Source organism: Pseudophryne corroboree, chromosome 9 (assembly GCF_028390025.1).
Source record: "Pseudophryne corroboree isolate aPseCor3 chromosome 9, aPseCor3.hap2, whole genome shotgun sequence".
In the NCBI taxonomy this organism is placed as follows: Eukaryota; Metazoa; Chordata; class Amphibia; order Anura; family Myobatrachidae; genus Pseudophryne; species Pseudophryne corroboree.
This window is the reverse complement of record NC_086452.1, coordinates 86693591-86765679: the sequence shown is the minus strand read 5'-3', so window position 1 is coordinate 86765679 and position 72089 is coordinate 86693591.

Below are 72089 nucleotides of genomic sequence, written 5' to 3'. Positions count from 1 at the left end.
TGGTCTTCTAGGGTACTGATCTGGATAAGAAACCTCTGAGCTTTATACAGAATGACCTCCTTGTGAATAAGGACATGATGTACCAAGAGCACACTGAATCCCTCCCAGTGTTCCCCGCAGTGCACACGTCATTTGACGCAAGCGCAGAACAAGTCCTATCATCACTCTCTTTTTGGGAGAGCTGTCCTTTGCAATTTTAATCACATTTCTAGGTGCATGCAGGTGGCACTATGCACCCAATAAGTGGTGGGATGTATTGCATCCAAAATTCAATGCATAATACAATACATCCCTCCCTAAATGGCAAAGTTCTGACAAAAAGAGTAGCCAGCTTATTATGGGTACAATTACCATTGGCTACAACAATTTGCAGAAATCTGGATTCTGAGGACTTCTGCAATATCAGTAATGACAATAAGTTGCTGTAACAGTCATATCTGTTAGTAAAGTAATAAATAGAAGTGACAGGCAACCTGATATTGGGCCTAATTCAGACCTTTGCAGCATCATTTTTCTCTAATGGGCAAAACCATGGAGGTGATTCAGATCTGAGCGTTGCTGTGCATTTTCGCACAGCGGGTGATCAGCAATAGACTGCTCATGCGTATGCACCGCAATGCACACGCGCGTCGGCAAACAACAACAGGCATCGCCAGTCAGCGACAGGCTAGTGTGAAAAATGCAGTCGCACAGCCATTCCACGCTGACTGACGGGAAGAGGGCGTTTGTGGGTGGTAACTGACCGTTTTCTGGGAGTGTCAGGGAAAATGCAGGTGTTCCCAAGTGTTTTCAGGGAGGGTGTCTGACGTCAGCTCCGGCCCCGATCAGCCTGTTTTCAGCACACTGTAGGAGTAAAGGTGCATACACACGGGTTTTTCCCAGCATGTATGCACAGTGATAATCGTGAACATCGCTGGCAGGAAAATAGTTCAGTGCATACACACTCACCTATTTTCCTCTGCCCAGCAATGTTCACGGGGGGGGGGGGGGGGAGTTAGCAATGATGCGGGAGCGCAATCAGTGTTCACCGCTCATCTCCCAGCCATACACACTGACAGAGTTTGAGTTCATAGTAGCTCAAGATGCCAAAAGTGACCTACTTTGAGCTCAAAGTTGCCCATTCTGTATGGGCCTTTAGTACTGGGCTGCGCACAGACTGCGCAGTGGAAAAATCATTCAATGGTGAGTGAGGTGCAAACGGATTTGCAGCTGACCGCTGACTGAGGGATTTTTAGTAGCTGGCATACACATGCGATCACACACATGCACGGTGAATATACACTGCCTTAGGAGGCAACTATCTGAACGCAGCACAACAATTTTAGCATCCCAGCGATCAGGTCTGGGTGGGGGGGGGGGGGGGGGGGGTGTACAAACTGAAATCTAAATTGCAGTGTAAAAACAAAGCAGCCAGTATTTACCCTGCACAGAAACAAAATCTGACTCTCTCTGCACATGTTATATCTGCCCCACCTGCAGTGCACATGGTTTTGCCAGTTAGAGAAAATTTTTGCTGCTGCGATCAAGTCTGAATTAGGCCCACAATTTGGTGGTGCAATAGCCTTCAAAATAACCGCACTTTGAGGTTCAATTAGCACGGATTGTAATTGCAACTGAACGCACACTGATTGTGATCACAAATCTGCAAAGACCTCTAGACAAACCCACAACCTCATCTGCAATTATACAACCCCATCACAAATACAGCCCACTCCCATTGCATGCGTATCTACAAACGCAACATTGCGTACATTCACTCAAAATTACAAGAATAAATGCAGCTCTTATACGTCAATGGGGGTCATTCCGAGTTGTTCGCTCGCAAGCTGCTTTTAGCAGCTTTGCACACGCTAAGCCGCCGCCTACTGGGAGTGCTTATCAAAATTGCGAACGAAAGATTAGCAGAATTGTGAATAGACACTTCTTAGCAGTTTCTGAGTAGCTCCAGACTTACTCGGCATCTGCGATCAGTTCAGTCAGTTTCGTTCCTGGTTTGACGTTACAAACACACCCAGCGTTCGCCCAGACACTCCTCCGTTTCTCCAGCCACTCCCGCGTTTTTCCCAGAAACGGTAGCGTTTTTTCACACACTCCCATAAAACGGCCAGTTTCCGCCCAGTAACACCCATTTCCTGTCAATCACCAGAACGAAGAAAAAACCTCGTAATGCCGTGAGTAAAATACCTAACTGCATAGTAAATTTACTTGGCGCAGTCGCACTGCGGACATTGCGCATGCGCATTAGCGACTAATCGCTCCGTTGCGAGAAAAAAATAACGAGCGAACAACTCGGAATGACCCCCCATGTCAGCACAAATCTGGGATGGATTGTCTCTTGTTCTATTCTGTCAGAAAATGTTAGGCAGGCATTAAGGGTCATGGTGTAAACACAATACATTAATGTAAAATGTTATAGTAACATGTTGTTTACAGTACTAATAACAACACTGCTAAAAATGAACATACACATGACAACATACATAGCTAAAGAAAAGTGTTATTTTGTCAATTCTAAAAAAAGCTATAAGAGCTCCATTGGTTTATTCCTAAAACACCATTCCTATAACTATTATTAACCAACTAAAACCAGTTATTAATATATACAGAACAGGTCCCCGTTGAACCCCTTTAAACTCAGGTACTTAAGGGAAGACTTAACACTATAAATAACGACACTGACATTATAAATAAGACTGACACATAAACCGCTTGGCTTCAAGGTCATAGCTATTTATTCCAATTGTGATTGCCCTATGAGGTAAAGGTGGCCAGGAGATGCTGCAATCTCAGTACCAGCCTTAATTAGTGTATCACGCCTTAGGAGACGACTAATACGTCCACTCCTGTAATGACGCACTAGCGTCACGAGAACTCACCATGCCTCCTGGGCCAAGACTTAGAACACCCTCACGAAGAGCGCCCAGGTCCCCCGAACAGAGCGGGACAAACTAGCCAAGTAATCAGAGGGTAGGTGCCCCACAACGACATCTTGCGTCACAGAAGGCCACCGAGACTGCAGCGTTCTCCCGCCAAGCTGCGCCTCCCCTGGATGAAAAAGAAGCAACAAACAAGCAGTGACAAACAAGGTTTTGAGTGGGCAGGTGGGACTCCAAATGCAGAAAAAACTTCATCCTAAGAGACCACCCCCTTTATATAACCCTAGCCAGAAACTCCTCCCTTTCGACCCTAATAGGTTTCCAACTTTTGACTGACAGTCAACACCAGACACTAATTCTGCCCGGCAACAAGGCTGCCACACTCAACCAATAGTAAAAATCCTAGGATTCTTATACATACTCATTCCTATGCAGAATTCGTCTGCTTATTTATTTAATTAGGCATGCGGCACACTAAGCAGCAGAAGCCGTAACTAGACTTTTTGGTGCCCTGTGTCAGAAAGACAATTGGTGTCCCCCCCCTCCCCCCCCATCCCAAACACACACACATTTTTCCAATAGGGACATAAGGCGCATGCCTTGTGGGGAAGGTTCATGACAAGTTACGGCCCTGCTAAACAGCATACCCTGCATCACTGTGAACATCATCAGCTGCCTGTGATTTTGCAATTATTAGCCATTATTAGTTAGATTTTGATTATTATTGCGAATATACTTACCTGGTTTCGGCAAGCAGATCTCCTCTGCGGCGCCATCTTCCCAGTGACATTTTCAGGAAGATGGTGCTGCACTGTGCAAGCAAAGGCTCTTCTGAGGGGGGATCATGGCCCCACCCGATTATGTCAGGCCCCCATACTCAGTACCCGGGCCCGGTGAATCTCTCTACGGCCCTGGGCTAAGAGGCCTGCGTGTGCTCTCAGGGCTGCCTGTTGCCTATCACTGTTATAGAGCATGTGCAAGAGAAGTAGGTGAAGCAGTACATCCGAAGGCTAATGTCTCATCTGAGGTAGCCTGAGAAATCCACTGTAAAAAGGTGTCTAATAAGAGATCTGCACCAGAGCGCTGACTATCATAGGGGGTTAGAGGAGAGAGAGTAAAGCCTTGGATGGAGAGGGACAGTACCAGTCTGGGCAAAGTGTGCAGCAGTAAAATAGTGATGCCACAGCACCTGAAGCAATTCAGCACCTGAATCGGGTGTAGTATGGTATGCCGGCGGCCGGGCTCCCGGCGACCAACATACCGGCGCCGGGATCCCGACCGCCAGCATACTGACAGCGTGGCGAGCACAAATGAGCCCCTTGCGGGCACGCTGCGCTCGCCACCCTGCGGGCACGGTGGCGCATGTATTCTCCCTCCAGGGGGGTCGTGGACCCCCAAGAGGGAGAAAAAGTGTTGGTATGCCGGGTGTCGTTATTCCGGCGCCTGTATACTGTGCGCCGGGATCCCGACAGCCGGCAAACTGAAGACCACCCCCTGAATCCTCTGGGCCTGATTCATTCTGCATGCCATCAGCAATATCAGCAACTGCAAAAGATGGAAGCACAGCACTGGAGGCCAGAGCCCCAGAAAACAACACAAAAGTCCCTAGCCACTGAAATGGTTGAAAATCCTACGCAGAAGGCTGCCAGGGGAAAACCAAGAGCCTGCAGGGATTGTAAAAAGTTCCGTGCTGGACGCAGTTTGCAGCCCCATGCCTGACCATGTGTCGGAGCTGGGCAAGCATCGCTTCGCCGCCAAGAAATACTTCTATGAAAGGTGCAAAGGCAGTAGCCAAAGATGCCATCATGCCATCATGGAGGCAACAGGTCATTTTGTATAATGGGTCACAGGACCCAGTGCAGCAACCCTGCAGTGTACCAAAACTATACGGATAAGAAATCTAAGAGTATTAATGATACCTCACTATATACCCTACAAGAATAGGAAATAATAGAACTTATTACGTGCCCCTGTAAAACATAGTGAACTTATTACAATGTACTAGTCGCCAACAATAAGAGAAGGTATCAGAACACCTTATTAATATTACAAAGGGGTTGGCATCGCAGTGTTCCAGTATATGGCAAAGATCAGCAGCATTTTGATCCCAATCACCTGACATATTTCAATAGCATACAACAATTGGAGGAAAATAATAATGAAACTATTTGTAATTTAGGTATATTGGGGCAGATGTAGTAAGCCTGGAGTAGGGATAAAGAAGTGATAAACCAGTGATAAGCGCAAGGTGATAAACACACCAGCCAATCATTACGGGTTTCAAAAATGATAGTTAGGAGCTTGCACTTATCACTGGTTTATCACTTATTTATCTCTTATCCAAGCTTAATACATCTGCCCCATTGCCCCCTAAGGGCTTAAACGTAGAATTTGAATGACAAGGTTCCTCATGCAAGATTTTACATATGCACATATAATAAAAAAAATTGTCCCTATTTATGAAAGTAATTTTCATGTGTATCAAGTCATGTATATGATGTATAAAATGCATTGCTCAATGTGTATGTGTGACATGCTTACATTTTTAGCTAAGTTATGGCAACTATATAACGAAAAACGGTTGTGGACCCGGTTGTATTAGAGTTATTCACAATAACCTTAGGAAAAGATCTACATAAGGTCCATCTTTGATTCATGTCTATCAAGTGCTGGGTTTATGGCTAGCGTTCCGGTGCCTTTAATAGCCAGTCACTAATACAGCTCTACTGGGTTCCCACTTGCGAACCATTGCGTTCCATGGCTGAAGTCACTGGATGTTACTTCTGATATGCGGCACACTATGTCCTGAATAATTATTGAATTATTCCAATAGTGAATAACCACTACCTAAATTTCAGTAGCCAGTGTCGGAGGCAGTGGGGCCCACCGGTGGTTTCCCTTGTACCCCTGTGGGCCAGTCCGACCCTGTCAGTAACTATGGCAAGAGGATTCTTGTGCAAGTAAAAGGACTTCTCCTGTGTGTTATGTTGCATTATACTAAATGCATTTGCAAAGCAGTTGAGGCGTATGTACAGTAGTAGGAATTGTAACACGTTCGTTAATTTTTTATCTATGTGAAAGCCGTAATCCTTGGGCTATAATAAATAGTAAAGATAATACATTAGATTGCTTCCTATTTACATGTTGTACCCACAGATATAGCCACGCTCGGCCCTGATCTCAACACCATTGAGTCTGTCTGGGATTACACAAAGAGACAGAAGAATTTGAGCAATGCTATGGGGGTCATTCCGACGCGATCGTAGCTTTGCTAAATTTAGCACAGCTATGATCATTCACACTGACATGCGGGGGATGCCCAGAACAGGGCTATCCCGCCCCGCATGTCAGTGCCGCCGCCCCCCCCCCCCCCCCCCCTGCAGAAGTGCAAAGGCATTGCAAAGCGGCGATGCCTTTGAACTTCAAGAGTAGCTCCCAACCAGCGCTGCGGCCCGCCCCCCGTTCGGTACAACCACGCCTGTGTTGGCCGGAACGCGCCCACGAAACGGCAGCCAGACGCTGCTGTTACACCCCCCCCCCCCACCAAGCGACCGTCTCTGCCTGTCAATCAGGCAGAGGCGATCGTAGCCTTCGGTCGTCTGGCATGCGCCGGCGCATGCGCAGTTCTGACCCGATCGCACTGCTGCAATAAACTGCAGCGTGTGATTGGGTCAGAATGACCCCCTATATCCACAGAAGATCTGTGGTTAGTTCTCCAAAATGTTTGGAACAACCTCCCTGCCGAGTTCCTTCAAAAACTGTGTGCAAGTGTACCTAGAAGAATAGATGCTGTTTAAAAGGCATTTGATTTAGATTTCTCTTCTGTTCATTCACTTTGCATTTTGTTAATTGATAAAAATAGACTATTAACACTTCTATTTTTGAAAGCATTCTTACTTTGCAGCATTTTTTTCCATACCTTCCTATATATTACTAATAACTGTTCTACCCGTTCTTCGCACGGGAGTTTCCGATTTTCACTGTTGTACATATAAATGAGTGTTACAAATTTGGTAAATCTATAGCGATGATAATGTGAGACGTCTTAATGTAAGTAAATATTAATTCATGGTTCCTAATGTTACCTGAGGAGCACCCGTAGCAGATAGGGTAAAATGTGACAGGACCATTTTTGTAGTTTATGAAATGCTACACACTGGCGCATGTGCACAAGCGTCGTCTTGAGTGTGCATGTGCAAACCCCCGGCTTCTATGGACTGCATCGGCTGCAGCCCATAGAAGCTGGCTAGGCAGGGAGTGGGCAATCGCAGCCCGGTTTGGTTGTCCTGGAGGGAGGAAACACCCTGCCTGTCCTGCTGGTGACTGGCAGGTAAGACTTCCAACAGAAAGTTACAGCCAGTCACAGTGAAGCCACTGAGCCAGTGCAGTCACACAGACTGCATCTGGCTCATCTGAGCTCACTCAAGTGATTGATTTTACCGGGGGGGGGGGGGGGGGGCTGCAGCCCACAGGTAAAATCCACCATTGATTAAAATCCTATACGAACAGACAGCGACACTCGAAGGCTTGTAGTCAAAAAATTATGTATTAAGAACAAAGGCGATGTCACTTTGTTCTTGATACATAATTTTTTGACTACAAGTCTCTGAGTGCCGATGGGCCTAATTCAGATCTGATTGCTGTTGTGCGTTTTCGCACATGAACTGCACATGCGTAGGCACCACAATGCACAGGCTCGTCGGACGGCTATAACGGGCATCGGCGGTTAGCAACGGGTGCGAAGGATCCATTCGCACGGCCGTACGCAAGGTGATTGACAGGAAGAGGCCGTTTGTGGGTGACAGGGAGTGTCCGGAAACGCAGGCGTGTCCAAGCGTGTTCAGGGAGGGTGTCTGATGTCAGCTCCGGCCCCAATCAGCAGGATTCAATCGAACTGGAAGAGTAAGGTCTGCGCAGAGACTGCACAAACTGATTTTTGCGCAGCTCTGCACCACATGCGATCGCACACTTGCACATTGATTTAACACTTCCCCTATAGGCGGCGACTATCTAATCGCAGGACAGCAAAAAGCGCAGCCCAGCGATCAGATCTGAATTAGGCCCTATGTCTGTTCATATTCATACCCAAGCCCATGGGGAAGGCAGGCAGATGGGGGTGATGTGGAGAGGAACGTACGCCATGTATCTTTCATTTTTCCCCTGACTGTACAGAGCTGAGCGTACGCAAGTACGGGTGACGCAGGTCTGTACGCATTTCAGTCACATTGACATTTGCAACTGGGCTGCAACTATGCTTTTTCATATAGACATGGTGGAGTGAGGGTGCGGCGTTGACACTGTGGGCTGTGCAGAGTTGGATGCAGCATAAATGTTTCCAAGCATACCATTTGCAGCAAGTATAGGCTGGTGTAAGTGCCCCCTTATGATAGACAGGGGAGTGCAGACAGCAAAGCGTGTACAACTCTGCACACGGGGGACTGTATGCATTTATTTCCATGACCACAATCTGGGAGCACTAAGGAATGACTGGCATTCAACTCTACTCAGCTCTACATCCAACTTTCATTAATTACAGAGTATGGCTGTGGTGGCATATGATAACATTGGTAAAATAGGGGATGAGGGGGTGTTTGTCAGGGATGTTCCATACTCCAAGAAGGGAGGCACAGCCATTCCCTCTCTGCAAAATGACAACTTCTTCACCAGCAATTTGAGATTAAGGGGCCTATTTATTAGCATTATTTTAGTATAACCTGAATGTATTAAAGGGCATTTGAAGCAGTTTTCTGCTCCTTTAATTATAATTTTTTTAGTAAGCCACATCACATTCCCCATACTTATAATGGGAAATGCGATGTCGCCGAATTTACTAAAAAAAAAAAAGTAAAAAAATACTGCAGTGTGCTCTGTGATAATCTCAGCATGTTAGGCAGGCGAGATCACAAGGCAGCACTGTGATAAGGAGCCATTTGCCCGGCTGTCTCTGCCTCTGGCAGGGAAAGCTGTGCAGAGACCGGCTCCAGTGATCAGCTATGTGTGTCCGATAGACACGCACAAGCTGATCACAGTGTAAAAAAATAAAAAAGTAAAAAATAAATAAAACATACTTACCAGTCCAGGGAGCAGCTCACTTTACAGCACTGGGGGTCACAGCGCAGAAGAAGGACCCGGCGCCCGGCAGCCTCCTGGAAGCAGACACTGGCTCCTGCGACTGGTAAGTATAAACCGGGGGGGGGGGGCTCTTCTGCGGTGCGGAGGTAGTAGCGATGGGGTGCATCTGGCAGCGGCAGTATCGAAGGGCGGTGGCGCATACGCAGCAGGGCATCGGGGTATTTTTCCAAAAAAATACCCCGATGATGCTGCGGAGAGGCAACGCAGTGACAGAGCTTGACCGCAAGCTCTGTCCCTGCACGCGATAATTGATACATCCCTGCAATGTACTCAATTATCGCAGTGCGAGTTTGGTCTAGTTTATCACCTGTCATCCGCATCATCAGATGGCGATGGTGATAAATAGACCCCTAGGTCTCATCCTAGACTGTTAATGGGACACATTTTGCGACATTCAGTAGTAGCACTTAGTGCACAAATGCACATATTTCAACAAAAACCCGATTATGGTTAGGGGCGGTGTGGCCATCAGAGCCGTCTTAACAGCAGTGCAGGCCCCTAGGCACAGCAATGCACTGGGGCCCCTACCCACCCATTAGCGGTCGAGGTGTGGGGATGCTATCAGTGGCAGCCTTGATGTTCCGCGGGGGGTAGGGGCGTTCTATCTTCTGCTCAGCATGTAGGACCTGGAGAAATTAATTCGGTTAATTACTCCTTTACGCACAAATGGGGTGGGAAGGAGAACACTAAACTGTCGAAGGGGACAATGTGCTGCATGAACGTGCCCTGGTACATGACTTCCAGGGTGGTAGGGGGGTGTTTAATACACAGGGGAGGGGTGGATAGAGGAGTGTGATTAATATTCATAATTTTCCGGGGGTCAGGGCAGCTTGCTTTACTGCAGATATCTCCAGTTCCTGGGAATAGATTTTTTAGATTTAATGGGATAAAACAAACTAGAGAGTCACACCTTTCAGGAGGTACTGGGGACTTGGGGATCAGACTTCAGGAGCCAGAACAATCCACCAACAAAAATATAAAACTGCATATTAGGCGTGTGGAGGCGGAGCAGGGACCAGCTACTTGAAGGCTGATATCTCTGGTTCTGGCCATAGTAAAGACAAGCTGCCAGTGTCCACTGGAAGGGGAGAGTCCCAGCTTTTGTAGTGTACCCTCAGAAAAACTCTAAGTCAGATAGAACCCGAGATATCTGTCTGGGAAGAACAATTAACAGGCTTGGATGGGGACCACTACTTGAAGTCGGATATCTCCGGTTCCCCAGGGCCGATTTTCAAAAATCTGGTACCCCTGGAAAGAGGAGACCCTCAGCTATCAGCCTAGGGCCCTTTCACTCCTGGGGCCCTTGGGCAAGAGCCCATTGAGCCCATACGAAAAGACGGCCCTGGTGGCCATGTATACAACTCTGCCTGTGTTGAATGCAGGAGCAATTGCGGCAATTCTGCGTCAGCACCCCACCCCTTACCCCTACAGTGCAAATGTGTCCTCCTCATTACATGTTACTTCCTACCAGACCTCAGTATGACCACTAGGCTGTTAGATACAATGAAGTCACCGAGAATCCTACGCTTCGTAGGAATGTTCACATTAAAGGATTGCGAGTTTATTAACAAAGCAAACTTGAAAGAAAAACAGCTGAAAATGAAAACATGTTTTTGTATTCTTTATTTTAAACAGTTTCTTTTTTTAGTATTTGGCAACAAAGTAAACGTTCCCTGAAATATTAGAAATGAGTCTGTTTTTAATATTTTGTTGTGAAAGCATGCACTTTATGGCAGATGATTAAATCTTTGTGTAAACTGGTTTTACAGTCCAGTTGCGTTTCAAAACAAAATCTGCTATACAACTTTGCATTACTGTCGGCGTTTATTTATATAAACTTTCTGTGAAACCTGTTGTTCTGTTACAAATATTAGGGCCTGCTATATCATTATAACAGTAAGATCACCTCTGGGGAACCTCCTGTTTGTGCAGAAACAATATTAAGCTGATACATCAAAAACATTTTTTGGTTCCCCTATGGTTTGTTAGGAAGTTTAGTTTTTTTGTTTAAAAAATAAATAAATAAATAAGTATATTTTATTGAGATTTTCAATAACAAAGGGAACATGGAGGGGTATAGAACAGAGAAGGAAAAGGGGATACCTTTTTGTTGCGGACAATTGTTAGATGAGAGACACACAACATCCTCATAATAAATACCTAACAATTCACAAATAAAGTTAAGTAGTGTCTTTATTAATGAATAAGAAAAGTATAAGTTGGTGCTCCCTCTGACCAATGAAAAGTTCAGATTTTTTTTGTTTAGTCTAATTGGGGATCGGCACGTGATGCCGGCATGGGGGCGGACGCAATAAAGCTCCTTGCGGGTTCGCTGCACTCGCCATGCTGTGGGCTCGTTGGCGGGTTTTGCTCACCACAGGTTCTATTCTCCCTCTATTGGTGTCGTGGACACCCACAGAGGGGGAATCACCTACCTCGCCGATATTCCAGCGGTTGTATAGTACCCCTGTCGGGATCCAGGTGTCGGTATTGAGACAAGCCGGGATCCCAATGGGCGGTATGTTAACCGCATACCTCTGATTGCAACAAAATGATCTTTCCTGTTTAATAGTACAAGCAATAGTCATATTTATCAATTTTTATGATTGTAATATGTACTTACCATACAGATTATAGATCAACTTCTTGGGGCCCCTTTAGATGTGATTAGGTCATTTTACAACTTGCAACCAAATGGGATGTGGCCGCATCACGTTTGGCCATGCCTAGCACTTGTTAAGAACTATGCTATTCTCTACCCCTCTAGAAATACACTATCGAGTACAGCCTTGAATTCCCAAGTGCATCAGTAGGACCTACTTGTGACCACCACACAATAAGAAGAACATTCTATTGACCACCATAAACTAAAACTCCATACATTAAAGAGAACATACCAGTGACAGCCTAGCCAAATAATACAAATACTGCATACGGTTTGGGTATAGGTAACCATACAGACGCTGGGATCCCAGGGCTTTATATGCCAGTCGGAAAGAAGGGAGAGGGGGGGGGGGGGTGGCGAGCGCAACAAAGCCCCTTGCAGGTTCTACTCACACTCTATGGGTGTCGTCGACACCCATGAGTGAGAGTAATCCCTGTCAGTCCACCCATGCCAACTGTCAGGATTTTGAGGGGGCGGGATCTCGGCGTCGGTATTGTGACCGCCGTTCATATAACTACATCCCATGCATACTAGTGACTATCACACAATACAGGGGGCATCCAAGTGACCACCACACAAAGGCCCTCATTCCGAGTTGATCGCACCAAGCAACTTTTTGCTGCTGGTGCGATCAACTAATCTCCGCCTATGGGGGAGTGTATTTTAGCTTAGCAGGGCTGCGAACGCTTGTGCAGCCATGCTATGCTAAAAAAGATTTGTGCAAGTTAAGAGAAGGCTGGAGCTACTTACCCTGTGCGATGGATCCAGCTTTGACGTCAGACATCCGCCCTCCGTTCGCCTGGACACGCCTGCGTTCGGCCAACCACTCCCCAAAAACAGCATCCAACGGAGAGTATCTGCCCCGGAACGCCTCTCCGCTGTCAATCTTCTTGCAGTCGCCGCTGCGACCGCTTTTGTCGTAGTCAGCATCGTTGCCTGGCGGGTAACGACATGTGTGCGCATAACGGCCCCCGCGCGTGCGCAGTAGTGACCCGGTCGCAGCTGTGTGAACGAAAGCACGCTGCGATTGGGTCGGAAATGACCCTCAATATACAGAGCAACTGACAATTGTAAAATAAAATTTTTTCTTACAGTTTATCAATGCCACGAGGACGAGCAAATATAATGGGCCAGCGCCAAAGGCACACGCAAAGCCCTTGCCAGTTTTTTTCTGTCCTAAATTCAGTTGATATACTGTAACGAATTCTTTTAAATACTGTATCCTGAGAGTTTACTGTATCTTGAAAGTTGACACTTTTGATATACAGTAAACTGTCAGTAGACATTAAACTTTAGGGATATAGGAAAAGTTTGTTGGTCAAAAGCATCCAAAAATAAAATTTCACACATTGTTTTCGAGAATGTTGTTTTCTACTAACAAATGCGGCAGTATATAATGGAGTCGGAGTTATCCGGAGGTGCGGGTTGCCGGCCGAACTCGGTTGTTGTTTTTTAAAAGTGGCAGTCATTTACAGGGCATGGTTTTGCCTTGTAAATGACTGCCAATTTAAAAAAATGCCCGAGTTTGACCGGCAACCCGCACCTCCGGCTTACACAGACTCCATCACATCCCGTCGATAGTGTCCATTCTAAAGCAAATGCCGCAGATGATGCAACAAAATAAAAAAAATAGTAAAAATGTCTCAGATATCAAAAGTTTTCTTCCCGATTGTCCACTAATTCCGAAAATGTTAAAATGACAAATCGTTCAAAGTGACAAAGCTACGTTTAACATTCAGAAATAAAAAGTTTGCACATCTACAAATGAATGCATTGTGGAACACACAATCATTTTTGTTTTTGCTTGATTTCAAGCAAAGGGGTTGACCAGTGACTTAACATGCCAAACCCATATGTATCCAGAAACCATTAGACTGTAATAGGCCCTACACACTGGGCGATCTGACTGCAAGATATGAACAATCTCGTTCATTAATGAACGAGATACCATTCATATTGTGCAGTGTGGAGGCAACAGCGATGAACGATGTGCGACCCCGCGCTTGTTCATTGCTGGTGCCCCGTCGGCTGTGCATGCAGGCCAATATGGACGATCTCGTCCATATTTGCCTGCACTTCTATGGAGCCGGGTGACGGGGGAGTGAAGAAACTTCACTCCCCCCGTCACTGCCCCCCCCCCCCCCCCGTCGCCGGGTTGCCCGTATCCGCCGTCGGGCAGCTCGGCGGCGGATTACCAAATGTGTAGGGCCCTTAAGGAACAATAGATGCTTTTGCATTTGTCTTTCCACAACATTTTCAGTATGTGCTACCGCCTCCTAACAGCTGAAATGAGGCCAACTCTGTGAGGATGCATAATATAAAGGAACGTCAGTTGGAGCTAGTAATACACTGTATATACAAGCAACTATGCAGACCTAGTGCTTACAGAAATATCTGCCAAATGTATCTATGTTCATCTGTTCCATAATAAAGGGTAATTGGTTATGATGAATCATAATGCTAATACCTCTTTCCTTTGTATAAACACCACTTATTTCTAGAGGATATTCTTTGCATTTGACCTAATCTCAGAGTCTGTATTTAAATGTGTTTTTTTGAATGCAGATAGTTTTCCACTTTTACATTTAGAATATAATACATGCCTTATACCAAACATATTGAGATCATTACATTAATAGACCTAACAACCAGGGCCATAACTAGGGGTTGTGCAACCGGTGCGGCCAGGGCCGGCTTTACCAGTGGCCCGGCGCCACTGAATTAATCTAGCAAAAAAATGAAGGATGTCTCTGTATGCGACCTCCTCCTTTTAAGGGCCCCATACACTACAACGATATGTCTGAGGCTGAAGTCAGAGGCGATTTCCCTTGAACTCTCACAGGAGCTTCCCGGCACTGGTTCCATACGATTCCATACGATTTGGTACATTTGCATGTGATATATCGTATGCGATTCCAGCCATGCCTGCGGGAACCGACATATCACGAGTGCAGCACTAACGATTTAGGGGAGCCGAGCCGACCCTCACGGGAACGCGCATCAGATCGGAAACACATCCAAAATGCCAGATTTCACCCGATATATCAGCATGAATGCCCGAAATTGGATGAAATTGGGCATTATCGTTCTAGTGTATGGGCCCTTTACACTGCGCTGGCCGCTGCTGTGGTTCTAATCAGGTGCAGCCGCCACTATCAGGCTGTACCACATGGTGTCTCAGGGCTTCCTTCGTGCCGAAACGTGTAACATCAAGTCATGTGAAGGCACATAGGAGGTGGATGTAACTATGGCTCCCAAGGGAAACCCCCACCGCCGCTGCTCATAACCCTGATGCACGTCCTCCTGGCCCCTGGATCCTGGCTCGCCAGCAGCAAGCAGCACCTGGCTACATGTCTGCACCCAGCAGCGTCGCTGTAATGCTGCTGCCGCCTGCAGGAGGTATCCTGCCAATGCCAAGGAAAAAACACACTTTTCAGTAAGTCACGTATGGGGGATCTGTGGGACCACAGACCCGATGGGTGGCTTGCACTTGTAAACAGCATAATAGAGAGAAAACGGGCACTGGGGCACAATATAGTACATATGGGGAGGGGGGGCAGTAATGAACTTACAGATGGGGGGATGGAAAACAATAAGGATCATACAAATATGTCTGTGAGTATACAGTATATATATGTATATACATACAATTAAAGGGATGTAGTTGGCATCCTGGCAGATGGGATGCCAGCGTTCAGCATACTAGTGCTGGAATCCCGACATCTGTCAGTATGCCAATGCCGGAATCCTGACAGCCAGCATCCTGTAGTATGCCAGGGAGGGTTAGGCTTAGGCTTAGGCTGTGGGGAGGGAGGGTTAGGGTATAGGTAAGGGTTAATTAATTTCATCCAAATTGTCAGGATTATGCAGGTCAGGATGCCGCTGCCCTAAAGGCCGGCATTCCATACCCAACCCCAATAAAATATCCCCACAAGACCCTATATAAAGTATACAGTTATATATACACTGCTCAAAAAAATAAAGGGAACACTAAAATAACACATCCTAGATCTGAATGAATGAAATATTCTTATTAAATACTTTGTTCTTTACATAGTTGAATGTGCTGACAACAAAATCACACAAAAATTATTAATGGAAATCAAATTTATTAACCCATGGAGGTCTGGATTTGGAGTCACACTCAAAATAAAAGTGGAAAAATACACTACAGGCTGATCCAACTTTGATGTAATGTCCTTAAAACAAGTCAAAATGAGGCTCAGTAGTGTGTGTGGCCTCCACGTGTCTGCATGGCCTCCCTACAACGCCTGGGAATGCTCCTGATGAGGTGGCGGATGGTCTCCTGGGGGATCTCCTCCCTGACCTGGACTAAAGCATCCGCCAACTCCTGGACAGTCTGTGGTGCAACGTGGCGTTGGTGGATGGAGCGAGACATGATGTCCCAGATGTGCTCAATTGGATTCAGGTCTGGGGAATGGGCGGGCCAGTCCATAGCATCAATGCCTTCGTCTTGCAGGAACTGCTGACACACTCCAGCCACATGAGGTCTAGCATTGCCTTGCATTAGGAGGAACCTAGGGCCAACCGCACCAGCATATGGTCTCACAAAGGGTTTGAGGATCTCATCTCGGTACCTAATGGCAGTCAGGCTACCTCTGGCGAGCACATGGAGGGCTGTGCGGCCCCCCAAAGAAATGCCACCCCACACCACTACTGACCCACTGCCAAACCGGTCATGCTGGAGGATGTTGCAGGCAGCAGAACGTTCTCCTTGGCGTCTCCAGACTCTGTCACGTCTGTCACATGCTCAGTGAGAACCTGCTTTCATCTGTGAAGAGCACAGGGCGCCAGTGGCGAATTTGCCAATCTTGGTGTTCTCTGGCAAATGCCAAACGTCCTGCAAGGTGTTGGGCTGTAAGCACAACCCCCACCTGTGGACGTCGGGCCCTCATACCACCCTCATGGAGTCTGTTTCTGATCGTTTGAGTAGACACATGCACATCTGTGGTTTGCTGGAGGTCATTTTGCAGGGCTCTGGCAGTGCTCCTCCTGTTCCTCCTTGCACAATGGCGGAGGTAGCGGCCCAGCTACTGGGTTGTTGCCCTCCTACGGCCTCCTCCACGTCTCCTGATGTACTGGCCTGTCTCCTGGTAGCGACTCCATACTCTGGACACTACGCTGACAGACACAGCAAACCTTCTTGCCACAGCTTTCATTAATGTGCCATCCTGGATGAGCTGCACTACCTGAGACACTTGTGTGGGTTGTAGACTCCGTCTCATGCTACCACTAGAGTGAAAGCACTGCAAGCTTTCTAAAGTGACCAAAACATCAGCCAGAAAGCATAGGAGCTGAGAAGTGATCTGTGGTCACCACCTGCAGAACAACTCTTTATTGGGGGTGTCTTGCTAATTGCCTATAATTTCCACCTGTTGTCTATTCCATTTGCACAACAGCATGTAAAATTGATTGTCAATCAGTGTTGCTTCCTAAGTGGACAGTTTGATTTCACAGAAGTGTGATTGACTTGGAATTACATTGTGTTGTTTAAGTGTTCCCTTTATTTTTTTGAGCAGTATATATAAAGTGAATTGGCCTCACAGTCCTATAAGATTCCTAACATGCTGACTATGATTTGTTTACTTTGCGTATCGACCCTTTTCTCAGTATATGTATAAAGATGCAATTCACCCCAGCCCACCTAGTGGCCACCTGCATCATACTTACCGACTTTATGGCTGCTCTCTCTGGGAGTGAGCAGCCAGGTCAGCTCAGCAGGGGGCAGGGCAGTGATGTGACGAGCAGAGGGGGGCGGGCCAGAGGTTAAAACGGGGGAGGGGCAGATGTGGGGGCGTGGCTAGTGTATTGTGTCATTTAAGCCATGCCCCCCACTGTGTAATGCCGCCATTATCGGCATTATACTGCAGGGGGCGTGGCTATGATGACGCGATTCAACAAGAATCGCGTCCTCGCCTGCCCGGACCGCCCAGTTTACTCACTAAGTGGGCAGCCGGCCAGTGAGACTTGCCTGCTCTTCCGGGGGGTCAAGAAGGTCACCCCGATTTTTTGGAGCCTCCCGGCCATTCCGGGAGAGTTGGCAAATATGACCTGCATCTCCCCTCCAGGAGGTGTGTGTTTGTGTGTGGCAATGTCGAACTGGGGCATGAAGGGCCCACAGGGAGGATGCAGTGGTAGGGACCCATGTTAAGGGGTGTAGTCAGTTTCCAGAGGGGGTGTGGCCAGCCACCACCATGTCTATGTCCCTTGATAAATATATACTGTATAGTAAATACTGCTAGCACACGCATGATAATGTATCATATATATAATTCATAATTCAAGTGCACAGTCTGAAACCTGTTCCCAAAAGAGGAGGTGCAGTGGGGTCCACCGGGGGTTTTCCCCTGTACCCATATGGGCCAGTCAAACCCTGGTGTGTGGGGTTTGCAGGTTAGGGGGCACTAGGCTGAAGCTTTGCCTAGGGTGCAAAAAGATTGTGCACCGGCCCTGGGTGCGGCTGCACAGAGCACAGTGCTCTGTACGTGGCACCGTCGCTGCACAACGGTCCTTGCACCATCACTGCAGCACTGGCAGGATTCCTGCCATGTATACTGCTGCACGTGGTTTCTTCAAGACTGTCTGTGCACTGCTGCAGTGTCGGGTGCAGATTGCACCGCCCCTATATGTGATGTCATGATGTAATGCACAAAGTGGGAGGAGCCAGTACAGAGCGCTTAGAGCCCTAGTTATGGAGCTGCTAACAACCAGGTCGTTTACCTTATAACTGGATTGGCTCCAGGTTCTAGTATCCCCTTTAAAGGAGTAAAAATTCTACAAAATAAAGTCACCTGTTCTGCTAAAAGTGATAGCAAGCAATACTATCTCTTAGAAAACCTGGTTATGAATTTATTGGCTTCAGGAGGCAGTGGGGTATATTTACAAAATTGTGGGTTTCTAGAAATGGCATAGTTGCCCATAGCAACCAATCAGATTTTAGCTATTATCATCTAGAAGGTGCTAGATTCATGATAAATAGAATCTGAATGGTTGCTTTGGGCAACATCTCCACTTCTATAAACCCGCACTTTAGTAAATAAACCCCTATGAGCTTGATCAGGCAGAGATTGGATGCAGGATCAGCTTGAGAGGCATTTTATTTTGAATATTTTTGCAAAGCCCTGTGTCTCCGTGGTTAATTATCTTAAGTTCCAAAGTATTGTATCACAGAGAAGTAAAGAGGACTGAGGCTTAACTAACTCTAGTAATAACTTCCAGTCCCTTCATTCTCATTACTGCAAGTGCTTTTAAGTGTTTCGAAAATACACTTTGGATGCAACCATAAGTCGCAGAATTGGCAATTTGAGCTCAGAATAGCTGTCTCCACAGACACTGGCCTCAGAACTCCCACAAAACTGAGGTGTTGCGCATCTGTTGTGGGAAACAGTCCCCGTCGCCGCACCCTCCCCGCCCACAAATGGCCTTAGTATGTCAATCATGCTGCATCTTAGGAGGCACTGGGAAGTTCGGAATCTGTGTATGCGCACTTCTCACACTAGCAGAGATGTACGTAAAACATTGGGGTTGCGTACATCTGTAAACCAGGCCCCCAATTAGATTTTGATGTAGAGAATCATTAATTTCTCAATGATTCTCTAATGATGATGATCTCTAATTAATTTCTTAATGTTGATCTTACAGATTAGTTGCGCTCGCCCCCCCCCCCCCCCCCCCACGGGCATCTAAATCCGGGATCCCGCCATCGGTATTGTCACACATACCTAACCCATTTATATACAGTAGTGCACATATCTTCTGAGAACATATAAGGCGCCCATAATTTTATTGCGATTGACATAAACACTTCTTTAAGCTAGCTTGCCACTAAATTAACGACACACTAAAATAACAACACGGACACGGTTAGCTGTAGTTAAAGGTCAGACGATATTTATTGATCGCTGTCCTGTTCTTTAAACTATAATTGTAATTGAATTGATTTTATATTGGAGGATGGCAAAGGAAAAGTCGCTACCAGACACCAGCTCCAGTCATTTAGATTGAAACACAAAAACTGAGGAGGGGACTAAACCACAACACCGCCTCCTCCCTGCATAACCCGCATTGTGCAGGACTCACCACTCTTTTCTCTGGCAAAAGTTCGGTTCCCGCAGGGGAACGTCTAAATGTCCAACCGCAAGGTAAGGACACACCTGCCGTCCTTCTAAAGAGGGTGCCCCACAATGACCACTTATGCCCATCTGACCGCTGGTTGGTAGCGACTTCCCGCCACAAAGGTTTAACAAACCGCCCCGCCATCCAAACCAATAAAAACCAGGAAAACAAGATCGCTAACGGAAAGGACCAAAACCCCAGTTAAGAATACCCGAAAACTCCAGCCGGAGAAGATGAACCCCATCCTCCTTGTAGAACTGCCGCTGACGCAGTACAAGCAAAGGATGCCTGACCACCTAAAAGCCATAACAACAACGAAACAGCAGAATTACCATCTGGCGTGCTTCCTAATAGCTGAGAAAAGCACCGCCCCCTCCAAAGAAAAAAAGCTGGACTAATTGTCCACCCAAAACGGAGCTCCGGCCAGTGACAACGCGGCCCATGAAATCAGCCTTAATGAACAAATTGAGGTAGATGCTGTCGATGCGACCCCTATCAGGGCCACCCAAAACGCAGGACAATACCGCCAGGCCGACCCCAACTATGTTCACGGTGGCAAAGGAGCTGTACCAACACCCCTCCGTATCCCTTAACCATGGACACCCAACCAACAAACCACCCTGACCAAAACATCAGCTGTCCTACGCGCCAAGTAATGCCCTGCCGCCAAAAAATTGCCACTCCTGTTCAAACCATCGACGGCTGCAAAAGAAAAACACCCTAAAATCATCACACTGACATACATCACATAGGAAAACCAAGTGACAGAGAACAGAATTAACCCAAGTGAAGGAGAAAACTCAAAAACCTCCCGTGGACCTTTATTGAGCCAATTGTAATTAGGCCCCCTCGGAGGAAAATGTAAAAATTCACTTCACACCCTCGATTCCTGAACACTACCCGTTCAAAAACCGACGGGTAAACAAGTTTTTGGGTTAGCGCAACAGGCGCAACTAAACATTATCCACATGCAGAAGGCTTATAGTAAGCATCCCTCCACGGACCACCTCCTGAATAGCTGCCGTGGAGGACCCTGTGGCTGCCGCACGGTAGCCACCCCCATACGCAAGGAATAGGACCTAAAAAGTATACCTCCAACGGACCACCTCCTGAATAGCCGCCGTGGTGGACCCTGTGGCTGCCGCATGGTAGCCACCCCCATCTGCAAGGAATAGGACCTAAGAAGTATACCTCCAACGGACCACCCCTTGAATATCTGCCGAGGAGGACCCTATGGCTGCCGCATGGCAGCCACCCCTATCCGCAAGGAATAGGACCTAAAAAGTATACCTCCAACGGACCACCTCCTGAATAGTTGCCGCGGAGGACCTTGTGGCTGCCGCATGGTAGCCACCCCCATCCGCAAGGAATAGGACCTAAGAAGTATACCCCCAACGCCCCAGCTCCTGAACAGCTGCCGTGGAGGACCCTGTGACAGCCGCATGGTAGCCACCCCAATCCGCAAGGAATAGGACCTATAAGAAGTATACCTCCAAACGCCCCAGCTCCTGAACAGCCGCCGTGGAGGACCCTGTGGCTGCCGCATGGCAGCCTCCCCAATCCGCAAGGAATAGGACCTATAAGAAGCATATCCCCAACGGCCCCGCTCCTGAACAGCTGCCGTGGAGGACCCTGCGGCTGTCGCATGGTCAGCCGCCCCAATCCGCAAGGAATAGGACCTATAAGAAGCATACCCCCAACGGTCCCGCTCCTGAACAGCTGCCGTGGAGGACCCTGTGGCTGCCGCACGATAGCCACCACCCATCCGCAAGGAAAAGGCCCTAAGACGTATATCTCCAATGGCCCAGCTCCTGAATAGCTGCTGTGGAGGACCCTGTGTCCGCCGCATGGCAGCCTCCCCAAACCGCAAGGAATAGGACCTAAGAAGAATACCGCCAACGGCCCAGCTCCTGAACAGCAGCCGTGGAGGACCCCGTGGCTGCTGCATGGTAGCCACCCCAATCCGCAAGGAATAGGACCTAAGAAGTATACCCCCAACGGCCCAGCTCCTGAACAGCTGCCATGGAGGACCCCGCGGCTGCCGCATGCTCAGCCGCCCCATTCCGCAAGGAATGGGTACCAACCCCAAACACAGTAGCAAACTGTAAATTAGTGAGAGGACCAGCGAGCGCCTGTATCAGCAACTGGTCGCCCCCCAGGAGGCCCAGCTATACTCATGTGCCAGGCGCAGCGGGCAGACACCCGCCACCTCCTGGGCCTCCAGGGACACCCAGCGACCCCCAGCCGCTTGATCCGATGTGGAGCACACCATCCTGCAGAGCAACCGACCATCCTGCAACCCGCGTTACAGAGAAGGCCCCGGGATCCCGAACTGCCTGCTGCTCGCCACCCCTCGCTTACCCGCAAAACCCAGAAGAAAGCCAGAGCAAAGGTTAATCCAAACAGGGGCCACCTCCAACACTGAGGTGGCGACAAGAGGCAGCACACCCAGCAACTCCGCCAAAATTTGCAACGGAGCAGGCCTACGGGTATCCGCAGGCGCGGGGCGCACCCTAGCCCAACCCTAACGCGCTCACGAAAGGGACGAAAGACTAGGCGGGGTACACCAGCCCGCGCAGCCTAGAACGGAAGGAAATGCCCGCAAGGGCAGGATACATGGCCGCCTAGGACCTACCTCCCCGATAACGCTCGAACACGAAAACCTTCGAACCGTCTACCAGGGACACACCCGCTGTATCCAACCTACTGAAAAAACACCAGGAAGCAGCAGACGCCCCAAACGAGGAAGGAGCCAACGCATGCCTAGTCCGAGTAGCCAGCCTGCCTGTACAATCTGCCCGACAAAAGACGGGCAGGAGAAACCCTATGTCGCCACGCCCTGAACCCACCCACGGCACCTATCAAACTGAAAATCAGACAAAGCATCCGCAAACCCAGTCCAACTCCGGGAGCGCGATGGGAAAACCGCGCCGCCAGCAGACTAGCAGATGTCGCAACAGTCGCAAAACCTGTGGGGACCGGAGGGAACAAGGAGGAGGAGGCCCAAAAACCTCCCCATAAAAAGACTATAGGAAAGAAGACCAAATCCACCAAAACATATCTGATCTCGCGGGAAGGGAAACTGCGGGACGCTACCCGGACGACCCCACAGTGGCCCGTAGGTGTCCTGCAATCTATGCCACCCATGGGGATAAACCCGCTCGCAAAAGGGGAGGAGCTAACAATGACTGCACCCGCTTAAGCCGAATGTCGCGTTACCCCAAGCAGGAGTTACTAAAACCCAAAAGTGACGGTACCTTGTCAGCGGGGAGGCGACAGCAACCCGCAATTGTGCCCAGCGCCAACCTCTGAAAAAACCCAGGCAACCGGTAGGGCCCAAGCAGCGTACCGGGGAAACGGGAACACCCAGAAGGATAGCTACAAACCGAAATGCCTCCCAATACCTCAAAAGAGGCACATGAGACAGAAAACCCAGGGGCACCCACCCGTCAGCATAAAACTGGCACCTAATCGAGGTCCGACAAACCGCCGGGGATAGGGGCGCAGGAGAAGAGGGGAAAACACGACCCGATGTATAAGTCAGCCAAAAAAGGAGGTACACGGCCCAAATTCCCGAAACAAAACGCAGAGTCCATAAAGACCGAGACTCACCCTGCACACGGCCTCGGAAATGGAGCATGAAAAGAAAACCTCATGAAGATAATACCAATGTAGGATAAGGCGGAACTAGCCCGTGGTCCCTGAGCACCAACCCCACGGGGAAGATCAAGGAGCGCAAAAAAGAAGAGCCAACTGCGAGGGGCCTACGGCCTGGGACCCCACTGTGCGGACCGGCCCGCCGGGTGACCCCCAACCACGTGAAAAATCGACGTAACCACCCCGAACACGATAAACGTCACATCGTAATCTCCCCAAGCGTAAACCTCGTATTTAAAATGCGTGCGCTGAAACAAATATTGCGCCATGTGGGTATATTCGGCAGGTCGCGACCTGGTGCAAGAAGCCGTAAAATCCAAAAACCGGAACCACAGAGGAAAGGACGGAAAGCCGTTACCCCCATGTCCCCCCCCCCGTCTGCCTTCTCCGCGAACTGCAGGGGGCGGAGGAAACAGCAGCCGCCGGCGCCATGCCTTTCCGAGACGCCTAACGCCACGTGCCGTGCAAGGAGCCTAGCCCACTAAACGCGGGCGCAAAGGAGAACCGGAGGAACACTACAGAAGGTTAAAGAAGTACTGTAACAATAAGGAAAACAACAGCATGCTCACCGGTGCCTGCAGGACCTGGAACACCATCAGCCGCCTCCACCACCACCGACCCCGGCGATGCGTCTTCCGCTGCCGCTGCAGCCGCACCCCTCCTCGACCTCCGGTCCCTCCGCGACGAATGCCTGACTCCCCCGGACCCGCAGACACCTGCGCAGACAAAAACAGAGGGGACAACAAGCGCAGGAAGCACCCGCGCTTCAACCACGAAACAGGAGGCACAGGCTGCGGGGCAGCGGGCTGAAGCGCCGGGGAACACCGCATGGCAGGGATGAAATAGCGGCAGAAGGGCAGCCATGCCCCACGGGGCGTACCTAATGATGCCGGCCGGAAGCCGCGGGGGGGGGGGGGGAGGGGGAATAACCCGCAGGCAGGTGGAAAGATGCCATCGGGGAAGACTGCGCCGCCACCCCTGCACCGTCCAACCCGTCCATCCGGGGTGCCTGCAAGCCGGGAAACGGGGAGGGCGGAGGACTGAACCGCCCGGATGAGAAGTAGGGGGTCACCCACAGCAGGGACACCCCCCGAGCACCGCGGTGGGGACCCCCACAAAGGGAGCCGCCCGCCGCACCTGCCTGAAACCCAGGGCATGCAGGCCACCAGCCCCCCCCCCCCCACACCCAGTGAGGGACCCCCAAAAAAACAGCCCCCCCCACATGGGGGAAACATGCTGCCAGCTCCAGAGCAGTAGAAGCTGGGGGCACGCTGTAACAGCTGCAGCCCCAGCTCAAAAACCCGGCAACCAGGACCCCCCCCCCCCCTCCTCCCGCAGCCAGCCCCGGGCCGTCAGGCACCATGCGGGCGCCGGAGCCTCCGGCCGGGCCGAGACGGGTAGGAGGCAGGGGGAGCGGCAGGAGAACGCCGGGCCGACGACTGGGTCGCCCGCAGCCCCACAGCCGCCGGGGGTGACCCCCGCGACCGCGGCTGCACACAACCAGGGACCGCTGCGGCAGGGGCACCACGTCCCCCGGCCGGACGACAGCAGGGGGAGAAGCGCGGGCCGCAGCGGTCTGACCCCGTCGCGCTCTTTCAGGTGCCGGGACAAGGACAGGGGGAGGCCGCTCCGGGAACGAGCGCCTGAAGTTTGCGGCTGAGGCTAAGCGACGGGGGAGAGGGGGGGGGGAGTAGAGCAGACCCTACCTGGACGCGGCACAGCAGCGGGGGGAACAGGAGCCAAACGGTACAATGGCTGTGGATAGGGGATAATGGATAGAGGATAATGGATAAATATCTAATGGATAGAGGATAAAACCAGTGGAAGGGGGGGGGGGGGGGGGGGGGGCAGCACAGCGTAGTGAGGTCATAATCCACATAAATAATCATAACAGTACAGGACACAGACACAGTACTCAGCCTTCCTGGGCCATTCCAAAATGGTAAGAGGAAGTCTGAGGCACATGACTATGGCTTATATATTATTCCGAGACCAACCCCTAAATCCTTGACGGACAGCCCTATAATCCTATAGGAAAAATACCAGAGAAAACACTAATCTACCTAGCAACTGCTTAGTCATAAACAACCAATCACAAAAAATTGGGCTCTTATATGGCCTCAGGCTTATGCAGCCTTCAGCTAATCTAGTCATTCTATATCAGCCCCTGCCCCAGCGGAGTTTACAATCTTTATTCCCTAATTTGTTTTGCCATAAATCTATTAATTGTTCCGATGCAGGGCTGTGTGCGAGCGGCAGCGAAGGACTCTGTGGGCAGCTCTGGCGCTGCCCCATGGTCGTTGCATTTGGCTAGCATGGTGCCTAGAATGGCACTCTGCAGCAAGGATCTATGCTACAGCGCCGGCCAGAGTGTCTTTTAGACGGTCCAGGTAGGTAGCCTGCAGTGTCTGCAGCCACCGGGTCACTCTGAGGACACTCCCGACAATGTTGCAGTTACCAGCAACAGTAGCCCCGCCCACTTTGTGATGTTACGCTGTCGGTGCCCCCGGCTCCATCATGACGCCACTAGTTGGGGGGCGTGGTTGCAGAGTGGCCACCACAGGGCACAATAGAGCCTTATTACATCATTGTGGAGAAGGGAGTTGCTATGCAGTAGTGCTAACAACTACACTATTGATATACCATAATACAATGTATTTCCTATTCCACGGGAAAGCAGCAGCTATATATCTGCCAAGTGTTATCACCTTTGAAAGTCGATACAATGCTAAAAAAAAATAAAATATGGGAAATGCGCCACACTGCAGAAATATGACATAACAAAATGTCTGTTTTATGATATCACAAATGTTCACATCTTAATGATCCTTAAATTGATGTGGTAAAATAGCTTCCTTTCAGTTCTCCAAAATCCTTCCTCCAGTGTTGATATATATAAATACGGAAAAAGGATATACTGTCTATATATATATATTGTAGTATATTATGGAACAACACAAGTCTCTTACAAGTCAAAGTCCATTTGAGAAGTCAGGGGATCCTCTCCCTATAAGATGGTGTTCAGTATCTACTAGAACACAGGTTCTCAAACTTGTTCCTCAGGACCCCACACAGTGCATGTTTTGCAGGTCTCCTCACAGAATTACAAGTGAAATAATTAGCTCCACCTGTGGACCTTTTAAAATGTGTCAGTGAGTAATTAATACACCTGTGCATTTGCTGGGTTACCTGCAAAACATGCACTGTGTGGGATCCTGAGGACCGAGTTTGAGAACCCCTGTAATAGAAGATCAGTCACCTCCTGTGAATATATAGTGTAGTGAATGTTCACATTAAAGCTTACATCTGGAAAAGAAGTATATGCATATAAAGGTTTCTTTATATGGTATAAAACCTCTCAGTGAAACAGTCACCCTGTGCCTGCATGAACATAAATCAATGCTCACAAGCATGCTTACATATAATGAGCAGGGGATCCTCACATAGCCGTTTATTTGGTCTTTTCGCTGGTATTCTAGACACCACCAGCGTAAAATCCACAAAATATTTATTTAAACAACGAAATTCCATATAAAAAACAGGTGTACTCAACATACATGCTGAATCTATTCACTGACAAAGTATGGTAAAAATAACTTTGCAATACCCACTGGGATAGAAAACGCAGGTAAGTGTAGTGTTCAGGAAAGCAGCCCTCTGCACCAACCAACGCGTTTCAACCTAATGGGTCTTTTTCAAGGTCGTGCTGCATCCTCCCTGTGTGCAGTATTTATCCTTAAAGGAGTCCCTCTACCTGGGATGGGAGGTGTACACCACTAATGTTACTTTTGCTCATCTTGCTGTTTAGTAAACCTTAAAGTAAGGATGTGTGCTGCCATTTTAATCAATCAACAGCTCAAGAGCATTGGTTGTTTGTGACTGCCATGCTTGTCCCCCCAAGTCCTGCCCCCACCCCATCCTTAATCTCTACTTGAAGGATACGGGGACAGATGCTTGCACGTTACATTGATAGTGACTATTATCATTATCCTTTATTGATAAATCTCCAACATATTATGTAGAACTTTACTTTGAAGCAGTCATTATACAATTTTTTTTATTATTTACATATAATGACATGAAACAGAAAGTAAGATGGCCTTGTCCAATGAGCTAACAATCTGTGGGGTGTGAGGAGCAATTGATATCCAGTTTACTCATCTGAAATTACAATTAAGTGCCATAGAACATACAATATTTGCCAACCAATTAGGGCTTTGCTCTCAGAAGAGATGGACAAGTCGAGAGAATCAGTTCTAAAATTGTAAATTGACTTTGATCCATGTTTGGAAAAATAAAAAAGCTTCAGATTCAGGCCAATGACAGTGAAAAGAATGTAAGGAAGTAAGGATCCACACATGGCACGTGGCTACAGCCTTGTACTGTACAAGGAGCTTACAGTCCCTGTGTGGCTGATTCTTCCTGGATTACTGTACAGGAAATGTCTGTGAACGCTATTATTTGTGACAGTAATTTGTGACGTGACCTATGACTTATCAGTAGCTTAACCTCTTACTGTTCTAATCTTTATTAATATATTCATTTATATTCTGTATACCCTGTGTACATAGTAGTACTAATCGGAGTCGCCAATTTTTAAAATGTTACATATATCTATACTCACTCATACCGTATTGGAGTCCAATGGATTTGTGTAGTTTTTCTTCCCCATGGTGAAAATTGACCATATCTACCACGCTACTTTTAAGTTTTAAGTACATTAAGTACGATAATAAAAAAATTAATAAAAGTCATTGTTACTGATCAAAAGTCTACAGCACAGGAGCAGGCTATACATAAGCCAAGTTTATAACAGATAACGGCAGCAGGCCCATAGAGAAAGAGAGAGAGAGAAAGAGAGAGAGAGAGAGAGACAGAGAGACGGAAAGACGGAAGAGGCCAGAATCACTCGCAGAAAACGGGCAGGGATTCAGCAGATGTTCAGGGAAAAGGTTTGTACGAGGTTTATCTGGCTGGATCAAGAACCAACCAAGTGTAGGAAGTTAAAACACCTAACGTCTCACAGAACACACCCAATGTGATAGCTGAATATCAGAGCCAAAGTTGCTGAGGACATACAGTACTTAACCTAATGGGAGATATCTGAAACTTCTAAGTGACTTGGATCCTAATATTTTCCTTTCTTTAAAGTTGGATACAAAACATCCCTTCAAAGGAGGTGGCTGCCAAATGTGGGCACCACTGGAACAGTGTCCTTAGCCATGGAAGACCGGGCAGCTCTTTTCTCAGGCCCAGGGGACAGGGCTGTCAACAGGACACTCAGGGCTTCTCTCAGATTAGACCACTAGCAGCTGGGCCTGGGGACGAACCTTTGGCAACCACTGGCATTGGGGGCCTCCAGTAGCCGGGAAACAACTTGGCAGCAAGTCAGGAGCTGGAGCTAGGTACTCAGTGATAGATAAAAGACAGAGCTTAAGTTGTTCTGGGCATGCTCAACCTGAATGAACCTGGCAGATGACAAGTGACATCAATCATGACTATTACTAATAATCTTTATTTCTCTGACGTCCTAGTGGATGCTGGGAACTCCGTAAGGACCATGGGGAATAGACGGGCTCCGCAGGAGACTGGGCACTCTAAAAGAAAGATTAGGTACTATCTGGTGTGCACTGGCTCCTCCCTCTATGCCCCTCCTCCAGACCTCAGTTAGAATCTGTGCCCGGCCAGAGCTGGGTGCTCCTAGTGGGCTCTCCTGAGCTTGCTAGAAAAGAAAGTATTTGTTAGGTCTTTTATTTTCAGTGAGATCTGCTGGCAACAGACTCACTGCTACGTGGGACTGAGGGGAGAGAAGCAAACCTACCTGCGTGCAGCTAGCTTGTGCTTCTTAGGCTACTGGACACCATTAGCTCCAGAGGGTTCGAACACAGGGCCTGACCTCGATCGTCCGTTCCCGGAGCCGCGCCGCCGTCCCCCTTGCAGAGCCAGAAGACAGAAGAAGAAGATGAAATCGGCGGCAGAAGACTCATGTCTTCATTAAGGTAGCGCACAGCACTGCAGCTGTGCGCCATTGCTCCCACAGCACACCACACACTCCGGTCACTGTAGGGTGCAGGGCGCTGGGGGGGGGGGGGGGGGCGCCCTGGGCAGCAATTATATTACCTTTTGGCTAAATATACACATAATACAGTCAGTTAACTGTATATTAGAGATGTGCACTTGAAATTTTTCGGGTTTTGTGTTTTGGTTTTGGGTTCGGTTCCGTGGCCGTGTTTTGGGTTCGAACGCGTTTTGGCAAAACCTCACCGAATTTTTTTTGTCGGATTCGGGTGTGTTTTGGATTCGGGTGTTTTTTTCAAAAAACCCTAAAAAACAGCTTAAATCATAGAATTTGGGGGTCATTTTGATCCCAAAGTATTATTAACCTCAATAACCATAATTTCCACTCATTTTCAGTCTATTCTGAACACCTCACACCTCACAATATTATTTTTAGTCCTAAAATTTGCACCGAGGTCGCTGGATGACTAAGCTCAGCGACCCAAGTGGCGGACACAAACACCTGGCCCATCTAGGAGTGGCACTGCAGTGTCACGCAGGATGGCCCTTCCAAAAAACACTCCCCAAACAGCACATGACGCAAAGAAAAAAAGAGGCGCAATGAGGTAGCTGTGTGAGTAAGCTAAGCGACCCTAGTGGCCGACACAAACACCTGGCCCATCTAGGAGTGGCACTGCAGTGTCAGGCCGGATGGCCCTTCCAAAAAATACTCCCCAAACAGCACATGACGCAAAGAAGAAAAAAAAGAGGCGCAATGAGGTAGCTGTGTGACTAAGATAAGTGACCCTAGTGGCCGACACAAACACCTGGCCCATCTAGGAGTGGCACTGCAGTGTCACGCAGGATGGCCCTTCCAAAAAACACTCCCCAAACAGCACATGACGCAAAGAAAAAAAGAGGCGCAATGAGGTAGCTGTGTGAGTAAGCTAAGCGACCCTAGTGGCCGACACAAACACCTGGCCCATCTAGGAGTGGCACTGCAGTGTCAGGCCGGATGGCCCTTCCAAAAAATACTCCCCAAACAGCACATGACGCAAAGAAGAAAAAAAAGAGGCGCAATGAGGTAGCTGTGTGACTAAGATAAGTGACCCTAGTGGCCGACACAAACACCTGGCCCATCTAGGAGTGGCACTGCAGTGTCACGCAGGATGGCCCTTCCAAAAAACACTCCCCAAACAGCACATGACGCAAAGAAAAATGAAAGAAAAAAGAGGTGCAAGATGGAATTGTCCTTGGGCCCTCCCACCCACCCTTATGTTGTATAAACAGGACATGCACACTTTAACCAACCCATCATTTCAGTGACAGGGTCTGCCACACGACTGTGACTGAAATGACGGGTTGGTTTGGACTCCCACCAAAAAAGAAGCAATTAATCTCTCCTTGCACAAACTGGCTCTAAAGAGGCAAGATGTCCACCTCATCATCATCCTCCGATTCATCACCGTGTACATCCCCCTCTGTTAGGGTCTCCTGCCCTGTGCTGCCACGTCGTCATGGCAACCGGGAGACAAGTGCTAGCGGAGTGACCTGAGCGCAGCTGATACTCCGGTTCGGGTCTTTTGCTGTGCAGTGGTTATAGGCTCTGTGCATGGCAGGGGATCCGGTGCTGGTTTTTGTGCTCACAGTCTGTGAGGTCTGAGTGGGGCGTGGACAGCACCTGCTTTATAAGGCCTCTTCTCAGGGTAAGCAGATGCTGCTGAATCTTTGTTGGTTAGTCAGTTTCTGAAAGTTAGCCAGTACTGTGTAGCTTTGTATTTGTTTGTTGCTTACTGCAAATAGGCCTGGGGATTTGGTATTACACTCTGCCAATCCAGACCTAGCAGTAAGACTGGAGTCAGTCGTTTAGCTTGCTGGGGTTCTGTTACTACTCTGTGAACTTAGCAAGTTTGCGGCTGTATTCTAAGACTTGCCTGTCTAATCCTGTCTCACTGTGCTAGGTGTCAGGGGTCAGTTTAGTGGCAGTAAACTGAACCTGTGCACTGCAAGTGAGAATTAGGATTGTGGAGACTCTCCTTGTGTCTATCATTCCATCTCTGACCAAGGAGTTTACTGCCACACCCGTTGGTAACCCTTTAGGGTTTTGCTGTTGCCCTTAGCAACAGCATTTCGGGTTCTCTACGTATTAAAACACAACATCTTGTTTTTCCCATCTGAGCAGTTCTAATACAAGGGAGATACCCAGTTCCTTAGCCTCTGGGCTTCTCTGTTCACTTTGTGTGTATTTTGTTAACCTATCACCTTCTGTGTACGTTATGTCATATTCCCCAGTCTGTCTGTATTTTGTTAACCTATCACCTTCTGTGTACGTTATGTCATATTCCCCAGTCTGTCTGTAAGTCCATTTGTTTTGCATAACAGTTCAAACACCAGTACATTCCTGCAGGCACTGGAGTGCATAACAGTCCTGACACCAGTACTTTCCTGCAGGCACTGGTGTGCATAACATATTCAGCAGCCTAATACTCCTGTTGAAATTTTGTGGGAATATGGAGCATACCCCTCAAAATACGTTGCAACAGGTGGTCGATCAGGTGCAGGTCCTGACTTGACAATTTAATGATTTGTCCATTAAAATGCACACCTCCCAGGCTGCTGGCGGAGCTCCCGCAGCAGCAGCACCTGCAGGGGTTAAGGAGCCGAAAGTAAATCTCCCGGATCGTTTTTCTGGAGATCGCTCGCAGTTCTTTTGTTTCAAGGAGAGCTGCAAGCTATACTTCCGGCTTAGGCCTCAGTCTTCTGGGTCGGAGATTCAGCGGGTGGGCATAGTGATTTCCTTGCTACAAGGAGACCCACAGGTCTGGGCATATGGGTTGCAGCCTGACTGTCCGTCGCTTAAAAGTGTTGATGCTTTTTTTACGGCACTGGGCATGTTGTATGATGACCCTGACAAGACGGCCTCAGCCGAGGCTCAGATTTCGATCCTTAAGCAAGGGCGAAGGCCAGTTGAGGTTTACTGTACGGAGTTTCGGAGGTTGGCCCATGATACCCAGTGGAATGACCCAGCCCTGAGACACCAGTACCGAAGAGGTCTTTCTAACCAGATAAAGGACCAACTGGTACAATATCCCTTGCCTGATAGCTTGGATCAGCTCATGCAGTTATCCATCCGGGTGGATAGACGGCTGAGAGAGCGTAGGCTTGAAAGGGAGACTGAGATTTCCTTCCTTCCCAAGGGAACCTCAGACTCTGAGGAATTTTCAGAGGAGCCTATGCAGATTGGGGCTACCCGCCTCTCCTCGCGTGAGAAGACGCGGAGGAGACAGCAGGGGTTGTGTTTGTACTGTGGGAATAAAGGTCATGTGGTAGTATCATGCCCAGAAAAGCCGGAAAACTTCAGGGCCTGAGGGTGATGGGAAATATCCTGTCAGGCCAGAAGTCAGAATTTCCCAAGAAGACTTTTATCATTCCGGTGACCTTGAAGATCCTCGGTCAAACTGTCAAGACTGAGGCCTTTGTGGACAGTGGGGCCGACGGGGTTTTTATGGACCGCCAATTCGCCCTGAAACACTCTGTTCCCTTAGTACCCCTGGCATCGGAAATTGAGATTTGTGGGTTAAATGGGGAACCATTATCCCAAGGTAAAATTACCTCTTGCACTAGCCAGATTTCTTTGTTTATTGGAGCCACACACTCTGAAAAATTGTCCTTTTATGTGACTGTCTGTACTTTTGCCCCATTGGTGTTGGGGTTACCCTGGTTAAGGGCCCACAATCCTCAATTTGACTGGGTCTCTGGGGAGATTCTTAGTTGGGGTACTGATTGTTTCAGGAGTTGCTTGAGCCTTCCAGTCAGGCTCTCGCAGCTAAGTTTGCCAGGATTGCCAGGGTGTTATGCAGATTTTGCGGACGTGTTCTCCAAAAAAGTTGCAGAGGTACTACCTCCCCATCGCCCCTATGACTGTGCCATTGATTTGTTGCCAAATGCTAAGCTTCCCAAGAGCAGGTTGTACTCCCTGTCACGTCCTGAGACTCAGGCTATGGCAGAGTACATTCAGGAGAACTTGGCTAAGGGATTTATCAGACCTTCACAGTCTCCAGTTGGGTCGGGGTTCTTCTTCGTGGGTAAAAAGGACGGTTCGTTGCGACCCTGCATCGACTTCAGGGAATTGAACCGTATCACGATTAAAAACTCATACCCACTGCCTCTCATTTCGGTCTTGTTTGACCAGCTTCGTACTGCCACCGTTTTTTCTAAGATTGACCTACGCGGTGCGTACAATCTAATCCGAATAAGAGAGGGGGATGAATGGAAGACTGCCTTTAATACCCACTCAGGGCATTATGAATATTTGGTGATGCCTTTTGGGCTCTGTAATGCCCCGGCAGTCTTCCAGGATTTCATGAATGATGTGCTCAGGGAATATTTGGATAGATTCTTAGTTGTATACTTAGATGACATCCTAATCTTCTCCCATTCCTTGGAGGAACATCGGAAGCATGTACGCTTAGTCCTCCAGAAACTCAGAGACCACCGGCTTGGGGCGAAGCTGGAGAAGTGCGAATTTGAAGTTCAGCAAATCGCATTTCTAGGATATATTATCTCCCCAGAAGGTTTCCAAATGGAGGGTTCCAAGGTACAGGCAGTCCTGGATTGGGTGCAGCCCACTAGTTTGAAGGCGCTTCAGCGTTTCCTGGGCTTTGCGAATTTTTATAGACGATTTATCGCTGGATTTTCGTCTATAGTGGCGCCCTTGGTGGCACTCACTAAGAAAGGGGCGGATGTTGCTCACTGGTCTTGTGAGGCTAAAGCGGCTTTTGCCCGTCTCAAAAGGGCATTTGTTTCGGCCAAGGTGCTGCGACACCCAGATCCAGAGCGTCCTTTTGTGGTGGAGGTGGATGCCTCTGAGATGGGTATTGGGGCAGTGCTTTCTCAGATGGGAGTGTCTGATAATCGCCTTCATCCCTGTGCTTACTTTTCCCGTAAATTTTCGCCTGCCGAGATGAATTATGACGTGGGTAACCGGGAATTGTTGGCTATTAAGGATGCACTCGAGGAGTGGAGACACTGGCTTGAGGGGGCTAAGTTTGTGGTCTCAATTCTCACTGACCATAAGAATCTGGCATATTTAGAGTCAGCGAAGCGTCTCAATGCCAGGCAGGCACGATGGGCTTTGTTTTTTGCTCGCTTTAATTTTTTGATAACATATCGCCCTGGGTCAAAAAACATCAAGGCTGATGCGCTCTCGCGGAGTTTTGCTCCAATCCAGGAGACCACCGAGGAGCCGTTGCCCATTGTTTCCCCATCATGTATTAAAGTGGGCATTACCCAGGACCTCTTAACATTAGTCCTTAGAGCACAGGAGCAGGCTCCTCCAGACCTTCCGGTAGGTCTTTTGTTTGTGCCTCCTAGGTTAAGACAGCGAGTGTTCCTGGAATTCCATGCCAAGAAGTCTGCAGGTCACCCGGGTATTGCCAGAACTCGGGAGTTGCTATCTAGGGCGGTGTGGTGGCCCTCGGTGGCTAAGGATGTGGATCAGTGGGTTCGGGCATGTGACATCTGTGCCCGAAATAAGACTCCTAGAGGGGTTCCGGTTGGCCCATTACATCCACTCTCTATCCCATCTAAGCCATGGACCCACATTTCAATGGATTTTGTGGTGGACTTGCCCAAATCCTCGGGGATGACAGCCATCTGGGTTGTCGTTGACAGGTTTTCGAAGATGGCGCACTTCGTTCCACTGGTTGGGCTGCCATCGGCCAGACGCCTGTCTGAATTATTTATGCTGCATGTTGTGCGTCTCCACGGGTTGCCACTTGATGTGGTCTCTGACCGCGGATCCCAGTTTGTGGCCAAATTCTGGAGGGCATTTTGTTCCGATCTCCAGATTTCTGTCAGCTTGTCGTCGGGCTACCATCCGCAGTCTAATGGGCAGACTGAAAGGGTGAACCAGTCCTTGGAGCAGTTCCTCAGGTGTTATGTCTCCAAGTGTCAGACTGACTGGGTTGCTCATCTGTCCATGGCGGAGTTTGCCTATAACAACGCGGCTCACTCTGCTACAGGGATCTCTCCATTCCTTTGTGTGTATGGGCATCATCCTAAGGCCAATTCTTTTGACCCCCTGGACTCCACGCCTGGTGGTTCCTCTGTGGTTTCGGTCCTTAGAGGTATTTGGCGGAAAGTGAAGAAAGCCCTTGTGTCTGTGTCATTAGTGACCAAAAGGGTTTTTGATAAGCGGAAAAGACCCTGCAGCTTCAAATTAGGAGACTTCGTCTGGTTGTCTACCAAGAATTTGAAGTTGAGACAGCCATCTCATAAGTTAGGCCCCCGGTTCATCGGCCCTTATAAGATCACCAGGGTTATCAATCCGGTGGCATTTCAGTTAGATCTGCCCCGTTCTTTGGGTATCAATAAAACATTTCATTGTTCCCTTTTAAAACGGGCGATTAGTAATCCTTCTTCCAGTGGAAGACCTTCCCCTCTTCTGATACGTGGCCAGAGGGAGTTTGTTGTTGAAAGGATTCTTGACTCCAAGGTGGTTCGGGGTTGGCTGTCATTTTTGGTGCACTGGAAGGGGTATGGCCCGGAGGAGCGGTCGTGGGTGCGCAGTTGTGATCTTCATGCCCCCAGACTGATACGCTCTTTCTTCTCGCAGTTCCCCGATAAACCCGGTGGTAGGGGTTCTTTGACCCCTCGTCAGAGGGGGGGTACTGTTAGGGTCTCCTGCCCTGTGCTGCCACGTCGTCATGGCAACCGGGAGACAAGTGCTAGCGGAGTGACCTGAGCGCAGCTGATACTCCGGTTCGGGTCTTTTGCTGTGCAGTGGTTATAGGCTCTGTGCATGGCAGGGGATCCGGTGCTGGTTTTTGTGCTCACAGTCTGTGAGGTCTGAGTGGGGCGTGGACAGCACCTGCTTTATAAGGCCTCTTCTCATGGTAAGCAGATGCTGCTGAATCTTTGTTTGGTTAGTCAGTTTCTGAAAGTTAGCCAGTACTGTGTAGCTTTGTATTTGTTTGTTGCTTACTGCAAATAGGCCTGGGGATTTGGTATTACACTCTGCCAATCCAGACCTAGCAGTAAGACTGGAGTCAGTCGTTTAGCTTGCTGGGGTTCTGTTACTACTCTGTGAACTTAGCAAGTTTGCGGCTGTATTCTAAGACTTGCCTGTCTAATCCTGTCTCACTGTGCTAGGTGTCAGGGGTCAGTTTAGTGGCAGTAAACTGAACCTGTGCACTGCAAGTGAGAATTAGGATTGTGGAGACTCTCCTTGTGTCTATCATTCCATCTCTGACCAAGGAGTTTACTGCCACACCCGTTGGTAACCCTTTAGGGTTTTGCTGTTGCCCTTAGCAACAGCATTTCGGGTTCTCTACGTATTAAAACACAACATCTTGTTTTTCCCATCTGAGCAGTTCTAATACAAGGGAGATACCCAGTTCCTTAGCCTCTGGGCTTCTCTGTTCACTTTGTGTGTATTTTGTTAACCTATCACCTTCTGTGTACGTTATGTCATATTCCCCAGTCTGTCTGTAAGTCCATTTGTTTTGCATAACAGTTCAAACACCAGTACATTCCTGCAGGCACTGGAGTGCATAACAGTCCTGACACCAGTACTTTCCTGCAGGCACTGGTGTGCATAACACCCTCCTCACAGATTATCAATTCGTCCCCACTGGAATCCACCATCACAGCTCCCTGTGTACTTTGTGGAGGCAATTGCTGCTGGTGAATGTCTCCATGGAGGAATTGATTATAATTCATTTTAATGAACATCATCTTCTCCACATTTTCTGGAAGTAACCTCGTACGCCGATTGCTGACAAGGTGAGCGGCGGCACTAAACACTCTTTCGGAGTACACACTTGTGGGAGGGCAACTTAGGTAGAATAAAGCCAGTTTGTGCAAGGGCCTCCAAATTGCCTCTTTTTCCTGCCAGTATACGTACGGACTGTCTGACGTGCCTACTTGGATGCGGTCACTCATATAATCCTCCACCATTCTTTCAATGGTGAGAGAATCATATGCAGTGACAGTAGACGACATGTCCGTAATCGTTGGCAGGTCCTTCAGTCCGGACCAGATGTCAGCATCAGCAGTCGCTCCAGACTGCCCTGCATCACCGCCAGCGGGTGTGCTCAAAATTCTGAGCCTTTTCCTCGCACCCCCAGTTGCGGGAGAATGTGAAGGAGGAGATGTTGACAGGTCGCGTTCCGCTTGACTTGACAATTTTCTCACCAGCAGTTCTTTGAACCCCTGCAGACTTGTGTCTGCCGGAAAGAGAGATCCAAGGTAGGTTTTAAATCTAGGATCGAGCACGGTGGCCAAAATGTAGTGCTCTGATTTCAACAGATTGACCACCCGTGAATCCTTGTTAAGCGAATTAAGGGCTCCATCCACAAGTCCCACATGCCTAGCGGAATCGCTCAGTGTTAGCTCCTCCTTCAATGTCTCCAGCTTCTTCTGCAAAAGCCTGATGAGGGGAATGACCTGACTCAGGCTGGCAGTGTCTGAACTGACTTCACGTGTGGCAAGTTCAAAAGGTTGCAGAACCTTGCACAACGTTGAAATCATTCTCCACTGCGCTTGAGACAGGTGCATTCCACCTCCTATATCGTGGTCAGTTGTATAGGCTTGAATGGCCTTTTGCTGCTCCTCCAACCTCTGAAGCATATAGAGGGTTGAATTCCACCTCGTTACCACTTCTTGCTTCAGATGATGGCAGGGCAGGTTCAGGCGTTTTTGGTGTTGCTCCAGTCTTCTGTACGTGGTGCCTGTACGCCGAAAGTGTCCCGCAATTCTTCTGGCCACCGACAGCATCTCTTGCACGCCCCTGTCGTTTTTTAAATAATTCTGCACCACCAAATTCAAGGTATGTGCAAAACATGGGACATGCTGGAATTTGCCCATATTTAATGCACACACAATATTGCTGGCGTTGTCCAATGCCACAAATCCACAGGAGAGTCCAATTGGGGTAAGCCATTCTGCGATGATCTTCCTCAGTTGCCGTAAGAGGTTTTCAGCTGTGTGCGTATTCTGGAAAGCGGTGATACAAAGCGTAGCCTGCCTAGGAAAGAGTTGGCGTTTGCGAGATGCTGCTACTGGTGCCGCCGCTGCTGTTCTTGCGGCGGGAGTCAATACATCTACCCAGTGGGCTGTCACAGTCATATAGTCCTGAGTCTGCCCTGCTCCACTTGTCCACATGTCCGTGGTTAAGTGGACATTGGGTACAACTGCATTTTTTAGGACACTGGTGAGTCTTTTTCTGAGGTCTGTGCACATTTTCGGTATCGCCTGCCTAGAGAAATGGAACCTAGATGGTATTTGGTACCGGGGACACAGTACCTCAATCAAGTCTATAGTTGGCTCTGCAGTAATGATGGATACCGGAACCACGTTTCTCACCGCCCAGGATGCCAAGGCCTCAGTTATCCGCTTTGTAGCAGGATGACTGCTGTGATATTTCATCTTCCTCGCAAAGGACTGTTGGACAGTCAATTGCTTGGTGGAAGTAGTAAAAGTCGTCTTACGACTTCCCCTCTGGGATGACCATCGACTCCCAGCAGCAACAACAGCAGCGCCAGCAGCAGTAGGCGTTACACGCAAGGATGCATTGGAGGAATCCCAGGCAGGAGAGGACTCATCAGAATTGCCAGTGACATGGCCTGCAGGACTATTGGCATTCCTGGGGAAGGAGGAAATTGACACTGAGGGAGTTGGTGGGGTGGTTTGCGTGAGCTTGGTTACAAGAGGAAGGGATTTACTGGTCAGTGGACTGCTTCCGCTGTCGCCCAAAGTTTTTGAACTTGTCACTGACTTATGATGAATGCGCTGCAGGTGACGTATAAGGGAGGATGTTCCAAGGTGGTTAACGTCCTTACCCCTACTTATTACAGCTTGACAAAGGCAACACACGGCTTGACAAATGTTGTCCGCATTTCTGTTGAAATACTTCCACACCGAAGAGCTGATTTTTTTGGTATTTTCACCAGGCATGTCAATGGCCATATTCCTCCCACGGACAACAGGTGTCTCCCCGGGTGCCTGACTTAAACAAACCACCTCACCATCAGAATCCTCCTTGTCAATTTCCTCCCCAGCGCCAGCAACACCCATATCCTCCTCATCCTGGTGTACTTCAACACTGACATCTTCAATCTGACTATCAGGAACTGGACTGCGGGTGCTCCTTCCAGCACTTGCAGGGGGCGTGCAAATGGTGGAAGGCGCATGCTCTTCACGTCCAGTGTTGGGAAGGTCAGGCATCGCAACCGACACAATTGGACTCTCCTTGTGGATTTGTGATTTCGAAGAACGCACAGTTCTTTGCTGTGCTTTTGCCAGCTTAAGTCTTTTCATTTTTCTAGCGAGAGGCTGAGTGCTTCCATCCTCATGTGAAGCTGAACCACTAGCCATGAACATAGGCCAGGGCCTCAGCCGTTCCTTGCCACTCCGTGTGGTAAATGGCATATTGGCAAGTTTACGCTTCTCCTCCGACGATTTTATTTTAGATTTTTGAGTCCTTTTTTTACTGATATTTGGTGTTTTGGATTTTACATGCTCTGTACTATGACATTGGGCATCGGCCTTGGCAGACGACGTTGATGGAATTTCATCGTCTCGGCCATGACTAGTGGCAGCAGCTTCAGCACGAGGTGGAAGTGGATCTTGATCTTTCCCTATTTTTGGAACCTCAACATTTTTGTTCTCCATATTTTAATAGGCACAACTAAAAGGCACCTCAGGTAAACAATGGAGATGGATGGATGCTAGTATACTTATGGATGACGAGTGACTGACGACACAGAGGTAGCTACAGCCGTGGACTACCGTACTGCGTCTGCTAGTATAGAGATGATAATGATATAAAAAATATATATATATCACTACTGCAGGTATATATAATATAATGACGGACCTGCTGTACACTGTCAGCAGACTCCTAAACTACTAGTATGAAGAAGATAGAAAAAAAAACCCCACCACAGGTAGGTATACAATTATGGACGAGCACTGACGACACAGAGGTAGCTACAGCCGTGGACTACCGTACTGCGTCTGCTAGTATAGAGATGATAATGATATAAAATATATATATATATATATCACTACTGCAGGTATATATATAATATAATGACGGACCTGCTGGACACTGTCAGCAGACTCCTAAACTACTAGTATGAAGAAGATAGAAAAAAAAACCCCACCACAGGTAGGTATACAATTATAGACGAGCACTGACGACACAGAGGTAGCTACAGCCGTGGACTACCGTACTGCGTCTGCTAGTATAGAGATGATAATGATATAAAAAATATATATATATCACTACTGCAGGTATATATAATATAATGATGGACCTGCTGGACACTGTCAGCAGACTCCTAAACTACTAGTATGAAGAAGATAGAAAAAAAAACCCCACCACAGGTAGGTATACAATTATGGACGAGCACTGACGACACAGAGGTAGCTACAGCCGTGGACTACTGTGCTGCGTCTGCTAGTATAGAGATGATAATTATATAAAAAATATATATATCACTACTGCAGGTATATATATAATATAATGACGGACCTGCTGGACACTGTCAGCAGACTCCTAAACTACTAGTATGAAGAAGATAGAAAAAAAAAACCACCACAGGTAGGTATACAATTATGGACGAGCACTGACGACACAGAGGTAGCTACAGCCGTGGACTACCGTACTGCGTCTGCTAGTATAGAGATGATAATGATATAAAATATATATATATATATATCACTACTGCAGGTATATATATAATATAATGACGGACCTGCTGGACACTGTCAGCAGACTCCTAAACTACTAGTATGAAGAAGATAGAAAAAAAAACCCCACCACAGTTAGGTATACAATTATGGACGAGCACTGACGACACAGAGGTAGCTACAGCCGTGGACTACCGTAATGCGTCTGCTAGTATAGAGATGATAATGATATAAAAAATATATATATATCACTACTGCAGGTATATATAATATAATGACGGACCTGCTGGACACTGTCAGCAGACTCCTAAACTACTAGTATGAAGAAGATAGAAAAAAAAACCCCACCACAGGTAGGTATACAATTATGGACGAGCACTGACGACACAGAGGTAGCTACAGCCGTGGACTACCGTACTGCGTCTGCTAGTATAGAGATGATAATGATATAAAAAAAATATATATATCACTACTGCAGGTATATATAATATAATGACGGACCTGCTGGACACTGTCAGCAGACTCCTAAACTACTAGTATGAAGAAGATAGAAAAAAAAACCCCACCACAGGTAGGTATACAATTATGGACGAGCACTGACGACACAGAGGTAGCTACAGCCGTGGACTACCGTACTGCGTCTGCTAGTCTAGAGATGATAATGATATAAAATATATATATATATCACTACTGCAGGTATATATATAATATAATGACGGACCTGCTGGACACTGTCAGCAGACTCCTAAACTACTAGTATGAAGAAGATAGAAAAAAAAACCCACCACAGGTAGGTATACAATTATGGACGAGCACTGACGACACAGAGGTAGCTACAGCCGTGGACTACCGTACTGCGTCTGCTAGTATAGAGATGATAATGATATAAAAAATATATATATATCACTACTGCAGGTATATATAATATAATGACGGACCTGCTGGACACTGTCAGCAGACTCCTAAACTACTAGTATGAAGAAGATAGAAAAAAAAACCCCACCACAGGTAGGTATACAATTATGGACGAGCACTGACGACACAGAGGTAGCTACAGCCGTGGACTACCGTACTGCGTCTGCTAGTATAGAGATGATAAAGATGATAGAGATGAACAAAAAAAATATAACACTACTGCAGGTAAATATTTATATAATATAATGAATGACGGACCTGCTGGACACTGTCAGCAGAATGCGTTTATAGAATAAAAAAAAAAAACACCACAGGAGTGTTTAACTTTTTCAGGCAGACAATATACTGGTGGTCACTGGTCAGTCACACTGGCAGCAAAAGTGTGCACTGTACTCCTGCTATAACTGCACCCCAGTCTCCCCCACAATTCAGCTGTGTGAGCAGTGAGCACTCAGCAGCACAGTCAGATATACATATAGATGATATTATCATGCAGCACACTGAGGCTGAGCACAGATATGGTATGTGACTGTGTATCGTTTTTTTTTCAGGCAGAGAACGGATTATAAATAATAAATAAAACTGGTGGTCACTAGTAACTATCAGCAAAACTCAGCACTCTGAGTACTCCTAATGCTCCCCAAAATTACTAAATTTAGTAGTAAATCAACTCAAGTGTCTCTATCTAAACGGAGAGGACGCCAGCCACGTCCTCTCCCTATCAATCTCAATGCACGTGTGAAAATGGCGGCGACGCGCGGCTCCTTATATAGAATCCGAGTCTCGCGATAGAATACGAGCCTCGCGAGAATCCGACAGCGGGATGATGACGTTCGGGCGCGCTCGGGTTAGCCGAGCAAGGCGGGAAGATCCGAGTCTGCCTCGGACCCGTGTAAAAAGGCTGAAGTTCGGGGGGGTTCGGATTCCGAGGAACCGAACCCGCTCATCTCTACTTTATATGTGTAAAAACCCCCGCCATTACCTTACAGAAAACGCGGGACAGAAGCCCGCCACTGAGGGGGCGGGGCCTTCTTCCTCAGCACACCAGCGCCATTTTCCCTTCACAGCTCCGCTGGAAGCACGCTCCCCAGGCTCTCCCCTGCAGTATCCAGGTACAAGACGGGTTAAAAAGATAGGGGGGGGGACATAAATTTAGGCGCAAATTGATACAGACAAGCAGCTATTGGGAAAATAACTAATTAGCAGTGTAAATCCCTGTGTTATATAGCGCTGTAGTGTGTGCTGGCATACTCTCTCTCTGTCTCCCCAAAGGACTTTGTGGGGTCCTGTCCTCAGTCTGAGCATTCCCTGTGTGTGTGTGGTGTGTCGGTACGGCTGTGTCAACATGTTTGATGAGGAGGGTTACGTGGAGGCGGAGCAGAGGCAGATAAGTGTGGTGTCACCCCCGACGGGGCCGACACCTGATTGGATGGATATGTGGAAGGTCTTAACCGACAGTGTCAACTCCTTACATAAAAGATTTGATGACGCAGCAGCCTTGGGACAGCCGGGGTCTCAGCCCGCACCTGCCCAGGCGACTCAGAAGCCGTCAGGGCTCATAAACGCCCGCTAGCTCTGATGGTAGACACAGATGTCGACACGGAGTCTGACTCCAGTGTAGATGAGGATGAGACAAATGTACAGTCTACAAAAGCCATCCGATGCATGATTACTGCAATGAAAGATGTATTACACATTTCTGATATTAACCCGGTTACCACCAAGAGGGGTATTATGTTTGGGGAGAAAAAGCAGCCAGTGACTTTTCCCCCATCTGATTAATTAAATGATTTGTGTGAAGAAGCGTGGAGTTCCCCTGATAAGAAACTAGTAATTTCTAAGAGGTTACTGATGGCGTACCCTTTCCCGCCAACGGATAGGTTACGTTGGGAAACATCCCCTAGGGTGGACAAGGCGCTAACACGCTTATCTAAAAGGGTGGCACCGCCGTTTCAGGATACGGCCGCACTAAAGGATCCTGCGGATAGAAAGCAGGAAGCTATCCTGAAGTCTGTGTATACACACTCTGGTACTCTACTGGGACCTGCTATTGCTTCAGCCTGGATGTGTAGTGCTGCAGCAGCATGGACTGATACCCTGTCAGACAACATTGATTCCCTCGACAGGGATACTATTTTGCTAACCATAGAACATATAAAAGACGTCGTCTTATATATGCGGGATGCACAGAGGGACATTTGCCTGCTGGCATCTAGAATTAATGCAATATCCATTTCTGCCAGGAGAGTATTATGGACTCGGCAGTGGACAGGTGATGCTGATTCTAAAAAACACATGGAGGTTTTGCCTTATAAGGGTGAGGAATTGTTTGGGGACGGTCTCTCGGACCTCGTATCCGCAGCAACTGCTGGGAAGTCGACTTTTTTACCTCAGGTTCCCTCACAGCCTAAGAAAGCAACGTATTATCAAATGCAGTCCTTTCGGCCTCTGAAAGGCAAGCGGGTCAGAGGAGCATCCTTTCTGGCCAGAGGCAAGGGTAGAGGAAGGAAGTTGCACCAGGCAGCCAGTTCCCAGGAACAAAAATCCTCCCCTGCTTCCACTAAGTCCACCGCATGACGTTGGGGCTCCACAGGCGGAGCCAGGTGCGGTGGGGGTGCGTCTCCGAAACTTCAGCAACCAGTGGGTTCGCTCACAAGTGGATCTCTGGGCTGTACAAATTGTATCTCAGGGATACAAGCTGGAGTTCGAGGCGACTCCCCCTCGCCGTTACCTCAATCAGCCTTGCCAGCTGCTCCCAGGGAAAGGGAGGTAGTACTGGCGGCAATTCACAAGCTGTACCTCCAGCAGGTGATAATCAAGGTCCCCCTCCTTCAACAGGGCAGGGGTTACTATTCCACAATGTTTGTGGTACCGAAACCGGACGGTTCGGTGAGACCCATCCTGAATTTAAAATCCTTGAACACTTATATAAAGAAGTTCAAGTTCAAAATGGAATCGCTCAGGGCGATTATTGCAAGCTTGGAAGAGGGGGATTTTATGGTGTCGCTGGACAACAAGGATGCTTACTTGCATGACCCATTTACCCACCTCACCAGGAATACCTCAGGTTTGTGGTACAAGACTGTCATTACCAATTCCAGACGTTGCCGTTTGGTCTCTCCACGGCACCGAGAATATTTACCAAGGTAATGGCCGAAATGATGATACTCCTTCGGAAGAAGGGAGTTATAATTATCCCGTACTTGGACGATCTCCTCATAAAGGCGAGGTCCAGAGAGCAGTTGTTGGTCAGCGTAGCACTCTCTCAGGAAGTGTTGCAACAGCACGGCTGGATTCTGAATATCCCAAAGTCGCAGCTGATTCCTGCGACGCGTCTGCTTTTCCTGGGCATGATTCTGGACACAGAACAGAAGAAGGTGTTTCTCCTGGTGGAGAAGGCCCAGGAATTGTCATCTCTGGTCAGGGACCTCCTGAAACCAAAACAGGTATCGGTGCATCACTGCACGCGAGTCCTGGGAAAGATGGTGGCTTCTTAAAGCAGAGCCCCTGCTTCAAAACCAACCTGTACTGATTCAGTCAGACAACATCACGGCGGTCGCCCATGTAAACCGTCAGGGCGGCACGAGAAGCAGGATGGCAATGGCAGAAGCCACAAGGATTCTTCGCTGGGCGGAGAATCACGTGCTAGCACTGTCAGCAGTGTTCATTCCGGGAGTGGACAACTGGGAAGCAGACTTCCTCAGCAGGCACGACCTCCACCCGGGAGAGTGGGGACTTCATCACGAAGTCTTCACACAGATTGTAAATCGCTGGGAACTGCCACAAGTGGACATGATGGCGTCCCGCCTCAACAAAAAGCTAAAAAAATATTGCGCCAGGTCAAGGGACCCTCAGGCGATAGCTGTGGACGCACTAGTGACACCGTGGGTGTACCAGTCGGTTTATGTGTTCCCTCCTCTTCCTCTCATACCCAAGGTACTGAGGATAGTAAGAAAGAGAGGAGTAAGAACTATACTCATCGTTCCGGATTGGCCAAGAAGAACTTGGTACCCAGAACTACAAGAAATGATCTCAGAGGACCCATGGCCTCTGCCTCTCAGACAGGACCTGTTACGACAGGGGCCCTGTCTGTTCCAAGACTTACCGCGGCTGCGTTCGACGGCATGGCGGTTGAACGCCGGATCCTAGCGGAAAAGGGTATTCCGGATGAAGTTATTCCTACGCTGATAAAGGCTAGGAAAGACGTGACAGCAAAACATTATCACCGAATATGGCGAAAATATGTTGCTTGGTGTGAGGCCAGGAAGGCCCTTACAGAGGAATTCCAGCTGGGTCGATTCCTGCACTTCCTACAGTCAGGAGTGTCTATGGGCCTAAAATTAGGATCCATAAAGGTCCAGATTTTGGCCCTATCTATTTTCTTTCAAAAAGAACTGGCTTCACTGCCTGAAGTTCAGACGTTTGTTAAGGGAGTGCTGCATATTCAGCCCCCTTTTGTGCCTCCAGTGGCACCTTGGGATCTTAACGTTGTGTTGGATTTCCTGAAATCTCACTGGTTTGAGCCACTTAAGACCGTGGAGCTAAAGTATCTCACGTGGAAGGTGGTCATGCTGTTGGCCTTAGCTTCGGGTAGGCGTGTGTCAGAATTGGCGGCTTTGTCATGTAAAAGCCCATATCTGATCTTCCATATGGACAGGGCAGAATTGAGGACTCGTCCCCAATTTCTCCCAAAGGTGGTATCAGCGTTTCATTTGAACCAACCTATTGTGGTGCCTGCGGCTACTCGGGACTTGGAGGATTCCAAGTTGCTGGACGTAGTCCGGGCTTTGAAAATTTATGTTTCCAGGACGGCTGGAGTCAGAAAAACTGACTCGCTATTTATCCTGCATGCACCCAACAAGCTGAGTGCTCCTGCTTCAAAGCAAACTATTGCTCGCTGGATCTGTAGCACGATTCAGCAGGCTCATTCTGCGGCTGGATTGCCGCATCCAAAATCGGTGAAGGCTCATTCCACAAGGAAGGTGGGCTCTTCTTGGGCGGCTGCCCGAGGGGTCTCGGCATTACAGCTTTGCCGAGCTGCTACTTGGTCGGGTTCAAACACATTTGCAAAATTCTACAAGTTTGATACCCTGGCTGAGGAGGACCTTGAGTTTGCCCATTCGGTGCTGCAGAGTCATCCGCACTCTCCCGCCCGTTTGGGAGCTTTGGTATAATCCCCATGGTCCTTACGAAGTTCCCAGCATCCACTAGGACGTCAGAGAAAATAAGAATTTACTCACCGGTAATTCTATTTCTCGTAGTCCGTAGTGGATGCTGGGCGCCCGTCCCAAGTGCGGACTCTCTGCAATACATGTACATAGTTATTGCTTCACTAAAGGGTTATTGTTATGAGCCATCCGTAAACGGAGGCTCAGTTGTTGTTCATACTGTTAAGTGGGTATGGTTATCACAAGTTGTACAGTGTGATTGGTGTGGCTGGTATGAGTCTTACCCTGGATTCCAAATCCTTTCCTTGTTGTGTCAGCTCTTCCGGGCACAGTTTCCCTACTGAGGTCTGGAGGAGGGGCATAGAGGGAGGAGCCAGTGCACACCAGATAGTACCTAATCTTTCTTTTAGAGTGCCCAGTCTCCTGCGGAGCCCGTCTATTCCCCATGGTCCTTACGGAGTTCCCAGCATCCACTACGGACTACGAGAAATAGAATTACCGCTGAGTAAATTCTTATTTTATAAAGTTCAATATATTATGTAGAATGTTACTTTGAAGTGATCAGGACACAAATATTTTTTTTTTTTAATTAGATATAATGGTATTAAACAGACGGTAAAGTACAGATGGCTCTGCCCAAATGAGCTTACAATCTGAGGAGTGCGAGGATCAATTGATATCCGGTTCAAATAAAATTACATTTAAATGCCAGAGATTACTTTCAGCAGTTTGAGGAAGAGGACCATTACAGACACAGTATACAGTAGTTGTGTGATCCGATAGGGGGATGATGAGGATGAGCATTTACTGTCATCCTAAGCATTGATCTAACGTATGGAAGGCATTAGAGTTTCCTTTGGGAGAAATACTGAGAAACCAGCTGGCAATTTAAGTACATTGTGCATTTGTAACATTTATTAATCCCCTACTATTATATTACCCTAATTTGTTTCTGCTTGCTCCCCGCAACCTTATTCAATTACTACTTCTATTACTTTAATGCTACCTGATATCTAATTAGCACTAATTAGTATTTACTAGTGATGTGCACCGGAAATTTTTCGGGTTTTGTGTTTTGGTTTTGGGTTCGGTTCCGCGGCCGTGTTTTGGGTTCGAACGCGTTTTGGCAAAACCTCACCGAATTTTTTTTGTCGGATTCGGGTGTTTTTTTCAAAAAACCCTAAAAAACAGCTTAAATCATTGAATTTGGGGGTCATTTTGATCCCATAGTATTATTCACCTCAATTACCATAATTTCCACTCATTTCCAATCTATTCTGAACACCTCACACCTCACAATATTATTTTTAGTCCTAAAATTTGCACCGAGGTCGCTGGATGGCTAAGCTAAGCGACACAAGTGGCCGACACAAACACCTGGCCCATCTAGGAGTGGCACTGCAGTGTCAGGCAGGATGGCCCTTCCAAAAAATACTCCCCAAACAGCACATGACGCAAAGAAAAAAAGATGCGCAATGAGGTAGCTGTGTGAGTAAGCTAAGCGACCCTAGTGGCCGACACAAACACCTGGCCCATCTAGGAGTGGCACTGCAGTGTCACGCAGGATGGCCCTTCCAAAAAATACTCCCCAAACAGCACATGACGCAAAGAAGAAAAGAAAGAGGCGCAATGAGGTAGCTGTGTGAGTAAGCTAAGCGACCCTAGTGGCTGACACAAACACCTGGCCCATCTAGGAGTGGCACTGCAGTGTCAGGCAGGATGGCCCTTCCAAAAAATACTCCCCAAACAGCACATGACGCAAAGAAGAAAAAAAAGAGGCGCAATGAGGTAGCTGTGTGAGTAAGCTAAGCGACCCTAGTGGCCGACACAAACACCTGGCCCATCTAGGAGTGGCACTGCAGTGTCACGCAGGATGGCCCTTCCAAAAAATACTCCCCAAACAGCACATGACGCAAAGAAGAAAAAAAAGAGGCGCAATGAGGTAGCTGTGTGAGTAAGCCAAGCGACCCTAGTGGCCGACACAAACACCTGGCCCATCTAGGAGTGGCACTGCAGTGTCACGCAGGATGGCCCTTCCAAAAAATACTCCCCAAACAGCACATGACGCAAAGAAAAAAAGAGGCGCACTTGCAGGGGGCGTGCAAATGGTGGAAGGCGCAAGCTCTTCCCGTCCAGTGTTGGGAAGGTCAGGCATCGCAACTGACACAATTGGACTCCCCTTTGGGATTTGGGATTTCGAAGAACGCACAGTTCTTTGCTGTGCTTTTGCCGCAAGTCTTTTCTTTTTTCTAGCGAGAGGATGAGTGCTTCCATCCTCATGTGAAGCTGAACCACTAGCCATGAACATAGGCCAGGGCCTCAGCCGTTCCTTGCCACTCCGTGTCGTAAATGGCATATTGGCAAGTTTACGCTTCTCCTCAGACGCTTTTAATTTTGATTTTTGGGTAATTTTTTTACTGATCTTTTGTGTTTTGGATTTTACATGCTCTGTACTATGACATTGGGCATCGGCCTTGGCAGACGACGTTGATGGCATTTCATCGTCTCGGCCATGACTAGTGGCAGCAGCTTCAGCACGAGGTGGAAGTGGATCTTGATCTTTCCCTATTTTTTTAACCTCCACATTTTTGTTCTCCATATTTTGCGCACAACTAAAAGCCACCACAGGTATACAATGTAGATGGATGGATAGTATAGTATTACTTATACTTATGGACGATGAGTGCACTGACGACACAGAGGTAGGTACAGCCGTGGCCTACCGTACTGCTGCTTATATATATATATATATATATATATATATATAATATACTGTATAACGGACCTGGTGGACACTGTCAGCAGACTGCTAAACTAGTATGAAGAAAGAAAAAAAAAACACCACAGGTATACAATGTAGATGGATGGATAGTATAGTATTACTTATACTTATGGACGACGAGTGCACTGACGACACAGAGGTAGGTACAGCCGTGGCCTACCGTACTGCTGCTTATATATATATAATATACTGTATAACGGACCTGGTGGACACTGTCAGCAGACTGCTAAACTAGTATGAAGAAAGAAAAAAAAAACACCACAGGTATACAATGTAGATGGATGGATAGTATAGTATTACTTATACTTATGGACGACGAGTGCACTGACGACACAGAGGTAGGTACAGCCGTGGCCTACCGCACTGCTGCTTATATATATATAATATACTGTATAACGGACCTGGTGGACACTGTCAGCAGACTGCTAAACTAGTATGAAGAAAGAAAAAAAAACACCACAGGTATACAATGTAGATGGATGGATAGTATTACTTATACTTATGGATGACGAGTGCACTGACGACACAGAGGTAGGTACAGCCGTGGCCTACCGTACTGCTGCTTATATATATATATAATATACTGTATAACGGACCTGGTGGACACTGTCAGCAGACTGCTAAACTAGTATGAAGAAAGGAAAAAAAAACACCACAGGTATACGATGTAGATGGATGGATAGTATAGTATTACTTATACTTATGGACGACGAGTGCACTGACGACACAGAGGTAGGTACAGCCGTGGCCTACCGTACTGCTGCTTATATATATATAATATACTGTATAACGGACCTGGTGGACACTGTCAGCAGACTGCTAAACTAGTATGAAGAAAGAAAAAAAAAAACACCACAGGTATACAATGTAGATGGATGGATAGTATAGTATTACTTATACTTATGGACGACGAGTGCACTGACGACACAGAGGTAGGTACAGCCGTGGCCTACCGTACTGCTGCTTATATATATATATAATATACTGTATAACGGACCTGGTGGACACTGTCAGCAGACTGCTAAACTAGTATGAAGAAAGAAAAAAAAAAAACACCACAGGTATACAATATAGATGGATGGATAGTATAGTATTACTTATACTTATGGACGACGAGTGCACTGATGACACAGAGGTAGGTACAGCCGTGGCCTACCGTACTGCTGCTTATATATATATATAATATACTGTATAACGGACCTGGTGGACACTGTCAGCAGACTGCTAAACTAGTATGAAGAAAGAAAAAAAAAAACACCACAGGTATACAATGTAGATGGATGGATAGTATAGTATTACTTATACTTATGGACGACGAGTGCACTGACGACACAGAGGTAGGTACAGCCGTGGCCTACCATACTGCTGCTTATATATATATAATATACTGTATAACGGACCTGGTGGACACTGTCAGCAGACTGCTAAACAAACTAGCATGAAGAAAAAAAAAAAAAAAACACCACAGTGTTTTTCAGGCAGACAAACGTATACTGGACTGGTGGTCACTGTCAGCAAAACTGTGCACTGTACTCCTGCTATAACTGCTCCCCAGTCCCCACAATTAGGCAGTGTGAGCAGAGCAGTGCACTCAGCACAGATATATCATGCAGCAGTGCAGCACACTGAGTGAGCATAGCCACAGATATGGTGGATCGTTTTTTTCAGGCAGAGAAACAAAGGATTAAAATCACTGGTGGTATAATCAAAACCCTGCACTGTACTCCCTAACAGCTGCTCCCCGTCCCCAATCCTCCCCACAATTATAACAATGTCACTCTTAGACTTAGTCTTTTCTATTACGGAGAGGACGCCAGCCACGTCCTCTCCCTATCAATCTCAATGCACGTGTGAAAATGGCGGCGACGCGCGGCTCCTTATATAGAATCCGAGTCTCGCGAGAATCCGACAGCGGGATGATGACGTTCGGGCGCGCTCGGGTTAACCGAGCAAGGCGGGAGGATCCGAGTCGCTCGGACCCGTGTAAAAAAAAAGGTGAAGTTCGGGCGGGTCGGATTCCCAGGATCCGAACCCGCTCATCACTAGTATTTACTTACATTTACATTCCTTACAATTAACTAGTTTATTTTATTTTAATCTACTCTATCCAACTCCATTGCTAGCATTTTACTATTACTTTGACAAATAATCCTTAACAGTAAATAACTATGACCACACTCGGGCTGTACCCAGAACGTACAGTACATGGTACCAGCAGCATGATAGTATTAATGCCATATATATGCTACCAGCACTAACAGTAATATACTGCAGATCTATGTGTGCAGCAAATAAAGCATTGGGGATTTTGTCATATTTTGATCAAAACATTTAAGATCATATCCCATCCTCCAGGGACCCCATGTCTCTACAAGTCCCTACACTAGCACATATGCCCAGCACACCGTTACATTGCAGTTACATGTAGTCCCCTATCAGGGGTTCAGTAGGGAAAGCCAGCGGCCCGGGGTCCCGACTGTCAAAATACCAACGTCAGGATCCCGACTGCGAAGAAGCAGACAGGGGTGAGTAAGGGGTGTTATACCTTCTCCCCTACCCCTCTAACCCTAACCCTCCCTTCCTGCTGCCTAACCCTAACCTCCCCCTTTGTGCCTAACCCTAAACTTCCCCCCATAAGTGCCTAAACCTAACCTCCCATCCCTGCTGCCTAAACCTAACCCTCCTGCCCCGCAGCCGAACCCTAACCCTCGGAGGGGGGTGTCTAACCCTAACCCTCCCGGGGTGCAGTATTAATGCCATATATGTTTACAAAACAGAAAGACTTCTGCTACTGGTGCGAACAATAATATACTGCAAATCAGTGTGTATGTAGCAAATAAAATCATGGGGATTTTGACCAAACTTTAAGCTTTGATCCCTACACAAAGCCCTGCCATCAGACATTGTGTAATCCAAAACAACTGAAACAGGTAAGACCACACCCCAATTCTTCCTTCTCTCTTCCCATCCCCCATTATTCATTTTTCTCTGTCCAATATTTACAGACTAGTAAAGGGATGCTGGGTCACCCCCCTACACCTGTCCTGCCCACCACTCCGTCCTGTTCTGACCCTTCCTATTCACTACTCCGCACCCCCCCCCCCCTCCCACTCTGACTTCTGTTCTGTCTTACTCCATCCCTATGCTCCATCCCAGGGGCGTAAGTAGAACTGTTTGGGCCCCATAGCAAAATCTTGAACGCCCCCCCCCCCCTTCCCCCTTGTCACTACAATGCCGCATAGGGGAGCAAGAGAAAGCGTGCAAGGGGAGTGAAAGACAAAGAGGATGTAAGGAATAAAAGAAAGAGAGATAAGCAAGATTGAGAGATGCTATCAGGGAGAAAGAGAAGAGAAAGAAAGGGATGAGAGGGGACAGACCGGGCATCAAGGAGACAGAGAGAGAGAGAGAGAGAGAGAGAGAGAGTGTGTGAGTGTGTGTGTGTGTGTGTGTGTGTGTGTGTGTGTGAAAGAGAGAGAGGTGGGAGGAGTAAGAGAGAGGGGGAGGGAGGGGGAGGGAGAGAGAGATTGTGTCAGGAATGAGGGAAAGAGAAAGAGAGGGGAATGAGAGAGTGAGAGCATCATTGAGAAAAGGTGTCAGGGAGAGAGAGTGAGATAGTGTCAGAGAAAGAGAGAGATGAAATTACAGTGTCAGTGAGAGTGAGGGAGAGAGACAGTGTCAGAGAGAGAGAGAAATAGTGCCACGAGAGAGAAATACAGTGTCAGGTACAGAGAGATGGAGAGACAGTGTCATGAGGAGAGAGAGAGAGACAGTGTCGGAGAGAGAGAGAGAGAAGGGGGTGCTAGAGCGAGAGAGGGAGGGGAGAGTGAGGGAGAGACAGTGTTAAAAAGGGAAAGAAAGAGAGGGGAACAAGAGAGAGAGAGTATTAGGGAGAGACAGAGAGGGAGAGAGAGGGGGTGTCAGGCAGAGAAAGAGAGAGAGAGAGAGAGAGAGAGAGAGTCAGGGAAAGATAAAGTGTCAGAAAGAGAGAGAGGCAGCATTAGGTAGAGAGAGACAGTGTTAGAGAAAGATAGGGAGAGAGAGACAGCGTCAGAGTGAGAGAGTAAGGGCGAGAGATTAAGAGAGAGGGGGAGTAAGAAGGAGAGAGTGGTGGGGAGAGAGGGGGGAGCATGCGAGAGAGGGGGAGAGTGAGGGAGAAGTGGGCAGGGGGAGAGAGAGGAGAGAGGGATGGGTGTGAGCAGGAGAGAAAGAGGGGGAGATAGAGAAAGAGAGTGGGACTGAGCAGGAGAGAGGGAGTGGGAGTGAGCAGCAGTGAGGGGGGAAAGAGGGATTGGGAGTGAGCAGGAATGAGAGAGGGAGGGGGAAGTGAGCAGGTGTGAGAAAGGGGGGAGTGAGGGAGTAAGCAGGAGACAGAGAGAGGAGAGTGGGAGGGGGAGTGAGCAGGAGACAGAGGGGGGAGAGGGAGGTGTGAGTGAGCAGGGGAGAGAGAGGAGAACGGGAGTGAGCAGGAGAGAGAGGGGGAGAGAGAGGCAGTGGGAATTAGCAGGAGAGTCCTTACCAGGTCACTGCACTGGCCTCTGATGGGGGTGGGCACTTCATGGCATTAGGCCACGCCCCTTAAATACCCACAGCACTGCACTCACTGCCAAACGGCCAGGTAGGTGGTGGAGCAGAGCGGCCGGGGGTGAAGGGGGAGCAACGGGCCTCGGCGGTACCCAGTGACAGGGTGTAGAGGGAGCTGCAGGCCCTGGAAGTAACCAGGGCCCCATAGCAGCTGCCCCCCCTGCACCCTCGGTAGTTACGCCATTGCTCCATCCCACACCCATACTTACCCCATCCTGGTGGCCTAGCGTGTCTTCCTTCTTTTTGGCTAAGTCTGTCATGTCTCCATAGCAGTGGGATCCGTTAGGCAGGCAGCACACGACAAATCACTATCAATTTTTACAGATATCCATGCTTGATTTAGTTAAATCAAAATGAATGAGGTCACCTGTGCTTAAGCATGGACGGCCTTAATTGCAAAACGGTTCGAGGACTTCGATGATCCAGCATGACGAATGCTGTTTTATGCAAATAAACTGGACATTGATTAATTACTTTCTATGATTGCTTGCTTGCAGTGCTCTGTCGAGGGCTCCAGGCTTCAGCATACAGGGACTTCTGTTGGACGAGGGAGCCTTTCACCTGCTTCTTCTCAGACATGATGGCATTGGACCAGCTAGAGAGGTTTGTAAATAAAACAGGTCAGGAAACAAAGAACAAGGTTGTCGGTAGATTGTTATTGCTACTTTCACCTCGCTGCTGGTTTCCTGTCTGGACCTTGCCTATTTATTTGCTCCACCAGCCAACTAAGAATCTGATTCAGAGTTGTACACAACCCCAAAGGTTGATGCAGTTGCGGCTCCGGTCCCAGTGTTGGGAAAGCCGCAGCTGTTTGGTGGTGGGGAGGATAGCCAGTTCAGAAAACGGGGGCGTGGTGATCAAATAGCATACAACTTAGAATCAGGCGCTAAATGACAGGTGTGAACGATTATGGTTTAGTGTATGGTAAGGAATGATCATTCGCAGCCTGACTGAAAATCAGTCTGGATCATTCAGTTTGGTTTTCATACCTGTCTGATCCACTGAATCTCTTGCTCAGCTAACTTCAGGCTGGACAATTCACTCCACAAGAGGTTTCTGTCCTGCCTAAATTTGTCTTAGGACATTTACATTACGGTTTGACAGGGGTACTGCCCCAGTACACATAGTGTATGGAGGCGCTCGAAATATCAGGTAGTCAGCTCCTTCGATGTCCCTTTCGGCTGCTCTGCTGTATCGGCAGTGTATGGCCACCTTATGACAGTGGCAGTTGTGGTGACTCCACCCATTGTGAATTGAGCTAGGGCAGTGCTTTCCAAACTGGGTGCCAGGCGACACTTGTAGGGGTGCCACGGGTCGGTGGTCCAGGACCGCTCAAATCAAATTATTAATGGGCTATGTGGTATGCAAAACCAGTGCTGGTGTCTGCCAATCATAAAGTATACGGACAAACAGAAGCACAACCCTGTCCACCACCACATAACTGAACCCAAAGATGACACGTAAGCACAATTTACTTAATTTAGGGGTTGATGCATCAAGGGGTGAAAACAGTGAACCAGTGGAGAGGTTGCCACAAGTGGTGAAAACAGTGAACCAGTGGAGAGGTTGCCACAAGTGGTGAAAACAGTGAACCAGTGGAGAGGTTGCCACAAGTGGTGAAAAGAGTGAACCAGTAGAGAGGTTGCCACAAGTGGTGAAAAGAGTAAACCACTGGAGACGTTGTCATAGCAACTAATCAGCTTTGAGGAAGCATTTATCAAGTACATTCTTTAAACTGTTACAGTAAGTAGATGGTGATTGGTTGCTATGGTCAACTTCTCCATTGATCCACAGCTTTACTGTTTTCACATCAACCCCTTAATTGTTTTTTTTTTATGAATTTCTGAATAAGAAAGATTGGGAACCACTGAGCTAGGTTTGCAAACCACACCCACTTTTGTGTTTGGTGCCACCATAATTCTATTCCCTATAAACTAATTGCAAATGCACTATCAGCCTCATTTGCTTTGCTTCATTTTATGTTTTTCTACTACTTACATTTCACTCTTTTAAGCTTTTCCCACCGCACTTCTATCTCACCTATTTACAAATATTTCTATTTCTATTCCCCATTGCATACCGTCAGTCATTGTCATCATCTCTGCATATATTTGCACTAACCCACCAGTATATAAAAACTAGAGATGTGCGGCGGACACTTTTTCGTGTTTTGTGTTTTGGTTTTGGTTCTAATTCCCCGCTCGTGTTTTGGTTTGGGGTTGGTTTTGCCAAAACCACCCTTTCATGTTTTGGTTTTGGATCTGGATGATTTTTGAATAAAACATAAAAACAGCTAAAATCACAGAATTTGGGGGTAATTTTGATCCTACCGTATTATTAACCTCAATAACATTCATTTCCACTCATTTCCAGTCTATTCTGAACACCTCACACCGCACAATATTGTTTTTAGACCAAAAGGTTGCACCGAGATGGCTGGATGACTAAGCTAAGTGACACAAGTGTGCGGCAAAAACACCTGGCCCATCTAGGAGTGGCACTGCAGTTGCAGACAGGATGGCACAAAAAAACTAGGCCCCAAACAGCACATTATGCAAAGAAGTAAAAGAGGTGCAATGAGGTAGCTGTGTGACTAAGCTAAGCGACACAAGTGTGCGGCACAAACACCTGGCCCATCTAGGAGTGGCACTGCAGTGGCAGACAGGATGGCACTTAAAAAAACTAGGCCCCAAACAGCACATGATGCAAAGAAGAAAAAGAGGGGCAAGATGGAATTGTCCTTGGGCCCTCCCACCCACCCTTATGTGGTATAAACAGGACATGCACACTTTAACAAACCAATCATTTCAGCGACAGGGTCTGCCACACAACTATGGCTGAAATGACTGGTTTGTTTGGGCCCCCACCAAAAAAGAAGCAATCAATCTCTCTTTGCACAAACTGGCTCTACAGAGGCAAGATGTCAACCTCATCCTCTGATTCCTCACCCCTTTCACTGTGTACATCCTCCTCATCCCAGAGTATTAATTCATCCCCACTGGAACCCACCATCACAGGTCCCTGTGTACTTTCTGGAGGCAATTGCTGGTCAAGGTCTTCCCAGAGGAATTTATAATTCATTTTGATGAACATCATCTTCTCCACATTTTGTGGAAGTAACCTCCTACGCTGATTGCTGACAAGGTTACCGGCTGAACTAAACACACTGGAGGGCGGGCAACTTAGGTAAAATAAAGCCAGTTTGTGCAAGGGCATCCAAATTGCCTCTTTTTCTTGCCAGTGTACGTACGGACTGTCTGACATGCCTACTTGGATGCTGTCACTCATATAATCCTCCACCATTCTTTCAATGGTGACAGAATCATATGCAGTGAGAGTAGACATGTCAGTAATCGTTGGCAGGTCCTTCAGTCTGGACCAGATGTCAGTTTTCGCTCCTGACTGCCCTGCATCACCGCCAGCGGGTGGGCTAAGAAATCTTATCCTTTTCCTCGCAGCCCCAGTTGCAGGAGAAAGTGAAGGAGGAGCTGTTGACGGGTCACATTTCGCTTGAGTTGACAATTTTCTCACCAGCAGGTCTTTGAACCTCTGCAGACTTGTGTCTTCCGGAAAGACAAATACAACATAGGCTTTAAACCTAGGCTCGAGCACAGCACAGTGGCCAAAATGCAGTGCTCTGATTTCAACAGATTGACCACAAGTGAATCCTGGCAAAGCGAATGAAGGGCTCCATCCACAAGTCCCACATACTTTTCGGAATTGCTCCGTTTTAGCTCCTGCTTTAATTTATCCAGCAGCTTCTGCAAAAGCCTGATGAGGGGAATGACTTGACTCAAGCTGGCAGTGTCTGAACTGACTTCACGTGTGGCAAGTTCGAAGGGTTGGAGAATCTTGCACAAGATGGAAATCATTCTCCACTGTGCTTGAGTCAGGTGCATTCCCCCTCCTTTGCCTATATCATAGGTGGATGTTTAGGCTTGAATGGCCTTTTGCTGCTCTTCCATCCTCTGAAGCATATAGAGTGTTGAATTCAACCTCGTTACCACCTTTTGCTTCAGGTGATGGCAGGGCAGGTTCAGGGCAGGTTTGATGGCACTCCAGTCTTCGGCACACAGTGGCTAAATGCCGAAAGTGGGCCGCAATTTTTCGGGCCACAGACAGCATCTCCGGATTTGTGGAGAAATAATTCCACACCGAAGAGGTGGCTTTTTTGGTATTTTGCCCAGGCATCACAATGGGCTTATTCATCCCACGGACAACAGGTGTCTCCTCCAGTGCCTAATTTAAACAAACCACATCACCATCAGAATCCTCATCGTCAACTTCCTCCTCAGCGCCAGCAACACCCATATCCTTATCCAGCTGTACTTCAACAGTGACATCTTCAATTTGAATATCAGAAACTGGACTGTGGGTGCTACTTCCAGCACTTGCAGTGGGCGTGCAAATGATGGAAGGAGCCACCTCTTCCCGTCCAGTGTTGGGAAGGTCAGGCATCGTAACCTCCGACACACTTGGACTCTCCTTCAGGATTTGTGATACCATATTAGAATGCACAGTTCTTTGCTGTGCTTTTTCCAGCTTATTTCTTATCATTTTTCTAGCAGGAGGATGAGGGCTTCCATCGTCATGTGAAGCTGAACCACTAGTAATGAACATAGGTCAGGATCTTAGCCGTTCCTTGCCACTCCGCGTTGTAAATGGCATATTGGCAAGTTTACGTTTCTCCTCAGACCATTTAAATTTCTTTTTTTGGGGTCTTTTTACTGAACTTTGGCTTTTTGGATTTTACATGGCCACTACTATGACATTGGGCATTGGCCTTGGCAGACGACGTTGATGGGATTTCATCGTCTATGTCATGACTACTGGCAGCAGCTTCAGCACGAGGGAGAAATTGTTTCTTAATCTTTCCCTATTTTATCCTCCAAATTTTTGTTCTCCATTATTTTCCTGGAGTTATATAATAATATGCGGTACAGGAGAGCGTACCTCTACACCACACAGGGCAAACCCTGTGAAAATTATTTGGATTAAATATTAATAACCCCTTTATTTTGGAGTAAATAATATACAGCACAGGACAGCACCACTGAACTTATATGGCAGCACCACTGGACTGGACTTATAAGGACTTATATGGATTTATATGGACTTATACGGCAGGATCACTGGAATTATATGGCAGGATCACTGGACTTATACGGCAGGATCACCGGAATTATATGGCAGGATCACTGGACTTATACGGCAGGATCACTGCAATTATACGGCAGGATCACTGGATTTATACGGCAGTACCGCTGGACATATACTGCAGTACCGCTGGACATATACGGCAGTATCAATGGACATATACGGCAGTATCACTGGACATATACGGCAGTATCACTGGACAGGACTTATACGCCATTACCACTGTCATTATATGGCAGGATCACTGGACTTATACGCCAGTACCACTAGAATTATACGGCAGGGTCACTGGATTTATATGGCAGTACCGCTGGACATATACGGCAGTACCGCTGGACATATACGGCAGTATCAATGGAAATATACGGCAGGATCAATGGACATATATGGCAGTATCACTGGACTTATACGGCAGGATCACTGGAATTATACGGCAGGATCACTGGACTTATACGGCAGTACTGCTGGACATATACGGCAGTATCAATGGGCATATACGGCAGGATCACTGGACATATACGGCAGGATCACTGGACATATACGGCAGTACCACTGGACATATACGGCAGTACCACTGGACATATACGGCAGCACAGGGACACCACCACTGGACTGATGCAGGACAACACAGCACCACTGCAATGGACTGGACTTATACAGCAGCACTGGACATATGGCAGCAGAGGACACCACCACTGTGACTGGACTGATGCAGCACAACACACCACCACTGAACTGATGCAGCACAACACAGCACTACTGAACTGGACTCATACAGCAGCACTGGACATATGGCAGCAGAGGACACCACCACTGTGACTGGACTGATGCAGCACATCACACCACCGCTGGACTGATGCAGCACAACACAGCACCACTGCAGTGGACTGGACTTATACAGCAGCACTGGACATATGGCAGCAGAGGACACAACCACTGTGACTGGACAGATGCAGCACAAGACACGGACACTGAGGACACTGAGAGGACGGAGACACATCCTCTCTCTACACTCTCCAATGCCTGAGTGAAAATGGCAGGGACGCACAGCTCCTTATATGGATTCTAAACCCCATGAGAATCCGACAGCGGGATGATGACGTTTTGCCTCGTTCTGGTTTCCGAGTCTGCAGGAAAACCTGAGCCTGACCCGGATCCGGGCCCGGATGGTGAAGTCCAGTAGGGTTAGGTTCTCTGAGAACCGAACCTGCTCATCTCTAATAAAACATACTGTAAATGCCTCCTGAAAGGTATTTCTGTGAGAGAATCAATGTCTAATTGAGACACAATTCCATGAACACACTATTACTGTGCCTGGGGGCTGATTCAGAGGCATACGCTATAGCAATGCCGCTGTGTGTGTTTGTACTCAACGGCTGTGCTAAAATATGCAAAAACTGCTGGAGGAGGCGTAAGTAAAAAGACACCCACTGCTGTCTTATGTGATCCACTGCTGTGCTCAGTGCCCTATTATCCATTAGGCTGACAATGCTGAAGTCTAGGTGCCCCACTGGGACCAGGGGGCCTGTCAATTTTTCTTGCTGAGGCACTGTTATCTGCACACTAGGGCTCCAGTGGTTAAAGCCACTAGCCACTTTGCACTCTGCACCGTAGCAAGGCCAGAGCCGGCCATATGCATAGGCAAACTAGGCAATTGCCTAGGGCATTTGATATGCCTATGGGCATCATCAGCTTCTACTGATTAAAATGATATGTAGCATGCCTATATTCTGTATGTAGCATTTCATATGCAGATACAGCCACAGTCTCACACAGTATATTGGCATGCTGCATATCAGTTTAATCAGAAGAAGCTGCTTGTGCATCCTAGCCACATAGCAATGCCAATAAGATGCATTTTCATTAAAAAAAAGGTGCCCGACGTTAGCATTGATGCAAGATTTGTGAGGACACATCTGTATCCAAGCAGAGGAAGAGGTCACAGTGTTAGTGGAAGTGTGAGTGCTGTGTGCATGTGAGTGGGTTTGTTGTGCAGTAGTGTTCAGAATATGTGTAAGGAGCATTATGTGTGTCATGCAAAAATGCATTAATAATGTGCAACATATGTGTAAAGGGCCACTATGTGTGTCATTATGTGTATAAGGGCATTAATAATGTGCGGCATATGTGTAACAGGGTACTACTGTATGTGTGTCATTAGGTGTATAGGGGCACTAATAATGTGCAGCAAATGTGTAGGGGGCACTATGTGTGTCATTATGTGTATAAGGGCATTAATAATGTGTGGCATATGTGTAAGGGACATTACGTGTAAAAGGGCATTAATAAAGGTTGTCATAATGTGTAAGGTGCATTATGTTTATAAGGACATAAATGTGTCTCATATGTGTAAGGGGCATTACTGTGTGGAATTGTGTATAAATGCATTACTAATGTGTGGCATTATGTGTATAAGGTGCTCTACTATGTGGCGTTGCATATAGAAAGGGCACTACTGTGTCATCTAATGTGAATAAAGAGCAATAAGGTGTGGTGTAATGTGAATAAGGAGCAATTCAGTGTGATGTAATGTGAATAAGGGTCTCTACTGTGAGGAGTAACGTTTATAAGGTAAAGTGATACTACTGTGGGAAGTAATATGAATTATGGACACTATCGCAAGATAAAATGTGAATAAAGTTGCAGCACTGTGTGGCGTAATTGGAATTGGGGTTACTATTGTGTGGCCATGCCCCTTCCAAGCAAGAAGATGCCCCTTTTTGGGCTGTGCGTCAAATGTGCGAACTGTTCCTATTTAAAATATAGGGGGTACAAGGACTGCTATGGGTGAGGGGTGATGGTGCTGGGAAAGAGGTGCAAGGTCAGAGGCAGAACCAGCGGTGGTGCTAGGGGGCACCAGCCAAAATCTTGCCTAGGGCATCATATTGGTTAGGGCCGGCTCTGAGCAAGGCACACATGTGCAAAGTGGGGGTAGGGGGGGTGGGGTAGGGGGGAGACAGCAGACAAATAGTGCACTAGCACTATTTCAAAGGAGAAAATAACAAAAATAGATAAATAATTAAAATAATGATTGTGCAGTGAGAAAAGAGGTCAGCAGACTATGTTATGTCTGAGTATTGTTGTCTGCGTAACTACTTAAAGTGTAAATAATGGCATAAGCTCTGCTACCCAATCGTTGGCTGTAGTGGGGTGAAAGATTGAAGTGTCGGAGGGGTTCTGAAATATATGAAAAGTCTAGAGGTTCGGCCATGGGTTAATATGGCCCTGGCTGCATCCAAAGATGCAGCATCGGATCATCTGTGTGAACATCAGACAACGATACAACCTAGGCCCGGCGCAACCCGCTCAGCAAAAGGATGCAAAGCAGGGAGGTGCCAGGCAGGAGAGGCGGTCCTGCTTTGCATCCCTGCTGATGTCCCCTGCTGCTGCAGGCTGCCACTGTGCCTGTCACACTGTCTGACAGGTAGCGGCGGCCGGCGGAACTCCCTGTAGAACTGCTCATATTGCCTCCAGCTCTGCTTCTTCCCCCGAGAGAGGTCCATTCTCTCCTCCACGTTGCGCCTGAGGGCCCTTCAACTGTTCCTTAAGGCCGGCTGCTGCTCCCGTCCCACCGCCAACAGACCTTACCAGCATAGGCGCAGCCTCCTATTTTTCCCGCTGCCTGTCCGGCTTCTGGTGCAGATGATTAGTGCTGCCACTGCCGGGTCCTGGTGGCAGGCCCCCCTCCACAGCCTGCCCCTTCTCCTACGGATTCAGCTGTCTACCTGTCAGTACCTGCCCGGCGATTCTCCACAGGCCGACAGCTGGGTCCCTGTGTTGCTAAGCGCTGCTGCTCTCCTGCTCACCGCCAGGCTGCCCTGACACTTCTGTGGCAGGTCTCCAATCTGCAGTGACTTCACCCATCAACTATGCTACTGAGATGCCAGCTCCTGCCATATTTGGGTGAGTCACTTCTTCATCTTCCTCCTTCTGTGTCTGCTTGTGGTTTTAACTTTATCATATTAAAAAGGGGCCCCTCATTCTGACGCCTCTCTAAAAAGTACTGCCTGCTCATTCCTGGAGTATTCACTGTTTGAAACATTGCTGATTCCTACGTAGTCATTTCCCTAGCCCTGAGCAGGTCCCCCTCATCGGATCCTCTCCAGCACAGTGCCTCCATTGCATCAAAGTAATTGTTTCTAGCCTCAGGGACAGGCAGCGGTGCCGGCAGCATGAAGCGCGGATCTTCAATCTCCAGTCCACCCGCTGATCTCCGGTCCTGTGTCAAGTATGGGGTCCCTCTCTCCCGCCCCGCTGCACCAGTGTGACAGACAGGCAGCAGCTGCAGGCACTTCAATCTTCAGCAATGCACTGTAACATGTATAAGGGGCACTACTGTGTGCTGTAATGTGAATTAGGGGCACTACTGTGTTCAAGCCTGGATATTACTAATACCAGGACTGTTAGTGTGCCTTGAGGACCGTGGTTGGGAATGCCTGCTCTAGAGTAGTGGTTCTCAACCTCGGTCCTCAAGTATCCCCAACAGTTCATGTTTTCCAGGTCACCTAGCCAGAGCCGGCCATAGGCATAGGCAAACTAGGCAATTGCCTAGGGCATTTGATATGCCTAGGGGCATCAGCAGCTTCTGCTGATTAAAATGATATGCGGCATGACTATATTCTGTGTGTAGCATTTCATATGCAGATACAGCCACAATCTCACACAGTATATAGGCATGCTGCATATCATTTTAATCAGCAGAAGCTGCTTGTGCATCCTAGCCACATAGCAATGCAAATAAGATGCATTTTCATAAGAAAAGGTGCCCGACATTTGCATTGATGCAAGATTTATGAGGACACATCTGTATCCAAGCAGAGGCAGAGGTCACAGTGTTAGTGGCAGTGTGAGTGCTGTGTGCATGTGAGTGGGTTGGTTGTGCAGTAGTGTTCAGAATATGTGTAAGGAGCATTATGTGTGTCATGTAAAAATTCATTAATAATGTGCAACATATGTGTAAAGGGGCACTATGTGTGTCATTATGTGTATAAGGGCATTAATAATGTGCGGCATATGTGTAACAGGGTACTACTGTATGTGTGTCATTATGTGTATAGGGGCATTAATAATGTCCTGCAAATGTGTAGGGGGCAATATGTGTGTCATTATGTGTATAAGGGCATTAATAATGTGCGGCATATGTGTAAGGGACATTATGTGCAAAATGGCATTAATAAAGGTTGTCATAATGTGTAAGGCACATTATGTTTATAAGGACATTAATAAAGTGTCTCATATGTGTAAGGGGCATTACTGTGTGGAATTATGTGTATAAGGTGCTCTACTATGTGGCGTTGCGTATAGAAAGGGCACTACTGTGTCGTCTAATGTGAATAAAGAGCAATAGGGTGTGGTGTAATGTGAATAAGGAGCAATTCAGTGTGATGTAATGTGAATAAGGGGCTCTACTGTTTGGAGTAATGTTTATAAGGTAAAGTGATACTACTGTGGGATGTAAAATGAATTATGGACACTATCGCATGATCAAATGTGAATAAAGTTGCAGTACTATGCGGTGTAATTGGAATTGGGGTTACTATTGTGTGGTCATGACCCTTGCCAGTAAAAACACACCCCTTTTTGGGCTGTGCGCCAAATGTGCGAACTGTTCCTATTTAAAATATAGGGGGTACAAACACCAAAGTAAGGACTGCTATGGGTGAGGGGTGATGGTGCTGGGAAAGAGGTGCAAGGTCAGAGGCGGAACCAGCGGTGGTGCTAGGGGGCACCAGCCAAAATCTTGCCTATGGCATCATATTGGTTAGGGCCGGCTCTGCACCTAGCAATTAAACAGGTGTATTCATTACTCACTGACACATTATAATAGACCCACAGGTGGAGCAAATTATTTCACTTGCAATCCTGTGAGGATAAATGAGGACCGAGGTTGAGAACCACTGCTCTGGAGAATTCCAAACAAACCACACTACTCGTGACATATTACAAATAAGGGGAAGTTACAGCAGGATGCACCTAAGAACACACATTTTAAACGCACTATGGAGATAGGATAGTTTTAGAAATGAAGGGGGAATTCAATTAGTCGCTGTAATTTACTGCAGGCTGATTGACCCTCCCTGGCAGGGGCTGGCTGGCAACGTTCAGCCTGGGGGGCACACTGAAACAAGTGGCCCAGCTTTTCACAGGGAATGCAATGCAACAGTGGCCCTGGAACCCTTAAATTGCACTGGCCCTTAAATTGCACTGCCAGATGGCACCCTGCCCCCCTGCCTAGCCAGCCCATGCTCCCTGGGGCTATCCAATTAGCCCCAATGAAGCCCGCTGGCAGCTCTTATCAGAGATTTTTTTTTGGGACCTCAGCAGCAGGGCTGTTTCTAGCCAATTTGTCTCCCAGTGCGAGATTTAAAAATGTGCCCCTTCCCCATGGCAATAAAAAAAATGTGCCCCCCACCTAGATTTTTTTTTTTAATCTTGTCTGAAAAGACTACCTAACAATCCAGTTTTTGACCCTGCTCCAACAGATCATGGCCACCATAGGAAATAAAAAATTCTACCATATTAAGCCCCACACAGTAATGCCCCCTGCACCATATTATGCCACATACCGCAATGCCTTTGATACATTAAATCCCCACATTATGGCAGGCAAGAGTCCCCATTTTCCACATTACGGCAGGCAAAAGTCCCCATTTTCCACATTACGGCAGGTAAGAGTCCCCATTTTACACATTACGGCAGGCAAGAGTCCCCATTTCACACATTACGGCAGGCAAGAGTCCCTATTTTCCACATTACGGCAGGCAAGAGTCCCCATTTTCCACATACGGCAGGCAAGAGTCCCCATTTTACACATTACGGCAGGCAAGAGTCCCCATTTTACACATTACGGCAGGCAAGAGTCCCCATTTCACACATTATGGCAGGCAAGAGTCCCCATTTCACACATTACGGCAGGCAAGAGTCCCCATTTTATACATTGCGGCAGGCAAGAGTCCCCATTTTACACATTACGGCAGGCAGGTGTTCCCATTTTACACATTACTGCAGGCAAGTGTCCCCATTTTACACATAATAGCACTCAGAGTGAGAGATTGAGAGAGGGTATACTTACAGAGGCGATTCCCGCTCTTCGGCCCGCCTCCCCAGTCGCTCCTTGCGCCGACTGCCTCTCCCTCTTTGTAACTTGGTTCCACCTCCTCCTCAGTACTCTGCTTGGGGGGGCGGAGTTTCACAGAATGGCGCGGTTGCATCGTGACGTCACAGCGCAACTGCGTCATTCTGCGAAACTCCACCCCCCGAACGGGTATTCGGGGAGACAGAAGAGGGGGAAGTAGGGAGCCACAGTTAGTGCAGCAGCGGGCGCCCCGTGCAGTTGCACGGCTGGCCCGACCCAAGAAACGGCCCTGCTCGGCAGGCTCCCCCAAAAATCCCCAATAATAAGCCTGTTTTCACCGTGAAAACGCATAGGTCTGTGAACTTATCATGGATTCTATGGGCGGTATTCAAATGATATATCACGCCCAATACTCTTCTAAAGTGATTCCCGTTATTGCACATATCGCACCCATAGTAATCAGGTTTAGCTGTGTAAAGGGTTAGGGCGCCTTGCTACCGCATGGAAGCTGAAATGATGATATCATGCTCGTCATCAGAAACAGAACAGGTGTGGAAGGGGGCAGAAAGAACTGAATACCGCCCTATGTGTTTTAACCCGAAAACAGAAAATTTACCGGATGCAATAAAACAGTCTCTAATTGAATAGACTGAAGCTAAAAAAATAGCTATTTTTCCGCTCCCGTTAAAATTTGGGGTCTAAGTGAATTTCCCCCCAAGTTTGTTGAATCTGAGACATTTTGGGAATTGATAGATGCACATAACCTTGTCACAATTTTTTTTTTTTAACAAATAAAGCTGTACTTGTTTTAATTGCTTTCAAAAACAAACCCCTTTGAAGCACTCTGGATTTCGATTGCTGAACTGTCCGGTGCTTCCAGAAAGATGGCAGATTGGCGAAACCCAGTGAACTGTTACATGCAAGCAGAGGAGCAAGTTTGGCTGAATCGCTTAATATACAATCTCTATAACCCCAGCCTAGATCATGTTAAACTTAAGTGAAGCTCAATGATAACTAGAAACACATTATAATTGAAAAAAAAAAAAAAAAGATTATTTAAGATAATGAATTTGCGCTATGAGGCCACAGGGTAACAATGGCATATGTTTTGTAGTCAGGGGAACATTTAAAAAAGATCGATAACCTCCGCTTCTGTTATCTACTTCAGGAAGTGTCTTGTTCAGTTGAAACGGTTAAACCAGATATTATGGCACTTGAGATTTCCCTTGAACTAAATAGGGTTTAGTGAAGTACCCATTCTGAAAAGATATTTTTTTTTGCAAACAACATCACCTTAAAATGTCTGAAACTGATTTAAAGGTCACTCTGCTTTTTTGAAATCCCCTGGCCTTGAAAGTTTAATAAGACTATTTTTCATTAATATTATGAAAGGGGACTTTTATGTCTCTGCATTGTGGTAAATAAATGACATACTTTATCCAGTTAACTAAATACAATAACATACCTCCCAACATCTCTAATGATAGCAGAGGGACTCCCTTGCGCACGCTTAGCGCATGTGGCCAAAAGGGGTGTGGCCTAATTGAAAGGGGGCACGGCCTCGCGGCAGTGCCACGATCGTGAGACAGGCCCCCGTTTACTGCCACACTCTGTGAGCTGCTGGCATGCCCCCTCTCCCTCTGTCTCCAGTGAATAAGCAGGGCAGCAATGACAGGAGCCTCCCAACTGCTTCCCCCATTGGGACACTGCTGCCCGCGGGTGGGTGGGACAGCTGGATGGTCCCAAAAAAATGGGACTGTCCCGCGAAAGTCAGGATAGTTGGAAGGTATGCAATAATGACTTGGGGATCCTACTCTATTGTCCTGGGGCCCAATTCAGACTTGATTGTTGTTTTGCGAAATTGCACAGCGTCCGATTATCGAATGACTGCGCATGCATATGCACCACAATGTGCAGGCGCGTCACCAAACAGCGACAGGATAGTGCAAAAATTTCGATCGCATGGGCGTTCGTAAGGTGATTGACAGGAAGCATTGGAAGGCGTTTGTATTTGGTAACTGGCAGCCAGTATTTACCCAGCAAAGAAGCAATATAACCCACCCCAATCTATATCTCTCCGCAAATTGCGTCTGCCCCACCTGCAGTGCAGCATGGTTTTGCCCAGTTGTATGATTTTTTGCTTTGCTTACAAACATGAATCAGGCCCAATGTGTCCAATGGAATCCAGCTCAGGTCAAGAAGCTGAGAATTCACTTACTAAACTGCTGTAACCCCTCTGATCCTTCTACTGGATATGTATCTACTGATGCTCTCTGCACATTTCTCTATGCAAGTCTCCAAGGATCAGATTCAATTGTGCGTTTTGCAGCCAAATACAGTAGGCTGATTCTGTTTGCAATTCTATAGGCTGTGAGAAGGATTAGCAGCTGACTGAATGTGCTGAAGCCACTGTAGCGGGTTTCAATGCTCATTGGGGTCAATTCAATTCGGCAACTTATGAATAGCGCCGGGAATTAACTCCCGACGCTATTCAATTCAGCTGTTAGTTACCCGCAATTGTCGGGAATTCTTCTCTCATCCCCGGGGATAAGAGAAGAAACCCGACAAAAGTGCTTCCTTGCGGCCGGCGCGAGGCTGATTCTGTCGGGAATCAGCCTCGCGCTGGGGAGTTAAGTCGGAGAATGCCCGTTCTCCCGACAATTCAACCTGTTTAGTCGGCGAGAACGGGACATCGCCGACTTAACTGTAGCTGAATTGAATAGCGTCGGGAGCTAATTCCCGGCGCTATTCATAAATTTGCTGAATTGAATTGACCCCATTGAATCTGACCAGCAATCTGTAAGTCAATCTCTGATACAGCAGAATCCTAATATGGTAGCTGAAGAGACTTTAAAACATTATCATACTGTTTCAAATGACATCAGTCATTTCCCAGCTTTACATGTTATTTTACAATTTCCTTCGCCTTTATTAAACCCATTATTGTTTATCTTGATGTGATCTAGAAACAAATATGCTGACATAACTGTGCCATAAATTTGAAACTATGAAGAATATCTTTTCCAACCATAAGCCTTATGAACCATGTTGGTGCTTTAGGTATTAAGACTATTGTAATGAGTTGAATGAACAAACCAAATGAACAAAACCAAGACCTACAGACTAGTGATGTGCACCGGACATTTTTCGGGTTTTGTGTTTTGGTTTTGGATTCGGTTCCGCGGCCGTGTTTTGGATTCGGATGCATTTTGGCAAAACCTCCCTGAATTTTTTTGTCGGATTCGGGTGTGTTTTGGATTCGTTTTTTTTTTACAAAAAACCCTCAAAAACAGCTTAAATCATAGAATTTGGGGGTCATTTTGATCCCATAGTATTATTAACCTCAATAACCATAATTTTCCACTCATTTTCAGTCTATTCTGAACACCTCACACCTCACAATATTATTTTTAGTCCTAAAATTTGCACCGAGGTCGCTGGATGGCTAAGCTAAACGACCCAAGTGGCCGACACAAACACCTGGCCCATCTAGGAGTGGCACTGCAGTGTCAGGCAGGATGGCACTTCAAAAAAATTGTCCCCAAACAGGACATGATGCAAAGAAAAAAGAGGCGCACCAAGGTCGCTGTGTGACTAAGCTAAGCGACACAAGTGGCCGACACAAACACCTGGCCCATCTAGGAGTGGCACTGCAGTGTCAGGCAGGATGGCACTTCAAAAAAATTGTCCCCAAACAGCACATGATGCAAAGAAAAATGAAAGAAAAAAGAGGTGCAAGATGGAATTGTCCTTGGGCCCTCCCACCCACCCTTATGTTGTATAAACAGGACATGCACACTTTAACGAACCCATCATTTCAGCGACAGGGTCTGCCACACGACTGTGACTGAAATGACTGGTTGGTTTGGGCCCCCACCAAAAAAAGAAGCAATCAATCTCTCCTTGCACAAACTGGCTCTACAGAGGCAAGATGTCCACCTCATCATCATCCTCCGATTCCTCACCCCTTTCACTGTGTACATCCCCCTCCTAACAGATTATTAATTCGTCCCCACTGGAATCCACCATCTCAGGTCCCTGTGTACTTTCTGGAGGCAATTGCTGCTGGTGAATGTCTCCACGGAGGAATTGATTATAATTAATTTTAATGAACATCATCTTCTCCACATTTTCTGGAAGTAACCTCGTACGCCGATTGCTGACAAGGTGAGCGGCTGCACTAAACACTCTTTCGGAGTACACACTGGAGGGAGGGCAACTTAGGTAGAATAAAGCCAGTTTGTGCAAGGGCCTCCAAATTGCCTCTTTTTCCTGCCAGTATACGTACGGACTGTCTGACGTGCCTACTTGGATGCGGTCACTCATATAATCCTCCACCATTCTTTCAATGGTGAGAGAATCATATGCAGTGACAGTAGACGACATGTCAGTAATCGTTGGCAGGTCCTTCAGTCCGGACCAGATGTCAGCACTCTCTCCAGACTGCCCTGCATCATTGCCAGCGGGTGGGCTCGGAATTCTTAGCCTTTTCCTCGCACCCCCAGTTGCGGGAGAATGTGAAGGAGGAGATGTTGACGGGTCACGTTCCGCTTGACTTGACAATTTTCTCACCAGCAGGTCTTTGAACCTCTGCAGACTTGTGTCTGCCGGAAAGAGAGATACAACGTAGGTTTTAAATCTAGGATCGAGCACGGTGGCCAAAATGTAGTGCTCTGATTTCAACAGATTGACCACCCGTGAATCCTGGTTAAGCAAATTAAGGGCTCCATCCACAAGTCCCACATGCCTAGCGGAATCGCTCCGTGTTAGCTCCTCCTTCAATGTCTCCAGCTTCTTCTGCAAAAGCCTGATGAGGGGAATGACCTGACTCAGGCTGGCAGTGTCTGAACTGACTTCACGTGTGGCAAGTTCAAAGGGTTGCAGAACCTTGCACAACGCTGAAATCATTCTCCACTGCGCTTGAGTCAGGTGCATTCCCCCTCCTTTGCTTATATCGTGGGCAGATGTATAGGCTTGAATGGCCTTTTTCTGCTCCTCCATCCTCTGAAGCATATAGAGGGTTGAATTCCACCTCGTTACCACCTCTTGCTTCAGATGATGGCAGGGCAGGTTCAGGAATGTTTGGTGGTGCTCCAGTCTTCGGCACGCGGTGGCTGAATGCCGAAAGTGGCCCGCAATTCTTCGGGCCACTGACAGCATCTCTTGCACGCCCCTGTCGTTTTTTAAATAATTCTGCACCACCAAATTCAATGTATGTGCAAAACATGGGACGTGCTGGAATTTGCCCAGA